The sequence below is a fragment of the Osmerus mordax genome, chromosome 8, assembly GCF_038355195.1.
Source record: "Osmerus mordax isolate fOsmMor3 chromosome 8, fOsmMor3.pri, whole genome shotgun sequence".
Classification (NCBI taxonomy): domain Eukaryota; kingdom Metazoa; phylum Chordata; class Actinopteri; order Osmeriformes; family Osmeridae; genus Osmerus; species Osmerus mordax.
This window is the reverse complement of record NC_090057.1, coordinates 12049930-12120981: the sequence shown is the minus strand read 5'-3', so window position 1 is coordinate 12120981 and position 71052 is coordinate 12049930. Positions and strand designations below refer to the sequence as shown.

The 71052-nt window shown below is 47.6% G+C and overlaps 3 protein-coding genes across 8 annotated transcripts in view; 1 reads left to right on the top strand and 2 right to left on the bottom strand.

Annotated features, from left to right (window-relative positions):
- si:dkeyp-72h1.1 (uncharacterized protein LOC799956 homolog) overlaps positions 1-7873 on the bottom strand; it is an 8533-nt gene extending 660 nt beyond the window's left edge. Inside the window, exons 1-4 of the mRNA XM_067241923.1 lie at positions 7694-7873; positions 3366-3478; positions 1584-1752; positions 1-1332 (exon numbers count right to left, since the gene is read on the bottom strand). The exon at positions 1-1332 is cut by the window's left edge and continues 660 nt beyond it. Of these exons, the coding sequence (XP_067098024.1) occupies positions 1271-1332; positions 1584-1752; positions 3366-3452 (318 nt within the window). The 5' untranslated portion in view covers positions 3453-3478; positions 7694-7873 and the 3' untranslated portion in view covers positions 1-1270. The remainder of the gene's footprint in view (positions 1333-1583; positions 1753-3365; positions 3479-7693) is intronic.
- An 8294-nt stretch (positions 7874-16167) lies between these two features.
- cdc42bpb (CDC42 binding protein kinase beta (DMPK-like)) lies at positions 16168-68125 on the top strand. Of its 3 annotated transcripts, XM_067241223.1 has the most exons (38): positions 16168-16928; positions 29675-29766; positions 35568-35651; positions 37596-37691; positions 37853-38001; positions 40364-40457; positions 42676-42876; positions 44282-44530; positions 45010-45244; positions 45665-45775; positions 46000-46133; positions 47584-47826; positions 48297-48407; positions 49357-49604; positions 49907-50012; positions 50178-50302; positions 50569-50674; positions 54387-54535; positions 54849-54946; positions 55225-55304; positions 57896-57979; positions 58314-58391; positions 58568-58673; positions 59011-59147; positions 59250-59389; positions 59637-59718; positions 59977-60193; positions 60407-60469; positions 60930-61171; positions 61542-61896; positions 62280-62377; positions 62487-62571; positions 62799-62916; positions 63207-63324; positions 64046-64258; positions 65077-65182; positions 65343-65404; positions 65598-68125. In XM_067241223.1, exons 1-38 carry the CDS (start codon positions 16754-16756, stop codon positions 65724-65726), a joined length of 5319 nt encoding a protein of 1772 aa, XP_067097324.1. In that variant the 5' UTR covers positions 16168-16753; the 3' UTR covers positions 65727-68125. The 3 variants fall into 3 exon arrangements, with proteins under 3 accessions (XP_067097324.1, XP_067097326.1, XP_067097325.1); XM_067241224.1 differs by lacking the exon at positions 64046-64258 and having other exon boundaries at positions 16170-16928; XM_067241225.1 differs by lacking the exons at positions 64046-64258; positions 65343-65404; positions 65598-68125 and having other exon boundaries at positions 16169-16928; positions 65005-65166.
- A 2676-nt stretch (positions 68126-70801) lies between these two features.
- si:dkey-177p2.6 (uncharacterized protein LOC568712 homolog) overlaps positions 70802-71052 on the bottom strand; it is an 8587-nt gene continuing 8336 nt past the window's right edge. For all 4 annotated transcript variants that reach the window (XM_067241892.1, XM_067241893.1, XM_067241894.1 and 1 more), the window contains one exon: positions 70802-71052. This exon is cut by the window's right edge. The gene's annotated coding sequence lies outside the window, so the exon portion shown is untranslated.

Here is a 71052-nt window from a genome sequence, read left to right as displayed (position 1 = left end):
AATTGGTGTTGGTCCGAAGCACACACTGTTCTCTATCCTTTCAACAAACAAAAAAGGTTATTGCACGTCCTGCAGACCTTGTGAGACACTGCTTGCCTGTTCCTAACCCACCTTCACCATAACAACAGCGATATCCTGCCTGTGCTACAGTACCAATGCTGCAAAACATTATTATCCCACACATGTCCCTGTGATGGAAGTACATGAGTGGGATAATGAATAGGTTTAAATACGATTGAAGAAGTGCCCATGTAGTTTCAGAGAGAAAGGCAGGAATTGAAGATTCTGATGTGTTTTCAATGAATGTTGACTGACTCTGGTTTCATTATGTTTGGCTCATTACAATACAGACTTTGGTGAAAAACTGAAACACATTATGGTGACTCTGGTATTTAAATGTATCTCAGGTCATCCACGCTTTTGACCTTATTTGCAAATTATTTGATCCACAATTTGACCACTGAGACAAATATCTTTATGGAAATCTAGGAAATCTAAAGTGCTTCAGCATCTATGTTTGTGCATATAAAAACATCCCATCAAAAATGTTGCCCATCTATCAGTGATTATTTGAATCAGCTAGAATAGCTGGATAGGATAACAGTTCATTAATGAACACGAACAAAAGCATAAGGAGCAACAGTGCAACACATATTAAATATGATGATATGACCTTTTCAGGTGAACATTGGTCTTGACATTTAAAGTGATCCATCTTTTTGAAGCTCTATGGACTGGCTTTGGGGAAAGTAAAACATCAACTAATAAGAATCTAATGATACAATGTGTTTACCAATAGTGGTTCAAAAGCTATGAATCTATTTATTAGTAAAGTCTACAGTAGTCGAGCAGTTGTAGTTATGTAAAAGACATGCTCTTCTCATCCAGTGTTAATCTCAGTACGATGTCATAGACTTTGGTCTAAGGCAGAAAGATTCAAATTATATTTACAGAAAAACGCATTTCGATCACAACTAAAGACGACACAACAAACTCTGAAAGGGGTGTGTGTAAAAACGTTGTTGTGAAACCCCATCAATAGGAAAACAAGCAACAAGACCATTTACAGGAGCAAAATACCCACTTTAGAGTTTGGCACGTATGAACTAATTAAGACAGTTGTAAAGGGCTCTGCCAGGTGTGGTGTGGAGGTCTACCGATGAGTTGGTTGGACGGGCGGAGACTTTGCCGTGAAACCTCTTCCTCAGGCTGCAGTCCGTCATGGAGACATTCACAGTGAGTGGCTGGTTTGGGGCCAGCACCGCAGAAGTCACTTTGAAACTCCGTCCATCGTTCTGTCCAGGTGCTCGTCCTCAACTGGATGTTTCTCCTCTGCAATGAACACACACACACAAGGGTCTCTTTATACACATACACACAAACAAACACACACAGACAGGCCTGGAACTACATGAGGGGAACACCCATGTGTGGGACTCAGAATTCTTTTAGTGATCCTGTCCAACTATGTCATAGGTCTAAGTTGCCAGTCATTCTTTCCTTACATCTCAATGAAATTCAAGCACTATACCAGTTAACCCTGTCGTGTTGCTCTGTACAAAATGGGATTTAGTAGTTCTCACCTGCTTCCTGGGCTTGGGCCTGTTCAGGGGCGACCTCCTGGGAACTGAAATCATCTGGGGGCCAGCGGAGTTCCCCGCTCTCTACCTCTCCGCTCTCTGTGGGCTCGACCACTATGGAGGGCAGCCGCTTGGACAGTTTGGGGAACCGCTCGTGGGAGTCCGGAAAGATCTGAGAGGAACAAAATCGCACCGGGTCACCAACAGTTGGACTATTTTCGCCGGGGGTGGGGGGGGGGTGGGGGGGTCATGCGGGTCCTCGCTCGTTCCTCTCTGCATCATCTTCCCAAAACAAGCCTGAACGTTCCATTCCATTCCTTGAACTGCTCGCTTAATTTGGTCTGAACATGTTGGTCTGAATGTTCATGGGTATGGCATCATCTCTGAGAGGACATACCACGCATGTTGGTAGGCCAAACTAATACCTCAAGGACCACAGACCACCTTAATTTCTCTCGCGGTTGTCTAAGTTCCAAGAGAGGAAAGCAGAAGTTGCTGAAAGATCCCATCCCAACCTGTTACAAAAGCTGACAGCCTAAACATTCATCACAGTTCCCCTGACAGTTACAACTGGAGATAACATCTACAAAGGTAGCATGTTGACTGAGGGAAAGGTGGTGACGAGAAAGGTAAACAGCCAATTGAAACCATAAATATATGTTTTCAACCTTCTTCTTCGTATATTCACTCTCGCTGTAAAATTAAGTTTAATGCTACGAAATGAATAGAAGATAACAAGGAGTTTTGAATTCAGCGCATGCTGCGAGCGTGACATCTCCCCATGAAAGCCAAGGCCTCACAGAGCTCTGAAGGGCTTTAACGGACAAGAGGATGTGAGTCACAATTTGTGTGTGCCGCAATTACTTTCATAACACCATCCCTCCAGTGGAGGAAGAAGGGTGTCAGTGGTGGCAGACAAGCAGAAACCTGCATCAGCAAATAGGCCAATCTGGTAAGCCGAGAAACAAACTGGATTGGCTGCTCTCTTCCTGCAGACCTATGGGAGTTCTCCGGCTTCTTGTACAGTGGGTCCCTATTCAACGAGCCAATTAAGACCTCCCCATGTTCTTGCTCCTCACAAACTAATGACACAAATTTCCTGGGTGGATTGTGACCTTTACTGTGGAGACACAAGAGCGAAGCGAGTTTTCTCTTTTCAAGGACCCCTTTAATTCATGGTTTTTTTTTAAAAAGGGGAGAAATTCGGCTGGAAAGGGTGGGTGGCGAACGAAAGGGGGAAGAGGGATGGATGGCAGTCATACAGAAGTTCAGTCAGAAATAGATTCTGACAGCTCAGAGGAATGGATGGACGTTTGCACCTGTCACAGGTAGGAGACACAGGTAGGAGACACAGGGAGGAGACACAGGTAGGAGACTGAGAGGAGACAGGAGATTCGAGAGGCTGGAAGCGATACAAATGTGAGTGTGTGCTTGTTTTTGTCACAGTTTGTGCAAGTGTTGTCTTTGCATGTTTTTGTGTGGGTGACAGTTAGAGAGAGAGATAGAGAGAAATATATATATATAGAGAGAGAGAGAAAGAGAGAGAGAGAGAGAGAGAGAGAGAGAGAGAGAGAGAGAGAGAGAGAGAGAGAGAGAGAGAGAGAGAGAGAGAGAGAGAGAGAGAGAGAGAGAGAGAGAGAGAGAGAGAGAGAGAAAGAAAGAAAGAAAGGGAAAGAGAGAAAGGGATGAGAGAAACGGAAAGAGAGATGGAGACACAGTGACATTTTTAGATGAGTGGATTAGCTGTTCTTTTTTTTCCTATTGTTTGTTTGGCTCATATCCTACCTGAAAGGATATGCCCTCCTCTCCAGAGGCTCCGCCCACTCCAAAGTCTCCGACCGTCGAATCACAAGTGTTCATCACTTCTGTCATCCTGTCAGGAAGCCTCAATCAACAGCCTATGCAAAGAAGGAAGAAGGAAGTCATTCCTCAGTTTAATAACAAAGCCACACCTCAAATTCCAAACATAATACTCCTAATATTAGATTATTGTTACCCCTTACACAAAAAAAATAATATACCTATTTTTTACCACTCACAGGATTGACAAAACTTTACTGACAAAAACAAAAGGCAGAGTTGTATATTCAGTAATGATTTCACCAAAACATTGAAGAATGTTCTCAACTGGATTGGAAACTTCCAGCTTCAAGAATAAGGCCGCAATGAAGCCCCTTTTTGGAATTTTGCAACCTTGGTAGCCTAAATTATGTATACTTTCTTCAATCTTATTCAAGTGCTTTGGAGTGCGAGCAGGAACATTGCTGCTCTACTTGTGGGAAGAAAAATGTTCATACAAATGAGCATTCTTTTTATAGAGAGGATCGTATGAGTTAGAACATTGTTTCTGAGACCAGGAACAAGGAGGTAATAGATCAGTAGTGGGGAAGCCAAAAGTTCAGGTTGTCATGATCTTATTTTTCTTCATGGCTAAAGTTTTTAAGCTTCATTCTTGTTCAACCTCTCGTTGGAAGGTTATGTGTTCATGCATACTATTTTCTTGACAGTAAACTATCAACTATCACCTGTGTCATCTTGAAAGGGAACAGCAAGCAGGAAGTTGGAAAGTATTACAGATAGATGTCAAACAGGTTCATTCAGTGGTGCCTGAAAGAAAATCATTCAGGTTTGACAGTGACACACGTTTACAGAGACACAAACTGTTCCATAACTTCCCTGTACATTTTTGATGTTAACTTAAGTAACCCTAAATCTTGACCGTAGGCAACATTCATCATTTCAAGTAAACTTCGATGTTTACTAATAGAGTTTTCTATTACCTCTAAATTAGGCCTAATTTGAAGTGGGTCACCCCCGAGGGTTACTCAAGTATTTGCTTTCTGGGCCAACTAACACAACTGATTACAAATGATTACATGCTACCTTACTTAACACTATAGTTTCACATGTTGTGACAGAACTAAAAGATGAGGAAAATTACAAAATCCACAAAATCAATACATCCCACACGAAAAACTCTTGTTCGTTCTTGTCCACTTGCTCAATGCTAGCTGATGCAACAGTGTAACTCAATAAATGATGGCGTGATTTGTAAGGAGTGTTGAAACTCAAGCCTCACGTTTTTCCCTTGGTTCCAGCAGGGATAATATGAAAATGAGAAATGATTCAGCTGGACCTCAGCTGGGCCACTAGACACTGATGAGTCTGTGTGTGTGTGTGTGTGTGTGTGTGTGTGTGCGTGTGTGTGTGTGTGTAGTGTATGGTGGTATGGAGTGACTAATCTACTGATTGGCTCCCCTCTGCTAAGCGACCTCTCCACTACAAAGCATGCACGTTTCCCCCAGCAGTTGCCACGGAGACATGGCAGGCGGTCAATAACCTAACTGCGTGTATATGTGTGCGTGTGTGCGTGTGTGCATGCGTACATGCATACATGCATATGAGTTAATTTGTTACAAGTGCCCTAGCCCTGAAAACTCTCAATAATACTTGAGAGCCAGTATAACGGAGATAGTGAAGTAAACTTGTCCGACCTGAAAATGTCTAAGCGCATACCAAGGTGCATACCAAGGCTACAGTTCACAGCACAAAGAATCCATGAAAGTGTTGGTTTGTAGGTCCCCAATGGCAAAAGCTCAAGAACATTTTCTATTTGCATATCCTCCTTGCTTCCCCTAAATGTATATTTGACTATCATACCTTTATCTCACCAATTGTAGTTCCACGATTCTGTCACGAAATAGTACTCAAATGTACTTCTTATGGATCTTTTTGAGAGTCTGAAATGGACAGTGTTTTTGGATAGTTGATGTGTTTTGGAGTGCATGTACTCCCTCCCCCTCCAACCAACCTCCAAAAGCTTCCCATAGTCGTTGCACTCTGACATGCTGAGATATTGGGGGAAAAGTGGGATTCTCAGACTGCATTAGCTGACTAAACTAAAGCGTAGGTCCTCAAGTCAAAAGCAAACTCATCATCCCTTACACCTCTCATTGCGCTCCACTTTTATCCTCATACCCTCAAGACTCGAGCCACGTTTGGTTGTAAAGCAGTATTGTGAAGCGAAATCGATAGATTGAATCAATTTAACCAAAATCGTCACCTGGTTTTACGTTTTAGCAACTAGGACCTGAAATGACTGCTAAGCAGCTAGTAAGTAGAGTCAGGTGCGCTTCATTTGTGACACAGCAAAAACAAGCAGGACAATATGATGCAGCTTTCCTGGAAAAGAAGACCCAAGTCTTTAAGACCCAAATCTTTCAGACCCAAGTTAATCAAACATTTTCATTATATGTACCCAATACCTGTACCACCCAGAAGGTTCCCTTTAACCTTTAAAGGCATTGTTTCACTTCCAAATAAAGAAAAAAGCAAATTTTTGATTTTCAGCCACTAATGTGGATTTGTTAGCTTAGATGAGATGCTTGCATCCAATATACTTCTTCTTGGGATCGCAGAATCCAACTACTCCATCTGTATCAGTGCCGCACACTCTGCAGGCACCAGAGCCCTTGTTAGTGTGCAACCCTTTCATTAGTAATGATTGAGTGGGACAAACAAAGAGAGAGGAGTGGAGGATCAAAGGGTTGAAAACACGTGTTGGCAGTTGGCATTTTGTTATAAAACTAAAGCCAGATACTAAAGCCAGAGTGAACAAACTCATCATAATATTTTGCATCTTATCAACTCTTTTGTCTTGATCTTTTTTTGGTAACGGGATTATTCCTCTCTCCGGCTGGTGTGGCTGGTGTGGTTTATATCTGCCCGCCTGGCTGTCTGCTTGGATGCCTGTATTCCTGCCTGCCTGCCTTTCTGCCTGCATGTCTTCATCTCATATGCATTACTGTGTGCATGTGCACAATTCATGTGTGCGTGAGAATGTTTTTTTTCTGCAGGTTTTTCTGTCTGTGTGCCACACATTCCCTATAGGGCCACCCTGACTATTCTTGATTGATTTCCCATTCTTGACCGTGGAGACCTGCAAGCTAATGACCGAGGAAAAAGCCAGCCATTGATGCAGTTCACTTCCAGCTTCCTATAAGTGTGCACAGTGGCACATAAGGAAACAATGAGGGAGAAGCATAGAAATATTTCTCTTGAATAATTGAGCAGAGCCAAGGAGAGTTCTGCTTGCTCATGGCGTCATGGAAAACCATTTTCAAATCTATGGAAATTATAGACTTATCACAGTTCGCTGCCACATTTACATGGTGATGAGGAAATGGTATCATGTATTTTGAATCATTGCTACCGCTTGAAATAAGTAGCATCCGAAATGTATCATCACCTCAAAGAAAGCTAAGTTTAAAGTGATAAAGTGTTAAGAAGTATTACAAGAAATACTCAAATGACGCTTTCTCAGTCCCACAACTTTCACTACCATCACACTTTCATAAAGAATTCACTTGAACAAAAAATAAATCCAGCTCGGATAGGATCATCTGAGAATAATGTTAGACCGAATAATGTTAGATCATTTTTGTCTATGCGATGTAACCCCTCAGGGATGCGTGCAAGCTACCCCCGGTCATTGCCAGGTGCAATTCAAATCCATGCAAATGAACAAGTCTTTTCATATTACAGTCAGATGTGAAACTAATGTCTAAGTTAAGCTTGCAGGCACCAGCCTGTAAAGACTCATGTTCATATTTGTCTTTACCAGTAGCAGATTGTAAGGCATATTATATTACATCATTTTGCAAACCATTGCCAAAAGAGGATCACAGGGAGTCTGTTCTGATGCCAGATATATTTTGTAAAAATGCCCCAAAGCCAGCCAGGTCATAGAATAAGTGAACCGTGGTCCACATGAGTTATTTATGCACTGGACTGTGTTCCTGTTGAAAATGTGAGATATTTCCCCCCAAAAAATAACAAATAGGTGTCCAAGCAAATGTCCAGTTTTCTGTCTGAAATCCTTTGATACCAACAAACCAAGTTACCATATGTTACATCTGCCTTGAAAAATGTATCACATTTTATGGTTATACTACCAGACTTTACAGCTACTGCTATAATATCAAATTACTTCCATCATGTTTGCATCATCCACACATAGTCATCAGGCACAGTAAAGTTGTGATTCGCGGTACCTGGCAATGGATGAAGAGTCCTCTAGACTAGAGTAAGCTCAAACATCAAAGAACACATACCTTTGTGGACGTCGACTATTTTGTAGTTTTGAAAGAAGTACTCCGATATGGGAGCTGTTGTCGTATTGAGTTATGAGATAAAACACTCTTTTTCGCTCGCTCTGAATGCGAACGGCGAACTTCCAATTCCACTTTCCAGCGGAGACAATATCTTCAGGTCACTGGAGCGTCTGCTTTAAAGCTGTGTGTGAGTGCGAACGTGTGTGTCATGAGTGAGTGAGGTAGCCTACGAAGGAGGGAGGAGAGGAGGAGGGATGGATGGCAAATAGAAGATTGGGTGTAGACATTTGCACATTCTTTTTTCTCAAGTCATTAGTAACTTGATCCAGAGCCGGGTCCAATATTTGTTTTCTTGTTTTATTTTTATGAGTTTTTGAGAAGCTGTTCATTTGAAAAGAGATGCCTTTATGATCGTGAAACAATCTGTTTCACTGTCATCCATACCACTTAACCGAATCAACAGTGTTTCATGTGTAAAGCCTATAATTAGCCTACCAGTCAAGAAATCGTGATCGCACCATTATGCCGGTTGGACAAGCGTGACATTTATTTAATGTCAAGAACTCCCATAATTTTCGTTACTTAATTATTCAAATAGTAGGATTCGGTCATTATTTTTCACAGCGAACATCAAGGGCTAAATGTAGAAGCATTCAGAAAAATATAGCCTGTCAGACGGATAGCAAACTGCTCACTCATGTAGTACTATCCCGCGTTGACGTAAGAGAACATATCTTAACGCCACCAGATTGTAAATCAGGTTAGGGCCTAATAGTTGTACACGCGGAGCAAAGACAAAAGACAGCAATTTTCAGTGCGAGTGTTTACAGCAATACTGGAAATCAATGTTTGTTTGGAGGGATGCAGGCTTTTTTGTCAACACCAAAACAATTTCTCTTGTTCCTGACCAAACCTCTTTTTGAAAATCTATCATCCACACATCAATAGGTTGGCTATCAACATCCATTACAGCATATTTGGCCAACACCACAGGTTAGTCAAAAAAACAACCAATGGCACTGCCGACACATACTAAATATAGGGTCAGAAGGCCTTGATTACAAATTGAACTCATTGTAAAGTTCACCCACTTTAGCTATTTATACCTGATACGCAAGGTTCGTCTTCAGAGTGGAAACTTCTCGCTTCATGACCCATCTGGATCCTCCGTGTGGTTTGTAGGAGTAGGAAAGTCAGCGATTTATCCAGGTGGATGCATTATTGATTAGTATTGTCATCAATTCTTAATCAGTGATTATGTATTGTGTTACAGTGGCATGCGCGTGGGGGGTTGCTGGTTACAGTTCAAAGTCTGTAACGCACACACACACCTTATCCAAGGGAATATTTGATGCTCCTAGGAAGCTCCCTGCCCTACAGCACACCTACCACACACGATGCCTCAGGAAAGCTGGCAGGATTCTAAGAGACTGTTGCCACCCATCCGTCTTTTTACCCTGTTGCCTTCTGGTAGGCGATACCGAAGCATTCGGTCTCGCACACGTAGACTGGACTACAGTTTCTTTCCAAGGGCCATCAGGCTTCTGAATGAACATTGATATGGACATTGATACACTGTCGACACTCACACTAGTCACTTTACACACTGTCACTTCAGCTACTTGTTGCACTTTCAGCTACTGGTTGCACAATCAGCAATATTGCACTAATTGTACCCTACTTGTCTCTAGGTTAGTATAGGTTATACGGTTAGTATAGGATATTATGTGTATTATAGTTTTAGTATACTGTATTGTTTATTATTTGTATATTTAGGTGGTTTATTATATTATATGTTATCTTATCATAGGTGTAACCTATGTTCTGAGTACTTATATGTCATGTTATGCCAGGTTGCTTTGCGTTGTCTTGTCCAAAGAATTTTAGTGCCCAGTCTGAACCTGTGTTGTTCTGTGCATCTGACAATAAAAGACTTGAACTTGAACTATGTTATTTTTCCTAAAGGAACAGTTCGATTGATTGAAGTGATTAGACACATACCAATTGTGTGCTCAACGGATTTACTGATTTGAAGGGTTTTTATGGGTAATTATGAAGACTTCATACATCAAGAAGAAAACAATCATCATTATACACAGTACATTTCCTGTACAACACATGCTAGCATGCCAGTACTAACACACAGTCACTGGCTCACATCAAACACAATCTAATGCAGACAACACTGACCTCTACTGCCCTGTTATATTTAGATTTGACTTTTCATCTTTATCGGAACATCATCATGGTCAGTGTTTGCAAAACAGGTGTCCTCACAAAGAAAGTAATATATATATATAAACACACATGCACACACACACACAACAACTTGTGTTCTACCATTAGACCAAAACAACATCATTAAGTTCTGAAAGAGTTTTGGGCTCAAAACGTCATGGATGATTTTAACTATGTCAAAGACTGCCACGGATGATTTTTAGCACTACAATATCCTCACTACACATACACACACCAAGGGACAGCATCCAAGCACACACACGCACATGCACACACTTCTCAGATGCTCATCTTTCACCTTGTCAGCCTTCCTAATGGAAACAGGGGAATGGGGTGAAAGGTTGTGAGTCAGTCGCACACGGCCTCACCTCGCTCCCTCATTGGCTGAGGCCAGTCCATGATGTAACCAGAGGAAACCAGAGAAATTCGTTGTTTCCAGCTTCAGGTTATCACTGTCCCGGTGTGTGTACAGTTCAACGAATGTGGCTTCACTTCTCAGCAGGGCTATTTTTCCAGTATCTCAGTGACACACTGGACACAGGTATCCAGGTGTCCAGACAGCCATACACACCACTGGCTTGTAAATGTTTAATTATAGTAGCAGGATTAAAACCTGATCTCGGACTTTAACTGTAATATTTTATCAAATGCATAAGGGGTAAGGTCAACCCAACTGTTTAGGCAAAAAAAAATGGTTATCTTTAAGGGAAAGGTTAAAGGTTCATGTTGGAACAGCCCAGTTCTATAGCTGTCTTCACTACCTTGTGGAGCTTGCAGTAGAGCGTGTGTCGTACCAGGTAGTAATGCAACCAATGAGAACGCTCTCAGTCGTGCACCTGTACAAGTTGATGACAGTTTTGACAGACACACCAAACATCTCCTCAGAAAACATATTGGAGCATTTGGGTTTTCACTGCCTGATTCGATGGACCAGTAGGAGTCATCGTTGATGAACACACTGAGGAACTTGAAGAAGGAGACTCTGTCAACTTGTGCTTCTGAAAGAGGCCTTGACCTTCTCCCTGTTGCTTCCTGAAGTCCACAATCATCTCCCAAGTCTTGCTGATGTCCTGGCACCATGTCGCCAAGATATTGACGTCCCCTCTGTTAGTGGTCTTATCATTGTTGGAGATTAGACCTCTAATTGCTCATATTGTGTTATTTTAGACTGCCACAGACTGCTATTTCAGATATATCTCTGTTCTTGTACTTGTACTTGTACTGTTTAATATGAATTTTGTCATGAGAGGTTAGACTACGAAAAGCAAGGCTAGGACTGAACCTAGTTAGCATGTGGAACTTCCCAATGTACTTCATGAAGTTTCAAATTCTTAATTGCTCGAAGTTTCCTTACATTTTTTCATGCATACTCTCCCAAGGTGACGATTCAGTTTAAATCCAAACTGCAGCAGTCACTCAGTCTTTTGTGTCCTCTGCAGACATACCTGAAATCGCTTATTTGAACTCCCTCAATCATCTGCCTGTAGGTAAATGTAGCGAGACTGCAAAGTGAAACATGATAATTGCTACTGCACCTAAAAAGAAATCTGGGAACCATTTGACCAATAATGTAATTATATAATCATGTTCTACTCTCTGCAATGATTCCAAAATTGAAGAGAAGTAAAATCTCAATATGGAGAAAAGATGTGACAATGAATTCTTTAAAACCAAAGCAAACCTTTTCTTAGAGCTTAGTGACACAAAAATACATGAGTGTATGTACTGTAAATAAATTGATTTGACTAAAATCTTGACTGAACATGACAGCAATAATCTTGTACCTGTTATCAGTAGAAAAAAACATACTTCTAACACATATACATTATACTGTACAGTACAGTATACTATACCGTAAACATCCTCTTTTAATTGTGGACTCCTAACCATAGCCACACATGGTATTTACATAACTATAATTAATAAATGCCATTGGTGAAAATGGCAAGTATTTTAAAATAAGTATGTCGATTTTTCTCAGATATTATTTTTTCTACGCAACCCAGATGACAGCGAGATTATTTGAATGATGTTAAATAAAAATATACTAGGTCTAGGTCTTAATTCCCAGTTACAACAGATGTTGATTGGTGATTGGCGATTGGCGGTACATTCCTGTCATGTTGATAGAAAAGGAGAGTTGCTCTGATGTTTCCTAGGATATTGGGAATAGATTGAGTGAGGGATAGTGAGTGTGTCTGAGTGCTTGTATTTGAAAAAGACAGAAAGAGTGAGAAATAGCTTTTTCCCTCTTCCAGTTTGTCAGTGAATGTATATGTGCATGTGTTTGTGTGTGGGGGGGTGAGTGTGGGGGTGTGTGTGCGTGTGTGAAAGAGATTACATAAATCGTCAACCATCAGAGTTTTTTTAAGAAGATTACGCGCCCAGGGAAAATGACACAAGCTGGTCAACCTAGAGGGCTTTTAACATGATCGTACATCAAAACAAGATCCTCTTATCTCCATCTCAGTTAGGAAAGGTCAATGACTGCAAATGCCAATGTCATACATTATCACCAGTTTTACAAAACTACAAACTCCTCAAACATCAAACAAACATGGATATACACTAAACAGTATCCTAGATTTACCACATTTTTTTAATTACGGTTATCCAACCTTCCCTAACAAATTGTAGAAAATCCCTTTAGAACACAGGAAAGATTACGTGTTATGCTTTAATAATACCAGCTATGTCCCAGAGGGTGAGGTTGGAATCAGAAATCCCAAATTCGGCTAAAGAGGGTGGAAAGTAACGTTTCAGAAAATAGAGAAGGGGATGAAATATTATTTTCTTTCTCCAGTATGGAGTATTTCATCAATTCAGCATTGCAGGTGGTTTAAGTTTTGGTTTGTGTCGCATCTCGATCTTAGATTTTTTTCTTTTCTTCTGTGATTGGCACTCATAATTGGTGTTTGGTCCCATTGCAAACTTAAGGGAAAAGTACATAGGAAGCCTTAACAAGCTACACCTTGATTTGGATAAGTCGGGCATGTGAAGTGTGTTAGTAGCTTTTCATGCTAAAATCTTTATGGTAGAAGGCCTATATTGGAAGATAGATATGATTGCAGCACAAATAACATATCTTATTACACACACAAATGAAATCCGAATATGATCATATTGGAGGTCTCTCAGCTTTACCAAATATAAGTTTTCACATGAATGTAAATATTATGTTACAGAATGTGATACTGATGTTTATTTGGTTTTAAGGCACTAAGGGTTTTCTAGTGTTTAAAAGTTACATGCAGACAGCAATGGATGATGGAATAAACATAGGTAGCCTATCACCCCATTGAAAACCAGACCTCATAAGCACATTTCTGATCAAATTCTTAAATAGGACATCGTCTCTAAGGCATATCTTTCCAATAATAACAGTGGAGAATCCATCCTGCCACCTTCTCTCTCTCCCGCTCGCTCTTACTCTCCCTCTCCCTCTCTCTCGCTTGCCCTATATACAGAATGTCTTCTCCCTCCAACAAACAGACTCTCTGCAAGTTCTTATCGCCCAGCAACAGCACCGGCAGGCAAGCACAAAGCTGATTGGTGGAAGCCTTCTGAAGGTGAGGTGTGAAGTAGCAACCAGCAAGTCAGGGCAGTGCACCTCCTCTCAGCCCCCTAGCTGTCAATCAACAAAAACTGAGTGGAAATAGGCAAAACATTCCTTTCCTATTAAGTGAACTGTGAGTGTTTTCACTGGAACTGACTAATACATAAGTAAAGATAACAGGCAATCAAATGCTGTTTGATTTTCAAATGGTTTCTACACAAAACATTATTTTGCTAGGTCCATGACTTCTCACAAACTGTACATATCTCAATTCATGAAAATATTTGAATGACACATTTGAACATTCTTGACAACTGGTTGCATCTACTCTGAAATCTGTTAGAGCTAGCCTTTTGATAACGAAAAGACAAAACACGAAGAATTGCAATACACTTGATCAACAGCAGAGGGGGACGTTTACAAACGTATGAATACTGCTGTCACAGTTCACACCCTGAAACACGGTATCCTCGAAAAGGAACGAGCTGTGAGAGAGGTAAATTGTTGGCGAAGCAACAATTTCACCAATCAAGGGCATTCTCAACAACAACAACAACAACGACAACCAATGCAACGCAAAACAACACACACACACACACTGATATAGCCATTTCACACACTAGCAGATAGTCTTAAATACCATTACCAGCTAAATACAGTGTCCGATACTACCAATGAGCTTCTGGCTGAGGCAATAGATCCCTAGATTGAATGTAGTTGCCACTGCTAGGTAACATATCTTCATCGATGCTTTCTGCCCTTAAATGGACATGAAAACAAATGCATAAGCATGGGGGGGGGGCACACATCCACCCCCCTATGCACACCAGCCACACCCAAAGGCACCAGTGAACTAATACACACATATTTAGTACATTCACACCCAGGCACAGACATGTTGACTCAGATCTTGTGGTGTCTTAGTCAGGGTCTCCCCTCCCCTCCCTGTCATTGCAGGAATGTCAGGCGAGCAGGCAGGAAGTTCCTGCAGCACTGAAGGAACCTCACCTCCCTCAGTCCAGGCCGAGTTCCATTTGCAATGACTGCCTTGTAACCTTGTTAGGTCTACGAGTCACTGACTTATAGTGACTCCCCACGTTATTCATGAAATATAACTCGGCAGCCTAAGTGAGAACAGTGAGACCTAAAATAGTATAGCCACATATGACCTGGGATCACAGGGAGTGAATGAGGATGCAAGGTGAAGGGAGGATGTGTTTTTTTTTTATGGAACGCTGCCCAGTCCTGTTTTCTTGTTGGAAGCCGTGACTGAATGCCATTCCCAACAAGAATGTGTAGCCTGAGGATGGGTTCTGTTGTGCAGGTTGGTGTGGGTACTGTGTGCCAATCCCAAAGCAAAATGAGAACACATTCAGAGATATACCCGAATAATCAAAGAATCTCGATCCATTTGGTCTGCATTTCACACATGATCACATTACAAATGTAGGACTCAAAAACACATACGACATCCCTTTCATCTGAAATGAGCATGAAACCTTTACTTCAATTTGTTGTACTTTAATGTCCATTTAGCACATAATAGGTCCAGTGGTCCTATGTACACATCTGTATGGTTGGGTATACATTGTGTGTATGCGATGTGTGCTTGTGTGTGCTTGTGTGTGTGTGTGTGTGTCTGTGTGCGTGTGTGTGTGTCCGTGGGGGTCAGGGCTGTAACTCATTCTTCTGGGTTAAGAGCAGCCAAGGCCTACTAGACGACATGGGTGCAATGAGGTCAGCCCCTCGGCCACAGCTGCCCAGGATATCCTGTCTATGCCCCCCCTCCCCTCGCTGAGAGGAGCACAAACGCAGCCGAAACGAGTGCACTCCTATAAGAGCGTGCATGGCATTTCCTTTAGACACAATGGCCTGACAAAGTGGGCATTTCGCTCCTATACTTTCTTCTATGAACAAGTAGAATATACCTCCAACTAAATCACGAGTTTATGGGCACATGCTAGGTACAACACACTGCACCATGATCAAACCCTAACGTCGTCCTGCTTTTCTTAGGCAACTGCCATTTTACCATATGGATCAAATATTCTAGTGGAATAAATCGTTGGGCATTTTCCTCTAAACTTACTTCAACTTTCACAGTAAAACTATACCATGAAAGTAAAGGAAAGTGTCAGTATAATACTGTGGTGTAGCTCAATGAGACAATGATGCAGGCACTGTGATTGTAGTGGTGGCAATGTGTTAAAGCCTAACCTTAACAGTAGTGATTGATTAAAAGGTGTTAGTGTTCATCATTTTGGAATGATTGTCTTAGAGATAACTCAACATTGCAAAATAATTAAACAGGCTTTAGAGGGTAGTCCATTCATGGGGCATGTGCTATTTAGTGAAAGTCCTCCAAAATGTTGTGAACAATGGCTTTCCATGCATAGCTTACACATACTGTTGTATGTGTGCTGGCAACAATACCAGTAAAGTGCATTAACGACCGTGCTTTTACAGGTAAAAAACATGTGGACAGCAGTAAGTCAAATACATAGGAACGGTAATGGTAAAGTGATACCACTGTATGTGTGCTGGTGAGGTCAGTGCCAGTTGCTCCCAGTGTCTGTCAATCATCAAATGACGTCACCTTTCCATACCGTTTCCGGTGTGGGTAGGCGGGCGCTCCATAGTCTCCGGTCTGGATTCTTTGCAAGCTAGGGAGAGACAAGGCTGGACACGAATTCAGCCATATTCTACTTCGTACTGAGCCACACCGGCTACCACTGTGGAGCCTGGCAAGAAAAAGGGATTCACATTAGAAAAGACAGCCACTCCTTAAATTCGTGGACATAACTCTTCTTTGAGGAGCGCTGAATACAATTTATTTGGCATGCGATCGAGTTGATAATCCGAACGAGAGAATGGACGACCGCCGGTCAACCTGAGTGAGATTCGACGGGGGGAAAGCCCGACATCCCATTTTCTGAGTGGAAAGTACAGATTTATCGGGATTATAGCAAATGGGACCAACAAGGCCTCGAGTCGGATAGATTTTAACATCGTGGCAATTCATAAAAACAATTCGCAACTGTGATACGTGATTATAAAAAATGTCGTGCTTATTCTTTTAGCTGTCTAGGCTAGCCTAGCTACACGGCTAGCTAGCAAGTTGGGAGCAGAGCTCCGCATTGGTCAAATAAATACTTTTTGGGGTGAGCTTTAAGAAGACTAGGTTGCGTTCTTGTCCTATAGCTACCAATTCGGTGGAGCTATTCTTTGGCGGAGGGAGTGGTAGCTATCCGTTTAATTAATAGAAAATGTCAGCGAAGGTGCGCCTGAAGAAGTTGGAGCAGTTGCTCTTGGACGGGACCCAAAAGAATGCAAGTTCACTGAGCGTCGAGACCCTTCTGGATATATTGATATGCTTGTACAACGAATGCAGCAACTCTCCATTGAAACGGGAGAAGCATGTGACAGATTTTCTGGAATGGGGTAAGTGAGATTTGATCAACACTCCTGACTGTGACATGGTCCGTGTTCTCTCAGCTAACTGCATTGTGCAAATTCTCCTGGCAGAAGTGCAGCCTACCATATGCTTGCTAGGTTGCAATCTTGTTTGCTTGTATCTTGAGAGACAGTAGGCACATAACGTGCGAACAAGGACAAGACAATAACTATTCCGTTTCAGCCCATGAAGTTAATACCATGTTTAAAGTGAACTGGTGTTTTTTGTTGCACAAAACACGTCATGGGGCCCACATTTTCTGTAACTACAAACCGTTTTGTCCCATTAAAATGGCTCACGAAATCCAGTGTTTCCTGAATTGTGCCCTGGTTAATGTTCTCTCACAGAGGTGAATGTACTGTGTTATTGGACTGCTTATCTGTTGTGACTCAGTCCGTGTACTCAGACTACAAACAAAGTACACTCAAAAGGTTTGTGTTTGGAATCTGTTGCTAAATTCCACCCTTCTGCCTGCGTTCGTTTACATTATAGATGTGGAAGCAGTTATATAAATGTTATCGTCTTCCCAAGACCAGTAGACCTCCAATGTATTGCCTGAATAATGATGCTCCAAGGCAGGTGACCGACAAGCAGACCTCCTAAGTTTAGTAGCTTCCAAGTTACGAATTGTAAATACACACCATAGCCTTCTCACTCCTACCTCTTCCCTGCTGAGAGGTGAGCTATACCCCATTTTCAAACTGTCCCCGAGCCAGTCATCCAACACAATGAGAGGATTCTCCTCCCGGGGCGTTTCATTGACGTCAGTAATGAGATTACACCCCAGTGTGTCTGCTTCCGAAAAGAGCGACGCTGTCCTCAACGGTCCTGTCGTCAGTAGGTGCCGTAAGTTGGGTTTGACTGTGCATCAGTCTTGTACAACGCCCCCTTCTTCCAGTCAACTGTCAAAGGCATCACCCAGCAGTCTTTAAATCGCAGCAATATGGGCCCTCCTGGCCTTCCGAGGGTAATCTATTTACTGAAGACATGACTGATGTGGATGTCCCCTTTTGGAACTCATCCAGGGGTGTAACGTGAGGCAATGGATGAGCTAGACTCCCTCATGGATGCAGGCAAGCAGGCATGCCATGCAAGACGTGCATCTCAGTGATCCTGGTCCGGTCAATTTTGAGACGGGTCATTCGAGATGGACTAACAATAATCCCCTCCGGCCAAAATTAGTTTATCGTCTAACCCTGAGGCCAAGCGAGATTGCATCCTTTCTTCTGAGTCATGTTTCCGGAATAGGTGGGAGTGTTCTCACCCTTCCTCTTTTACACCACCGTGATAAGATAAGATGTGACCCATTGTGATGTAATGAGGTGATACACTTACCACCCACTACAGGCGATTGATGAGAGAGCACCCGTCAATTAAAGTCCAGCTCCCTGAAGAACAGCCATGTGAATTGTCCTCGAGTTATCGCCGACAAGCGTATCAAGTGCACCTTATTGTACCAGTGCAGTTCAGTCCTACAGAGCAAAGCCGTTATGACAGTATCTACTGCACGTCTTCATTCGCAATACACATCCGGATTCTCTACAAACCTGAAACTCTATAAGAAATAGCAGAATGTTGCTTATGATCTCCATAATATATTTTCATTGGTTGAGCCCATGGGTAGGCTTCTAAGGGGTTAATGTTCTGAAGCTAAGTTTCTCGGATGCATTTTTTTTTACTGGCTTTTGTATGTCAGTGGCATTATTAAATTGATATGCTTGAAGTGCTCCTGTCCCATTACCCAGCGAGGACCCAGATTTCTGTGCAACCAAGCACCGAGGAGCATAGTTGAGTGAACTAGCTGCCAAAGCTGGTGGGGGAAGGCTGGCATGCAGGTGTTTATGCCTCACTGCCACCCAGTTCAGACGAGATCATGGTGGTTGTGGCCAGCTCCACGGTGGATTAGTGGAATGGTCTCGTATTAGCACAGTGGTAAGCATTGGAGTAGAATTCAGCTCAGATTTGATTTTGTCCTCAGAGCCAGCTTGGCACCCCAACCCCCACCACTACCTTGCATGTGTTCCATTAATGCCACACCGCACGCTTGTACCACCATATAGCCTGAGTAAACCGGGACAAGGTCAGGGTCTATGTGGACTAGGAGATTAAGCCAGTACCATAGCATGATCTGCATGTCAGATTTCACTTTGTGGGCACTATCCATCATCAAGAGGAGAGAGAGAGAGGGGGGGGGGGGGGGGGGGGCGTCTTTTTCGACAACATACTTTAAAATTTAAATGTAAACATTCTTGCAATGGTAAGCAAGATAAGCCACCCTGCGCAGGAGCACTGAGCTTCGACTACCTCCCTGCATCCCGGCATTCTGCTGGTGTTCACATGAAACAAACCCGTAATAACCTCTGACTAGAAGATGGCACAGTCTAGCTTGTTTAACCACTGTGGCGCACGCTGACCTTTTTAAAAGCAAGAGTGAAGCAGACCCGAGCTTCAGCTCTGTCTGAGAAACGGGACAGCGTCTTTATCGACCTGTGTCTATCTTTTGGAGTGGCTCTAGCTTATCTTTACCAGTTTCACACAGAAAACCAGTCACTTGTCACATGCGTCTTTCGCCACACAGGAGAACTTGAAAGGCATAGATAACCTGCAAGAACGTTTTCCGCTTAAAGCCATGACAGCACTGTCATTCAGACAAGGCCTTTCCCAAGTAGTGTGTATTATGCCCAGTCACTCTTTGAGGCAGAGCTGAACCATCAATGGTCATTATTATAATGAATACACAGTCTTGACAGGAATCCCTCTCCAATGCAAATGATACGAACTAAAGCTACGATACTCATTTAAGGATCGTGGATTAGGCCTGAAGTGTGCCTCTGCATAACGAGTTACTGAAATAACATAACAACCAATCAACCAAGGAATTGGAAACATCAGCATGAACAAGCTTTTAAGAGAGACACACTTCCTGAGGAAGGCTGAGTGCAGCATATAAGCTGCTTCACGATAAAGAACTGCACCGAATGGGAGTAGGCAATATGTGTGGAATGTCCTCTTTCGCCTGTGTGTTGTCGACAACTCCCATCTGGCCAAATGGCTCTGTGTGTTTATTGCATGAGGCATAGACGCACTCTCACGGGGCCAACCCAGCTCAAAGCACATACCTCCCAGCAGCACCGTCGCATCACCTGCTTACAGCCCTCTCTCCACGGGCAGGGATAACAGAAACAGGACAGGGCTTGTCAGGATGTAGGAATGCCTCTCAGAATGGACGATATTCAAGCGCCAAACTCCCATTGATGCGGCTGAACAAGGGGAGTGATGTTGTCGGAACAAAAGGAGTGTTTGCAAAGGGATTCCTCTTGTCTTTCATTCTTGCCCTAACGCTCTGTCATGATCAACACAGTGAGCCATCAGGAGGGATTGAAAGGCGCGTTCTTTGGGAGTTAAAGTCCGTTTTTTAAGTTGATGGTCAAGGGAAAGCCTCCTGACTGGAAGCGATGGCATGACCAAAGAGAATTCCACTCATTCCTGCTAATATCCTCCCCCAACACCAGGCATGTGTGGGCGTTCATCCCTCCCCCCTCCTCTGCTCCCAGGCGCTAGGCCGCAGGCATGACACAGATTAGCCGTTTGGCTCCCAAGCGTTTGCCTCAAAGCCTTCCTAGCAGGCACGAGGCCTCCACAGTGGAAAATGGCTCAGTATTAACATCCCCACACGCCTGGATGGGAAATGTAGTTCTGTTCAGACTGCAGGGCCCCTGTTGCCAGGCGATAAGGGTGGGGCGATGGGGCCTTGCTCAAGGTCACCGCGTGCCACACGGATTTGGATCTGTCACACCCCGGTGCTTCCAGAGACATTCATTACCAGCATTTGGTCTGGCCTCTCAGCTGTTCGACTGGCCCTGTGAGATCATTCCTGTAGCAGCAGCAGCAGGGAATGGCTGAATGAACAGTGTTTTGGCACTCTCTGTTGGAATGTCACAGCAGTGTGGTGTGGGCCCAGGTTTCACAGAAACTCACATCAATAGAGGGCTTTGCACCTTCTTACCAGTGGTCTTTCATCAAATCCAGGAATTAATGGCAAAGTACCATGGAGAGAAAAATATCTGATACAGCATTTTTGTTAAAAAGATTTTGCCCTCCAAACAGAATTAAAGAGATTTAAGAGCAAATAGATTTAAGCATGCAAAACAAGCTCTGATCTGACCCTGGCAGAAAACCTGTCATCAAAAGTTTAAGTAGGTAATGTAAGCACTAAACGTAGCCTACCCAATCTTGTTTTGCTTTGTCAGGAAGATGGTGGTTTCTCCATAAGATGGTCTATTCACCGCAAGCAATTTTCTGTAATCTGAATTTGGCATCTTTGGCACCCTAAGCTATAGCATATTTCTTTAAGTTATGGATGAGGGAAATAAAAATTTTGCTTGACACCCATGTATAGCTTGTAACGAAAGCTCTGTCTTAGTGCTGCCATGCTGTGGAGCCATTGTAACTGAGCTGCTTGTTTACAGCACTCAGGTGTACATTTACAAAGCACTTTCATTTGCCTCTTGAAGGCTTTGTCATCATGGACTTCCTGTCGTAGCCCACAGGAAAGAGTTAAATGGCATTTCACTTGGGCTAGATGGTTTAGGCAACTCCCTTGCTTATTGGGGTGAAAATGGACCACTGTTTGGAACATTCAATGAACACCAAAACCTCTTTGGATTCACCAATCACCAATGGGGCATATGGGTGATTCCTGTGACTTGCAACCCATGACTGGTTTTCTAGTAATATTACTCTTATCCGACACCTTCCAGTCCCTGTCTTGGACAACGGGACACCTATAGGCAATCTTCTGTCTGTGGAGCTGGTGGAACATTCCGCGGTGAGTTAAATGTGGTCTCATCAGAGGTTTTTCTGACACGCTACTCTCTCAACCACAAAAGAAGGAAGTGTGAATTCAGCTCTGAATCTGAGGGAAGCTGTGGGATATGTGGTTTCTAATGACTCCGAGGTGAAAAAGTTGTACAGTAGGCAGTTCCAGAGCTGTGGACTCTGTGAAGATCTGCTGTATAAGGCACACTTCGCAGTTGTGGTTAACAGTTACTGTTGACCCATCAGAATGCCTAATGTTTGTGGGCTTTATAGTCATAAACTTCCCCCAAGCCTAATTTATCCTCTTGCAGTATACTCATGGGAAGTTCACGTCAAAGAGAACTCCCCACCAAGTCATCCTAGCCTGCAGCACGTCACAGGTTTCTCTCCGTCTTAATGTCTGCAGGGAGGAAGTGGGTTAATATAGGTTTAAAGTCATGTCAGGTAAGAGATTGTGGGTTACATGGCCTACGTCACCCTTAGCCTCGGTGTCGAGAGGGATCAAGCCCTGAAGGTCATGACCACAATTGTATTTCAAAAACCACAATTGTATTTCAAAAACCGATGGATGTCGAAAACCAGACGAGGCTCAGCAACAATGGCAACAGCGTAGCTTGTTCGTATTGGTCACAGGAAACGACATGTAAACGTAGGGACTTGCAGACCGAGACAGCTGTGCTGGGTGTCCATCCTGATCACTACAGCTTTACCTTCCGTGACACTACCTGCGTTCTGAACCCTGGATTTGCTCCAGTAAGACACACCCCGCGGCGCCCTCATCCTCAAGGTAGTAGGCCTGGTCACCAAGCCCAGTGAGGCACATGCCCAGCATGGTGCAAGGCTTGTCCTGAGGTAAATGGCTGGTTCTGTGGGGGGCAGGGGGGGAGAGGGCGGGGGTGGTGGAGGTGGCAGCTGGTGCAGGATAACAGATTAATCCTGGGCGGAGCCCTGATGCTTTTACCTCCTGCTACCATCCACCTCCACCCCCCCCCCCCCCCTCCTCTCAGCTAAGCACACTTGAGGCCCTGCTCCCGGCATGTCCGTCTCAATCTGACTGGCTCGTCAATGTTTAATTAGCCCATTTTGTGTCTGTCAGAATGGTTGAGTGAGAAGGGAGAGGGATTGTGTGTTCTTTATTGCACAGCAAGAAAGCTAGTGTGAATGCACTAAAATGGGCGTGTGATGCGTACAAGGTTCTAATGAGTGACAGAATTCTGATCAAGGGGATAATCTTATCGCCATTACAGGAGTATTTTGTAAGTTACTTAAATCTCAGGTTTGTTTAATTGAGAGTTTTAAGAAGGATGGTTTTAGGATCATAATCCTTTCAATAATGCATACATAGGCTAGAATTTTTTTGTTTTTTGTTTCCATTGCTTATAGATAAATTACACATTTACTTATGATCAGATTAATCAAGGCATCATATAAATATTTTGTATAGCATTTGTGTCCTTTCATAGCTGTTGGAAGAGTATAAGGCTTGATTCAAGGGAATGTTTAAATAGCTGTTGAACTGTCAACCAGTTTGTAACATGATACCTATCTGGGGTGTGACCCTGAAACAGACATTCCCCGGCTTCCTACATGCTCAAGGGAGAGAGTGTCAGGCTTTCAGAAACTGCCACAGGGAGGGGCAGACCTCGAACTGAAATGGCCCTTTTGCTGGATCCACCTCAAGCGTTATTAGTCTCTTATGTAAACTGGGCGCGGACTCCTTGACAAGATGGGAGGACAAACTGCATAGGAAGGTGTTGGCATCAGGTGATCGCCCTCAACCCATTGTTTGTCTGGCTGCGACCCGACATGTACTCTCCCTGCTAAGTGTCACCAGGCGAGGTTAACCTGCAATGGTTTGCAAAAGCTACAGTTAAGTAGTTGCCTTTTAGTAGGCATTTTGAGTACACCCGATACCTGCCCCCCGAGGCAAGGTCCTGCTTCGGTCCTGTTTTGAGACGGTAGCATGGGAATGTTTGTGTGGCTTTGTGCGCACCCGCCACGATGTTGCCCAGATTCCAAGAATGATTGAAGCTGAGATGTCATGGCTATGCTATGTTCTCCCAGTATAAATCTACTCATAAACTTCAAAATATATAGGAGGCCTCTGCCTAACCTAAATACTTCTTGTACCGTAGTTCCTAAGATAATAAGGTAATGGTAACTTAAGACTGACTCTGCATGAGACGCTAAATGCACATGTTCTTTGTGGATCCTGACACTACTAGCAAGCAATGTTATCTCGGACCTGGCCAAAGCACACACAGTGGCAGAGATACTATTTGAAGTTCATAGTTGTACTTGGCCCAGAGGTGTTGCTTACAGAGCAGGATACTGCCATTACCATCTCTCCCCGGGATGGATCCGAATACACAAAGAACACTTAGTACGAACACCGACAAATGCAAAGAAAATTGATGAAAAGGGGTCCCAACATTTTTTTTTATTTTTATTCCAAAAATAAATCTAAAGAGTACGACACAAAGATTGCCGTGGAATGCCAATAGCTGTAGTTATCGAAAAGAGAAGCTTTTCTGAGGAATAGGATACATTACATTTACATTTATTCATTTAGCAGACGCTTTTATCCAAAGCGACTTCCAAGAGAGAGCTTTACAAAGTGCATAGGTCACTGATCATAACAACGAGATAGCCACAAAACATTGCAAGTAGCCAAAACATGAAGCACACATTGTGAACAACCAAAGTAAGTGCCAAAGGGAAGAACCATAAGAGCATGTACAACACAAAAAAAACAACAACAAAAAACAAGCAACAATAATAAAAACAATATATCACAGCGAGTACAAACAATTTTAAATCAGTTACCACTAACCACAAGAGAAACAAGTCTCTGAGCAAGAGTCATTGTGATCCTTGAGGAAACTAACATCGGGTCAAGCGAACCATTCCTAAGTACCGTTGTACTCCCGGAACAAGTGCGTCTTGAGCCTTTTCTTGAAGGTGGAGAGACAGTCAGTGTCTCTGATGGAGGTGGGGAGTTGATTCCACCACTGGGGGGCCAGACAGGAGAAGAGCTTGTGTTGGGACCGGGCGGTCTTGAGCGGTGGGACCACCAGGCGGTTGTCTGAAGAAGACCGTAGGTGACGGGTGGGGGTGTAAGGCTGCAGGAGAGACTTGATGTAGACGGGTGCAGTCCCGTTCACTGGATAGGGAGGATAGGAGCAGGAATTTATTATAGGGTTTTCTGTATTTTCTGTTCTCCCAGCCCCCAGAATCAGAACCTTGCTGCTCTCCTAGCATGTATTTTCCAGAACACCCACTTATTCCTGGTTTGTGAATGTAAAGCTGCCCCGCATCACCTCAAGTTCACCTGGGTCAGAGTTCCAGGTCTGCCCCGCCCGGGGCCCCATACTGTCTCAGCTCAGCTCTCTCCCTCCTCATCATGGCTGCCTGTCAGTCATCCCCAAAGCATTTCTCCGCGTGCCCAGCAGGACATCAGATACCCTGCCAATCAAGCGGACATGCTGGAAATCCTAATGGAATTTCAGTGCGGCTGCCAACTTAAAAAGAATCCGTTACGGATCACTTGGCTTAGGTTGGATTTCACAGGCTCCATATAGACTCGTCTTCGTTGTTGTGGTCCCCGCCCCGGTTTATTTGTCTGTGGATTCATTTGCCAGGAAGCAAAGGGATGGCTGAAGGAAATCATGAAGGAAAACGGCCTTTAAAATGTGAACCAAGTTGCCCTAGATAATGGTGCCTGCCAAGCAAACGGATAAATAAAAGATGAACTGTGTATTCGAGAATGAAGAAGCCACTAGAGCAGGGTCCTAATGTCTGGTGTGTTCACTGTGATATATGTCTACTGTCATGAAAGTCAGCGCAGATTGTAAATAATATAGGGGTAGCTTGGCCTGTGTAAACAGTCCGTTCTTGTATCCTGTTGAACAAGTTCTATCAGGAAAATATGCAGAGCACATTCAATTTGCCTTTAGCCTGCAGAGTAGAGACGTGATTGACAGTGAGACAAAAGTAGACGGCAGGGGAAATAAACTTCATGACGCACAACTTCATCAAAATGAAGACTTTTATGTCCCTAAGCCCTCTCTGGGTCTTCCACTGAAAGTCTGGATTTTTCAGCATATCCTAATTCATTCCTCTCCCTTCCATCCTTCCTCCAGCCTCTTCAACAGAAAGCCAATAGCAACACTGTCCTGACTTGGCCCTTAGTAGTGATCCAAATGCACAACAGGGTCAAAAACATTGTCCCGGGCCCAAGCCAACAATGTTGCCCTCCTTCTCCATCATTACTGACCCAACGTGGACAGAAGAACAGTGCTAGCAGTGTTACCACAAGACCAACAACTACTGCCGTTTCCCTCCAGCTAGCGCAGGACAAAAGAAGCCTTCTCGTCCACTCTCGGTCCCAAATATTCGGTTAGTTATGAATTACGTTTTGAGTCCAAAGCCACTGTGTTTGAGCTGGGGGGGTTTGAAACTGGAAATGGCCACTGCAAACAGTGAGGCCTATTCTCTCTTCTGTGGTTGCTCGCCCAGTGTCTGTCGAGTAACGTCCGCCCTGAGCCTCGGGGGAAACGGCTGTTTCTCAAGACGTATTTATATCGGAGTGATTCACTGAGAAGTGTTGTTGTATCCCTGCCACCCACTGTGCCTGTGTTGGGGAGTGTGTGCCACTGGTCTCTGCCCACTGCTGTAGAGCTGTGCAGAGCTAAGCAAGATAAGTTAGTTGCTGTACCACTTGAGGACATACATTTGATGGATTCTTGTTAGGATTTGAACAAAGAACCAGCACTTTATAGCAAGTAGTGTTAGTTGGCCACCTACTATGTTTGTGAAGAAAAATAAAGAAGACCACTTTAAAAGAGCCAATGGGATCCGGGGTGTAATAAAGGAACTATTATGATCTCCCTATATGATCTCAAAATGGTATCTGTCAGAGGACCCATATCTTGATAACGATTTTGAATGGGCATGAACAGTCGGGCCTGTATTGAGGGACAACAGCCCCTGGATGTCGTCCAGAGAATTGGACGACATCACACCCGTCCAGGTCAGACAGAAACACAGTGCACCCACACAGAACTCAAATGTCGAGGCTGTCTTGTCACATTTATGCCTCCGAGTCAGATGGCCCTGGCAGTCTTTTACTGTGAACTTCGACCCCATGAGCACAGGAGCTAGTTTTCAATTTTTTTCCCCTATGATTGTGAACAAAATCCAAGCATTAGCGTCCCAAACGAGCACATTTTCCTGCCAAGCCCACGAATGACCATTTGCATTGACATGAATGCATCCATTTAGGCTCATCTATTTCATTAAAAGACAATGGATTCTCTTGCCACCAACATAAACAGCTGATGCCTCTGTCACGGCGATGTCCCCTTCTCCAAGTGGCACTGGGTCCTGTGCCAAGCAGGATGCCCTGTAGGCATGTAACCGAGCCTAAAGCAGCTGTCAGAACAGCAGGCCTCCCTCCTCTATCCCATTTGGCAGATGTAGTTGCCAAAGTAAGTCGCTCACCCAATGAATACTGAATGCTCTGGGGGGGGGGACCCAGAGCCACTCACCAACTACTTGGGGCAACGGAAGACATTTCCTGGAAGGGCTTTCTGTCTCTGGTTTATTTGCAAACGTACGGCTAACTATTCAACATGCAGGTAAGGAAAAGCTATCGATATACCGTTTTTTTTTTTTTAGACAGCCTTCGACCACCAAGTGGCTAGATGCGCTCCATTCATGACACTGCAATTCTTGCAGTGATTTCGTCTCAAGCTGCTAGGGCTGTCCTCATTGACATTATGTCTACCTTTTCCAGGGATCCCTTGAGAAGCCAGACACACAGGCCTAGGTTTGTACAGGCCTATGTGTGGGACATCATGTGATCAATAAGTGGGAGCAGAGCTTGCAAACAAAACAGTCCTGTAAAAAGACATACTGATATGTTTCCAGACAAAAGCTACCCCAGCTGGTGTTCCAGTTTCGTCGCATAATCATTCAGATTGCCAGCGATGGGAGCTCATTGTAATTGGGAGGACGGGGCTTGCGTGAATTACAGAAAATGTCACGTTATTTAGGCTGAGGATTATCAGATTATACATATGAATCCTCCTTACACATACACTCTCTCTTCATACAGAATAGTCAAGGTTGGCCTTTGTCTTCAGTGGGGATGCGTGTCGAGGCTTTATACCAAAGTGGGCTCCTCTATATTGGGGCGTCCTAATGCGAATGTGAAGACACCAGTATCCAATTTGTATTGATAGTTAGTTTGCATTGTGTAATTGCCGAAGTGCACTCACTTCTTTCCTCAGCTCCTATAGTGAGAATGTCTAAGGATATTTCTTTTAGAACACTTATTCCTGCTTCTCCTATTGATTCATCCCTCTCACTCCTTCTGCAGTGGTGAGACGGGTCCGCTGATGCCATTTTAGGAGACGGAGAGAGACACTTATTTTCACATTTGTTACATAAATGTATTTGATTTTTTATAAACATCCTATTGATTCCATGTTCCATTATTTATAAGTTTTTTTACAATATGTTTTTTGAGGAGATTTAGCTTAAAAAGATTGTACAGATATTTACCACACTTACTCAGTTTAACCTTTTTTTTTCAAACTCCATTGTGACTTTGTGTAAGCCAACTTCGTTGCCACAACAAGACTAAACCATCTCCGTTAGCGTTACATGACCAAACTCTGTGTTTGGCTTGATCCCTGGGTGGTCATTGGTCAGCAGGTATCTGCTTTGTGTCATGGCGACACTTAACGACTTGCTCACTCTTTATGGGCAGAGGAAATCCTCACCACCTCGTATGGAGTTTCACTGTGAAACTCAATGGAACAGTAAGCATAGTAATGTGATTTTATTGAGCACGTGACACAAACAACACTGTAATTCTACCAGACAGATATTCAGCGGCCGTTTGAAAGGCCCATTCTTCCAAACGTTCGCCGTGTCGCGCACTACACATCACGCGAGTGTCATACATGTGTCGCCAGGCCTTTGCGGGCCCCATTCTGGAATCGTAAACCCGTCAAGTTGTCTGTTTGGCCCCTGTGAAGGATCTGCTTGGTCAGAGAGCAGCTGATGTGCACACACACACACCCCTACAGAAGGAACACACATCTCCCTTGTCTGTCCTGAACAGAGGCAGCCGAGGGGCAGGTTGGCCCCGTGTGTTTAAACTCAAAGCCTCGGGGAGTGATAAACGTCTCTACGCAGAAGAGAGCGGGAAGCTCAGAGTCTGCATGTCCTCATAAGGCGAGGAGCTCAGCTCTCCACTCGCGCGCGCACACACACACCGGCCACGGTTGGGTCCGTGCCAGGGGCCCCCCCACCCTTCCCACCCCAGCCCCCCTGCGGAGCATCGTGAAGCAGGGAGGAGGGGTGGATGGATGGGGTGCCATGCTAACAGTCTATGACTATAATGGCTTGTCTCAAGTGTGAGGAACACACCGCTCACAATGTTGACCTGAGTGTCTAAGACCAGAACATTGTGCAATGTTCAATTTCCAAGTAAATGGACTGTAAAAGGGACTAGAATGTTCCCTGGGTGCAAAGATTCTGATCATTTTCGTTCTTACAGAGTGAATCTAAATGAGCCGCTGCTTGGCCTCATGCATATTTCTTTGTGAAGGATTGGCAACTTTTCATTTTGATAGAGCCTTGTTTCCAAAAGAAATATATAAGGCACATTTAACTTTGAAGAGAAATGTTAAACAGCTGTGAATATTTGCTCCTAAAAGACCTACTTCATTTTGATTGAATGTTTTGAGAACCTTTTTAAAAGCCATTGGCTCCTATTCTTGTTTCAGGCTTTACCATGTGGGACCAACACTTGACTTAACTCTCAACTTGACTTGACCATAAATTCAAATGCATAACTTTCATTTCTGTATTGGCTCAACCTCCGTCCGTTCTGTTTCCACAGTGAAGCCGTTCACCACCACTGTGAAGGAGATGCGTCTTCACAGAGACGACTTCGAGATGCTCAAGGTGATTGGCCGAGGAGCATTCGGAGAGGTGAGTCAACCAGCGATACCTGTGATAAGTCTTTTCAGGCTAGTGTTACGTATAGGCTTAATGACACAGCCACAATGATTCGGCTCAGTGAAAGCTTCCACGTTGAACTAGGTCTCAACCGAATGGATCCATTTTAACGGCCACTGGATGCAAAATAAATCAAATGAGGTCATTTGATATGCCGTAAAAGGAAACAGAAATAGAAGTCGAAGGTCTTCCCTTTTTCACCCTCTCTACTTCATCCAAAAGTTCTTTTTAGGTTTTCTGCCCTCCCCCCTCCTTCTCCCTCCTCCCCCCTCCTTCTCCCTCCTCCCTCCTTCTCCCCCCCCCTCCTCCCCCCTCCTCCTCCCCCCTCCTCCCCCCTCCTTCTCCCCCCTCCTCCCCCCTCCTTCTCTGTCTCTGAGCTCTTAGTCCCTCAGGGATGTGGCCTGGCAGCGCCGGGCCATTTTGGGGGCCTGGACAAATCAGGGCGTGCATGATGGATCTGTTGTTTGTGAGTGGGACGTTGTTGTGCATGTCCCACAACGGGACCAGAAGAAAATACATCAGATAGTGGGGGGTTTCTTATGTGGGAAATTTCTAGAAGAGAGAGAACATATTTTGTCATTTTTGTTCTTTCACTTCTCATCTGGATCCCCTTTAACTCCTGCTGTCACCGGAAGATAGATTTACAAACACCACATAATCCAGATTGCAAGGTTAAAAAACACATGCGTTGTCATGTAAAATCAGTCTGGATTAGAGGGCGAGGCTGTCATTGTCACGGAGGAGTTGTATGGCTGAATAATGCCTTTATTTTAAACAAAGACTGTAAACATTTTGATGCAAGTGACAACTAAAGCCATGACGATGAATTGCCTTAATTTCCATTTAAGATAAATAACCAATATGATTCAGACATTTAAAAATGGAATGTGGGTGGGCCGTTTCATGTTCAAACAAAGCATCACCCAGTGCCCTCGTCATGTCGGCTATAATAGTTTTTGCTCCACCTATATAATCTAATGCTTGCACTAAATAACATTCCTTGGCCCTGTAGCTTTTTGAAATCACAGAATGAACCAGCTGAAAAGCCACAACATGACATGAGGTTGTCACATCATTTGAACTGTGGAGCCTTACTTGAATATCACAATGGTGCTGACCTGCTTTGGTTTGATAAGAGGCTCCCATCAACATGACTATCGGTCCCCGGCTCAAGCATTACCAGTCATTCTTCCTTACAACTTTGTGATAACGTTGTCGCAACGCGCCCGGAGGACAGCCAACCCTAAATAACCTTCCTAGAACGTTTCCCCATCATTAACTGCTTCTGGTTTGATGAGGTGGGTGATGGCTGCCCCACTTAATGAGGCGTAGCTAATCAATAAGACCCCGGAGTTAATCAATGGCCAACCCATTAGCTTCTCTGGTTCACAGATGGGGGCCGATAACTACCATTGAATGTCAGCCTTGCTGTCAGGTGTGTGTGTGTGTGTGAGAGGTTTAGGTGTTGTGTATAAGAAATGGGTTCATGAGGTAAAATATCTGACGGATGTGTGGTTTTCAAACACAAGCCCTCAAACACAGAGACGGTGGTGGCAGGCACAGGAAAGAGGTCCAGAGGCCATGCCGAACTTCCAGGAAACACACAGAAAAGGAATACCGTGGCCAAAGAGGAAACTCTGACAAAAATAGTGTTTCCCTCTGCAGATACTGCGCCGTTTCACACACAAGCAAGACACACCACACACGTTCACACACACACACACACACACTCCGCTGGGCAGGGCCCGCTTGCACTGACTATGGTTCAGCGATTCTGGCTATAAGCAAGGATGTGGTTTGTTTGGATTAAGGGGTGCCATCTTAAGGGCGGTGACTCTGCGAAAATTCAGGCCGTTCAGCATCATCCACAGGAAAGAATCGCTCTTAGTTTTAAATCCAGTTTAGCAAGGGGTGTTTTTTCTTCTTGGTGTTGGTTAACTCAAATTGGGCTTGTTTGTCTAACATGTGCTTGTTTGTTTTTCCAACATCCAGAGACACTCTCCTTTGTATACAACATTGACGTTTCTTAACTGTACTTCCATAGTGGAGTCTACCCAGTCTGGGGGTACGGATATAGGTTATGACTGTCGTTCCTTTCAAACCCATATTTTGAGGTAGTTGCTGCCTTGCCGTTCTTTTGCGAGGTTTAGGGCCTCCGTTGCTACTTTGGCGCTGCTGTCGACTGCGCCTCTCGCTCCCTCCTCATGCACAGTTTCCTGTGGACTTCTTGACTGCAGGATGTGTTTCCTGATAAGTGTTGGGCCTGCATTTCCTGTTTATGACCCCCTGGTGTGTGTCTCTCTCTCTCTCCATCTCTCCATCATTTACCCCCTATCTTTACTCTTAAACGTTGTCTCTCTCTGTCTTTTTCACAATCTCATACTCTCTTTCTCAATCTCACTCTGTTCTATTTACCTCTTTATCACCCCTTCCCTGTTCATTGTCCGTGTCTGGTGGGAGGGGGAGGGCGAGGGGGAGTGCGAGGGACGGCTGGTGAGCCAGGGTACACAGGGTTCTAGAGAGACCGGGCCGTGCACCTCGGGACGCTGCCAAATTGCGGCGCTCCCCTCCCTGGACCTTCCTTCCAGTGAAACCCACCCTGTGTGACTTATTAAAACAGGACGCACTGAACGATAGAGAGGGACGGCGAGGGAGAGAGAGAGAGAGAGACAGAGAGAGAGAGACGGAGAGAGAGACGGAGGGAGAGACGGAGGGAGAGACGGAGGGAGAGACGGAGGGAGAGAGAGACGGAGAGAGAGAGAGAGAGAGACGGAGAGAGAGAGAGAGAGAGAGAGACGGAGAGAGAGAGAGAGAGACGGAGAGAGAGAGAGACGGAGAGAGAGAGAGACGGAGAGAGAGAGAGACGGAGAGTGAGAGACGGAGAGTGAGAGACGGAGAGTGAGAGACGGAGAGAGAGAGACGGAGAGAGAAAGGACAAATGGGTGAGACCGAAAGTGTGAGAATTCAGGGATTGGGAAGGTGAGACATGGAGACACTGACTGATCCTTGTTTTGGGAAGCTGATAGCCACACACACACACACACACAGATACCCTGAGCTGAGAGAGTCAGTAAGACAGTGGAAGCATGTGATAAGAGAGGTCCAGAAGAGGCTGTGACTGGTAAGAGAGCCAAGGTGGCAGACAGCCTCCCCACACGCCCCCCCAGACCCAGCCTCCAGTCCACACAGCCTGGAACCATGCATGGATATCAGCTCAGCAATCCCAGCAGCAGCCAAGCAGCACATGCTACCAAACACTACAGCAATATATATATATATATATTTTTTACAGACTGCCAGTGTAGCACGGCCATGCATAATATCTGTGGTGCCACCACCCGCGTCAATCATTAACTGAGCCAATGGGATGTCGGGAAGCTCTTTGCTCCCACCCCCGTCCCCTGGCCTGTCAGTCATTGACGATCCTTGATAAAACCAGATTGAATGGCTCCGGTCCAAGTGAGAACCATGAAACCAGACCCTGCCTTTCAAAGCCTTCTCCCCCCCCCCCTCCCCCATAGTTCAATGGAGCGCTGCGCACTTTGATACCAAGGCTGCGTTTTTTTTTCCTATGCTGGAGGTTTTATCTGCAAGTTTGTGCGTGTGTGTGTGTGTGTGTGTGTGTCGACGCCAGAGCGAACACGTGACTGGTTCGGCATTTAATGTCAAAGTGCGCCAGTGAGGGACTGGGTTATCTGTGCGTCTGGTTCTTGCACCCTTCTAATGTGTGAGTTTGCGTGTACCTGCTCGTGTGTGTGTATATGCATGAGCGTGTGTGTGTATGCGCATGAGCGTGTGTGTGTATGTGCATGAGCGTGTGTGTGTATGCGCATGCACGCGCGCCGCCACACGCCTCCCACCATGTCCCTCCTGGCGCAGAATCAGGTCAGACTGGCCCGGTATAAATCTGTGTCTAAAAAAGGAGAGGAGGAAAGAGGACGCGAGCGAGCGGGCGAGCGAGGGGAAAAGAGGGATTCTGAGCAGCGAGGGTTGGGTTTGTTTTTGTAATGAGGTCAGTTATCTGGTTTGACGAGGAGGGCGGCACTGATAAGGAGAGAGAGAGAGAGAGAGAGAGAGAGAGAGAGAGAGAGAGAGAGTGTGTGTGTTTGCAACTTTGTGTGTCGTGTGCGTGTTGTTGTTTTTGTTTTATTTTGCTCGCCATGCAACATGGGTTACCCCATTTTGTGACTGTGTGTGTGTGTCCGTCCTAATTCAAGCAGTGTGTTTGTGTACTTTCCCCGTTTTGTTTACATCCGAGCATACCTTTTGGCTGGTTTCTTGCTCAATTACTGTCCCGGTCTACATGTCTCCTGACTGCAGGAAGAGAGTGTGCTCTCAATCTCTTGTCAGCTCAACCTGGCTCTGTGGAGGGCCACTTGTCCCTTACCCTGTGTGTGTGTGTGTGTGTGTCGTGTGACTGTCTAGGTTGCTATCTGCATTGCTGAGGCAGCAACTCGTGGTCTGGTCAAGCATCTCTTATGTACTTCCAACTCTGGCAGTTGACTTGTGTAAACAGACACACACACACCATGGATAGTGTACACACTCCCCCTCACACACACACACACACACACCCTGTATTGTGTGCAAGGGAAAAACAAACACAATGTCTGACCAAAAGTCACGCCACATGTTGACATGACCGACTAGAATGTACACACATGAATTATATTTATGTGAATGACGTGCCTGAACTTGCACGCATGCATACATACTCGTATAATAAACGTTGTTGTTTATTATCTCAACATAAAGGTCTACTATTCCCTGATTGGGAGGTGGCGAGAAACTCATTGACTGTCTTCCAGGAATAATACCTGCTTCGAATTCTTTGTTCCCGCCATGGATTTTCTGCCTCGTAACTCTTGTCTGGTGGGCTTTCACCACGGGGCCCGCTTGTACACACAAGCTGTAACCTTGTTGTCATGTTCTGTAAATTGACTTGGTTGCCGTTGTGACCTTTGCTCACCGTGCATCCGTCACGTCACTGTCACGAGTGGAGCTCGAGGAAGCATTCAGGTGTAACCGGGCCTTTGGCTCTCAGTGTGGGTTTGGCGTCTGGTGTGTTTGGCATGTTACTAACGGGGGTAATGGCTGCAAGGAATGAAGACCGACTGGTCACTTACCTCGTTCTCCTCCTAATACGGCTGTGCTCAGCTGCGACTTAACAAACAAACCCACTGTCCAACATGCAAATGTTAACTGTCATCATCACAACGAGCCCATTGTGTCCTACCCGTCGTCACGTTCATTCAAAACAAGTTTGGTTACACGTTAGATGGAACAGTCGATGATGAGCAAGCATGACAAAACCCAAAAAAAAACGAGTTTGGGAAAGATGCATGGGTTGTGACTGCCCGTCGACTTCCAAGTAGCAGGCCGTTAGCGAGCGTTGCATCCATGAACGCAGCCTTATTTTTTTCCCCCTCATCCACGCGTGGATGTGTGGTTTGTTAGGGGGTTGAGGATCAAAACCGGTAGCACGGAGAGCTTCCTGGTCCTAGGGGAGACCAACGAGGCTGACTTCCTTTAAGTAGGGCAGAAGGAGGAGAGAGGGGAAAAAAGCAAACATCAATTAGGCAAGAGATTTCTGCATCTGTTAATGATGATGCATTTTAATGCATCACCGTATTTGCATTTTTCCCCGACTGCTGATGGTGTGCATCTCTCCAAGTCTTCTCTCCTTGTTTAAAAAACAAACAAAAAAAGAATATAAACAAAGAAAGGTTGTTGTTCTCACTCTCTCTCACTCCTTCGTCCCCTCTCTTCTTCAGGTGGCCGTGGTGAAGATGAAGAACACAGAACGAGTGTACGCCATGAAGATCCTGAACAAGTGGGAGATGCTCAAGAGAGCCGAGGTAGCGCACACACTCACGCACGCACACACTCACGCACACAAACTGCCATGAACAAGAAAATGCAAATGTTCTTGTTCATATCGGCGTCATTTTAACGTGCCACGTTTTTTGTGTCTCCCGTCTGACATCACGGTGATCTCTACCTTGTCCTGCCGCTAGTTAGTCAGTCAGTCAGTCAGTCAGTCGGGGGCCAAGCCAAAGCAGGGTTGAAACGATGGATGGCCTAGTTAGATGAACTCAGTACCGCATTAAGAATCCCCTTTGACACGACGACCAATCTCCTTCATCAGCCCTCCCACTTGTTCTTCTACCAGTCCTGCACAATTACCTTTCATGGAAGAAAGCACGGATCTGACACAAGATCTGATGTCCCTAACAGGTCCGTCGCGCTATCCATCAGCTTGTATCCGAGGGAGGGAGGGCAGGGGAGGGAGGGAGGAAGATTGCACCTGACAGGAAACAGCTCTCTAGAGGTAAGCCTCTAGAGAGCTCCCCCCCCCCCCCCCCCCCCCGGCCCTCTGGACTCCAGGGGCCGAGCCCTGCCGAGGGATCACCGCCACGGCGGCCATTTTCTTTTGACATGGCCGTCTCTCGTCTTGACCTAGTTTCAGCCCCGCGGGCTCTGACGGGCCGCGGGCCCACGACTCGGCCAGGGAGCTTTTGTCTGTAATGGTCAGTAATCCCCCACAATCCCTCACTGCGCAGGGGGGGGAGTAACTAGCACTGGATGTGTCAGCCAGTACAGGGAAATGGCATTCCAAACATGTTTGGGGAGAAAATAAACTTTAGACATTTGACTGGATTATATGCAGTTGAGTGGTTTGGGGAAGTCATGTCAAGAAAAATCTGTTCATTTCTCTGAAGCATTGGTTTCTTTTATTCCATTCTATAGAGACATATAAAGCATACTTCTAGGTTTATTCTGTCGATAATGTGAATGATTAGAGATCGTAATCTATCAATGTTGGAAGTATCTCATCCCCTAAGGGTCTCACGATGATCGATCACGACATTTAAAAGCATTTTTATAAGACATAGTCGATATTCCATAAACGATTCATGAGCCAGTATATTTCGGCAGTATCGGGCGTGGCAGCACATATTCCATATATCAACTGTTTTAAATTGCAACTTTTCTCCTAAATGATTTGTGAAGCATTTACTCATCTATATTAGATTTCTAGAAAGCCATTACGAAGCAGGGTTTAAACTCCACCCATCCACTTTAAGTCTTTGCACCATCCCCTGAAGAATAATTCTCTCTAATGGCTCAAATGAGTCCAAACGAGCCCTGTTAATCGTCAACTCTCAGTAGACGATGACAAAACTTTAATAGAGGACAGGTCAGACAGGTTTCTTTTCTTTTTGTTGCCGTAACTCAGTCCCAACTTCTAGAGAAAGGGCTGACGTCTCACGACTCGGAAGTAGGAAGTCTCCGGAAAGAGCAAGTCAGTGTCCCAGCGGCCGCCCCATGGCATCAGTCATGTCACGTAATGAGGGGAGCGTGAGGGAGGGCGAGAGGGCGGCGGAGCCATGAATGAGCGTCAATGTGCGAGGGAAATTGTGCGAGAGAAAGACCGCTGGAGTGAGAAACTGGATGAGCGGGGCGGGAAACATGGTGGCCGAGAGAGAGGTTCCGATTTCTTCCCCTAATATGAGCAGTGATGACGTCTTTGACGCTCAAAACCTTAGATAAACGGAAACGATGACCAATTGTATAGTTTTTTTTTTTAACCTTAGGAAGAGGTTCAAAAGGAAATGTTGAAATGAAATATAGGATAGTACAGTTCTCATTCTTATGTATTTGTAGCCCTTTTTTCCCCAATCCACGTCTTTCTAAAATGATCCTAGCGTCCACGAGACTCGTTAGGGAGTGCTGGGCCAGTCCTGTTGCGTTGACCTGACAGCGTGTGTGTGTCCCCCCCCCCCCACACACACACACAGACGGCGTGCTTCCGCGAGGAGAGGAACGTGCTGGTGAACGGAGACTGCCAGTGGATCACCACCCTGCATTACGCCTTCCAGGACGACAACTACCTGGTGAGCAATGTCACGCACACACAAGGGCCACATGCCCTCAAGTCCGACTTGGTAAAACATGTCACATTTATTTGACCCTGTATGAAAAATGAAGGCTATAAAAGACAGGACTGCATGAATTCACCTGTGTTGCGCTATCCTGACCTCCTCCTCCTCGGCAGTACCTGGTGATGGACTACTACGTGGGCGGCGACCTCTTGACGTTGCTGAGCAAGTTCGAGGACCGCCTGCCGGAGGACATGTCCAAGTTCTACGTAGCAGAGATGGTGCTGGCCATCCACTCCATCCACCAGCAGCACTACGTCCACAGGTAAGCTCGCTCTCTCTCTCTGTCTCTCTCTCTGTCTCTCTGTCTCTGTGTGTGTGTTTGTTTGTTATGAAAAGGTGAAGGTTGAGGAAAGTGTGAGTATGCAAAAAAACGGATTTACCACAGGGGTGTGTGTGTATCAAGGCAGTTCACTGTGGACAGGGATAATCGAAGTTCATTTGTTTGTGTTTAATGCGACTGGAAGACAAAGTACACAGAGAAACACCTTCTCCCCCGTGTTGTCCTGAGCCTGTTTCTGTCCCATACCACTGGCCCTGTACACGGATACCTACTCCTCTCTATGTGGGTGTAGAGGGGCCACTTCCTGGCAGCAGTGTCCTCTGGGAAATGGAGTCCTGTCATGGGCAACCATCTGGCCCAGCCCTGCCACACTTCCTTCCTGGATCATCCCCAGACAGTGAGCAGGCGGGCATGGTTCCATTTCATGGCTGTGCTACGCCTAGAGATTGTTTGAGTGCACGGGGAGAGGGGGGGGGGGGGGAAGAGAACACACACTCACACAACAAAATCGAAATGGAACTGGGCAAGGCCTCGGAATTTCAAATCTCAGTAAGGGAGGGGGAAGACGATAAATAGTCGGGAGCGACTGAAAGGAACACACTTCAGGAAGGAGAGGGGGGGAGAGTAAAAGAAGGATCGAGAGAATAAGGGGGGTGAGGGAGAGAATGACAGGATGAGGGAGGGGTGATGATGGAGGGAGAGTGAGGGAGAGGATGAGGGGGGCGTGAAGGAGAGAGAGCGAGGGAGAGGATGACAGGGTGAGGGGGGGGGTGAAGGAGGGAGAGGATGACAGGATGAGGGGGGCTGATGGAGAGAGAGCGAGGGAGAGGATGACAGGATGAGGGGGGTTGATGGAGGGAGAGGATGACAGGATGAGGGGGGGGTGAAGGAGGGAGAGCGAGGGAGAGGATGACAGGATGAGGGGGGTGATGGAGGGAGAGCGATTGAGAGGATGACAGGATGAGGGGGCTGATGGAGAGAGAGCGAGGGAGAGGATGACAGGATGAGGGGGGTTGATGGAGGGAGAGGATGACAGGATGAGGGGGGGGTGATGGAGGGAGAACGAGGGAGAGGATGACAGGATGAGGGGGGGTGATGGAGGGAGAGCGAGGGAGAGGATGACAGGATGAGGGGGGGGGTGATGGAGGGAGAGGATGACAGAATGAGGGGGGAGCCCTGGGGAAGCCTGGTCTCGATACATACCCAGAGTCTTGACACGCTGTTTACAGTCTGCTTGTGCTCAAGCCAGGGGTCTAAGCTAAACACACAGACAGGGCTGTACATCACTGGCTCCCCAGGTTAGACCAGCGCACACAAACACACACGGATTGGATACACTCGGGCTTTCGCTTTCTGGCGTGTTCATGCTAGCGTGTCCACCCCCAGTCTGAAAAAGCGTGTGTGTGAGAGAGTGAAAGAGACAGCCAGGAGACGGAGAAATGCACCAATGAAGGTGCTTGATAGCTGTATTGATAGCTGTGAATGGGAATGTCGTGTTGTGGGGGTGGGTGTGGGTGTGTGTGTGTGGCCGGGCTTGTTTGCGCTGGGGGTGTGATGTGTTTGTGTTGATGTGTTTGCGCCGGGCCCAGCAGGGTGCCAGCCAGTCCTGGCACAACAGAGGGCACAGTGTCTGTGTGTGGACACCCATCGTGCTGCCTCATCGGACCCGAGCGTGAGGGGAAGAACCGAGAGGGGAGGGAGGGAGAGGAGGGAGAGGAGGGAGGGAGGGAGGGAGGGAGGGAGAGGAGGAGGAGGAGGAGGAGGAGGAGGAAGAAGGGAGGGAGAGGAAGAGGAGGAAGGGAGGGAGGGAGAGGAGGAGGAGGAGGAGGAGGAGGAGGAGGAGGAGGAGGAGGAGGAGGAGGGGAGGGAAGGAGAGGGACGGAGGGAGGGGTGACAGGGAGGGAGGCTGAACAATGCCAAGCTGTTTCGTCCGCACAATCCACTTGGGAGAGAACTGCCAAAAGGGAGGGGAAGGGAAGTGCGTGTGTTTCAGACGGTGAACGTGTTCTGAGACTGTGTTGTGAGCCTACCGGGTGATGCTTCTGTTAGAATCAGTTGGATCCCAAGTGGAATGGCAAAACACACACACACACACACACACACACACACACACACACACACACTGACGGGGCAGGATGGAGGAGGAATGGAATCGGCCTTTTACACGTCCAGCCTAACAAACTCTTTCTCTCTCCCTCTCTTCTTCTCCATCTCTCTCTCTTCCTCTCTCTCCTGCTCTGCCACTCTCTCCCTTTCTGTCTCTCTCTCTATTTCTGTCTCTCTCTCTTCCTCCCCTTTCTCTCTCTCCCTGTCCCCCCCTCTCTGTCTTCCTTCCTCTCTCCAGAGATATCAAGCCAGACAACGTGCTGCTGGACATGAACGGCCACATCCGCCTGGCTGACTTTGGCTCCTGTCTGAAGATGATGCAGGATGGCACGGTGAGCAGCACGCCAGCACGCACACACCAAACACACATACACATATACACACACAAAACTGTAGACCTGTGTGTGTGCATCTGTGAGTTTATATCTGTGTGCGCGCATGCATTCGTCCGCACCTGCCACATCCTCGAACCACGTCTCACAGTAGAACAACAGACAGCCTAGCCTGCAGTCTGAACAGCGTGCAGCACACGGAAGGAGACGACCCAGAAAGCAGACGGCATCGTATCAAGGGCAAGGTCAATACTCCTCACAGACCTCCCGATAAAAGAGGGCAAGAGAGAGGGAGAAGGAAAGGAGGGGAGAGGTGGTGGTGGGGGGGGGGGGGCATTGCCGAGGTACGTCCTCTGCACCACTCAAGTCCACGTCAAAGGCTCGCGGTTCATAATCACACACTCTCACTGCAGACAGACACTCGGGGGTTACTATAAATTCCAACTGGGCATGCATGATCAAAATGAAACAGGTCCTGAAGTCCTTTCGCTTACTTGGGTTCACTCTCAAGACACCCTTTGGAGTGGGGGAAAAACGGAACGAAACCGCTTCCGAGTCGTTTCGGAAAAGTCGACTGAAAGCGCAAACCAACCGCTGGACCCCCCCAGAGCGAGCTCGGAGCACGGAGAGCGCCCCTAACACTGGTCTGTTGTACGCGTCCCCAAACACGGGAAGACCGTGTGAGGCGACGCCGACACAATGCAACCCTGTGACGGTGTAGCGGACGGCCGCTCACACGGCCGAAGAATGGGACAGTACGTCTATTCAGGGAGGAAAGGGCTTCCATACACCACCTCCCCCACTGATCTGCACGTCACCCGGACGTTCCCGTAGAAGTGGATCCCTTCTGCCGGCGCTAGGTGCATCCTTCTGCCGAATGCGGTGGCGCCGTCGAGGCAGTCTTGGATGGGTTTCCGGGAAACATCCGAAAGGGTTGGGTTCCCTGGTTGAGTCTTTACTCCATCTGGGATGTCTGTTGTCTGGACTTGACCTCGCCACATACCGCGGAGAGGGGCTGGAGAACGTGGATTCGGGGAATTGCATCGGCCGCGTGGGCGGTCCGTGTTAGGCGTTTTTGCGGTCCGTACGTCGAGGCGAAATGCGATTCATTTTAGCCGTCGCTCGGGTGAAATATTTGTGGGATTAGATGGGAAGTTGGGCCGCGATCAAAGTGGGACCCTCGTAGGTTGAAAGTGATATGTTTAGGCTGGTTAATGATGATTGGAAGAAAGTTTACAACTTTGAAAGCTTGTCGTCCGCCCCCTTCCAAACTTTTTAGGTCTTCAAACGGAGGTTAATGCACTCCCCCGATAACTCACGCCAGTCTATATCGCCGTGAACTTTGTGACCCTCTTTAGTGGCTTGATGTCTCCCCCCCCCCCCCAACCTAAGCAATATTGCAGAGTGAGTTAATGCGGCCTAGCATACACAGGTCAGCCTGTGTAAGATGGAAACGAGCGCTCCCCTCGATTCTAATGGGTTTTTTGACACGGGGAAATGAATTGGGTGGGGGGGGGGAGGTCACATGGCAGCTAAATCTGTAAGCAGAGTGCTACAGAGCCAGGGGTTATTGAACCACATTTATTGCCCCCCCCCGTCTCCCTCTTCTATAACTACTTGTTTTCATTACTTCAGCTCTCCGAGAGTTTGCGAGCAACCTTTTTATCCACCGCGTTGCCTGGGGAGATGATTGATTTTCCTTCCTGAAGAGGAACGCTTGACCCCGGCGAAGATGATTCGGCGGTTTTGACGAGGTTCACGGGGGCCGTAGGGCTAAACGGGCGTGATAAGGACCTTAATTGTCTGTGTGAGAACACTGGAGCAAGTGTTGCAAAAGCCTCAGGGATCTCGGTAATTAAGAAAAAACACTGCATTTGCATAGGGCTTCGCAAGTTTAATAGGGCCTTTTAAAGCTTTATGAGTGTGTGAACTACGTTTAATTTCAGTTTAATTTTGAGACCCCCGAGGTTGGAGCCATCGGACAATACTTCTCAGCTGGATAAGAAAGATACGCACCATGTCACTTTATGCTTTTACTATCAAATTCACTTCAGGGACAGATAATCCAGATGGCCCAGAATTTAGATTCAATTATATTGGACCACCATAAAGAGGACAGTTATCCGGAAGCATTGTCCGAGAGACTGGAACCCGTTTGAATTGCCAGTCAGATTACAACTCTAATGGCCTCCTCTTCTTCCCCTTGCCTCCTTCCTAGGTCCAGTCTTCAGTAGCTGTCGGCACTCCGGACTACATTTCCCCTGAGATCTTGCAGGCTATGGAGGACGGCATGGGGAAGTATGGCCCCGAGTGCGACTGGTGGTCCCTGGGGGTGTGCATGTACGAGATGCTCTATGGCGAGACCCCGTTTTACGCCGAGTCCCTGGTGGAGACCTACGGCAAGATCATGAACCACGAGGTAAGCCCCCTGCTCGCGGCCGCCATCTTGGGCGAGGTCAGAGAACGAGGCGGGTGGGGAACCGCGAGAGAACGGGATAAAGATGCATGGCAACGTTGTTGTTTTTAACCTCCTATTCCCCCCAAAACAACACCTGGCCTTTAGCCCTTTGAGGGAGTCGTAAAACGGCTGCCAATATGGCGGATCCTCCTCGGATTCCACATTCTTAACCAACACCAGAACCACATTTGCTAGAGGAATGGGCTTGGCGGGGTCACATTTTTTCTTGGGGGGAATACGCCGCCTAAACAGAAGCCTTGTCTAGTACCTTAAAACAATTGACCACCAAGCCTAAAAGACCCCTTTAAAGGAGGTAATTCATTGGACAATATATTCAAGGACACAATTGAAGGCTGTTAAAGAGACCCGAGGTGCGCTCCTTGGGCCATTAGCCTTGACAGCATTAGCTTGGTTAGCCATGCAGCAGGCATGAGCTAAACAGCAGCTAGTGCCTAGCACGCAAGGACCCGGGGGGGATTTAGCTGGAATTTGCATGGCTGCTTCAAAGGGCCCTGGCCAGCGTCAGAGGCCGAGGCACCCCCAGCCTCTCCTCCTCGCCCCAGCCTCTCCTCCTCGCCCCAGCCTCTCCTCCTCGCCCCAGCCTCTCCTCCTCGCTCTGGACTCCTGAAGGATCTCACACACACCACTGGTGACTCGATAGAGGGAGCTTGTGGTTTGTGCTATAAATAAGTTTCGATGTGTTGGAGAACTGTCTCCTCTCAATTATTTATTGATTGTTTTAATTTCCTTTGATTATCAATCATATATGCGGTCAGTTTTTTTTTCTCTCTCTCAATAATGGATCGATTGTGATTTATTTATAGTTGACTCAAGGCTTAAGTATTCATAAACAGACTGGATTTATCAACAGAATGATTTCTCGTCAAAGCGTCTGTGTAGAGGGAGACTTTTTCAGGGTAGTATTTTCTGAAGCAATCCAGGTTAAGTACTAATCTCAAGGGGCCAGTTCCTAAAACACTTACCTACTTTACAGCTATTTTAATCAAAGGCTTCATCATGTCTAAATAGGAACTAGTTATACTCTTGTCTGCATTCAACTCCCCTTTCTACTGCTGTCTCTCTTGTTCCTTGTCTTCATCTCTTTCTTCGTCTCTGGTAACACACTCTTTCTCTCCGTAACTAAGTCTGGTTGTCTGCGTTATGTTGTATGTTAATATATCAAATGTAGATATGTATTTCTAAATCAGGACACGCATTCATAGTACATTCTCACATTCGTTCAACTAAAAAGGCGAAATGTTCTTTTGGAGATCTTAGGAAAAGGTTGTGAAACATTCACACACCCTACCAAAGGACCCACCCGGTTGACACTCAAGACAACAAACCCACTTCCTCTCCTCCCCAGGAACGCTTCCAGTTTCCCTCCCACATCAGCGACGTGTCGGAGGACGCCAAGGACCTGATCCAGCGGCTCATCTGCTCGCGCGAGCGCCGCCTCGGCCAGAACGGCATCGGCGACTTCAAGGACCACCCGTTCTTCACCGGCATCGCCTGGGAACACATCCGCTCCACCGAGGCCCCTTACATCCCCGACGTCAGCTCGCCGTCCGACACGTCCAACTTCGACGTGGACGACGATGTGCTGAAGAACCCGGTGGGTTAGCGTCCCGCGACACCGCGGAGCTAGCTAGCTATCTTAGCTTAGCGTGTTAATCCCACGCGGTACGTTAGCCAGGAAAGTTGTGAGTCTTCAGTGTTATCCCCCTTTTAAAACTACTTTTTTAAACAGAAACACTTTAGGACACTGCAGTTTGCTACCTCTGTGGAGGGTTGGAGGGGTTTTTGTGTTTTGTTTTTAGAAGGCTTTACCTTCATTCATGAATGCGGAGCTATTGAGGAAGACCAGAATTTTTACAGAAGCAGAATTTTTCAGGGTTTAGCCAAGCAAGGAACGAGCTGTCATGGTTGTTGCGTAGGAGCCGGAGTGCTCAAACAGCCCCTTTATCTCGACCAAAAACGTTTTCAATCGCTCAGCCACGTCCGTCGAAAATGACAGGACCATTATGCAAAGTGCCAACTTCTCGCATGTTGGAGGGAAAAGACTCGACTAACCCTCCCCACCCTCTGCCACAGGACATCGCCCCTCAGGTGTCCCACACCGGCTTCACGGGCCAGCACCTGCCGTTCGTTGGCTTCACCTACACCACCGACAGCTGCTTCTCTGACCGCGGCAGCGTGGGCCGCGAGGTGCTGCCCGACGGGGGGTCCGTGGAGGGGGGCGGCGGGGGAGGAGAGGAGGTGGAGGCCTTTGAGAGCAGGATCCGCCGGCTGGAGCAGGAGAAGCAGGAGCTGAACCGCAAGCTGCAGGGTGAGCGGAGGGGGATGGGGAGGGAGGGGAGGGGGATGTGGAGGGAGGGGGATGTGGAGGGAGGGGAAAGGGGACTAGTAGACCTGCATGTTTGTGTCGTCTGTGTAGCTCGTGGCTAAGAAACAAATTACTTTCAGCAAACAAACACGCGGACACATTTTGTTGCAGAAAAATGTGCACAGTTGTCACATAACCGCTTTTGTATACCATTGGTTATTCCCTCAGACTACTAGCTTACCTGTTGATAATGATTTCCACACAACACTGTATGATGTGTACTTACTGTTTAATTTCAGACATTTCTGACAACCTACTCCATCTGACAATCATAGGGACAATGGATGATTCTGTCCACCCGGTTGTTCTTTGTAATAAAACCTGAATCTGACCTTTGACCTCTGGTCTGTGTCTGACCCTTAGAGTCCACCCTGGCGCTCCACGCCCCGGGTCGCGGAGCTGGCACTCTAGGTCGAGACAAGGAGATGAAGAAGCTCAATGAGGAGATTGACAGGCTCAAAAAGAAACTATCAGGTGAGGGCGGGCGGGGGGTTTCTTTCTCACATCTGGCAACCCACAACGACCACAAACCTGGCAACCCAACAATGGTTTAGTAAAATGTCCAGGCCGTGTCTATCCCATTATAGAATACTTAACTCCAAGTTTACTATTATGAATCTAACACCCGGTCGTCTTGAGCTTATGTGCCAGTGGACCAATCAGCCACCCCCTGACCAGGAAGTGCTTCCTCTCCTCAGACTCTGATAGGCTGGAGCAGCAGCTGGAGGAGGCGGTCACACTGCGGCAGGACTACGAGAGCTCCTCCTCCAAGCTGAAGGCCCTGGACAAGCAGGTGAAAGCCCTCAGGCAGGAGAAGGAGGACATCCACAAGGTAGGTTCTTCACACGCTCAACACCTCCAGGCTGTTCTGTGGAAGAATACGGTAGTTTTACATTCTGAGGTTGGCTGTTGAAACGGTGCCAGTGGAATTGTCAAACAGGGAAAAACCCTAAGAAGGGGTAAATGTATTCAGCTGTTATGTTGCACCCTGTCACTTTTCCGCCATTTGGAATATTTTGACCATAGGTCGCCATGGTTGCCTTTTCAGTCAATGTGCTCTGTTGTTACGGATGGCAATGACGCAGTTGGTGTATTGACTTAACGCAGATGTCATGAAGAACACAAAATAACCGCACACACACAGTAACATCAACAGTTACAATGACATACATGTTTACACACCCACACACAGTCTTCCTAACCTAATATCCTCAGTCCGGTACATCAACCCAGTGTACAGACAAAAGGACTATTTTTATTTAGATGAATTCCGCCATGCCGTAAATTAGTGGTCGGTCAGAATTCTCGACAGACGCATCACATATTTGGCTAATCGCCTTAGCCAAGCTATTTGGCCCTGACATCTTCCTTAGACTGGGGTTTAAGTGCGTTGACACTAAAGTAGTTTGTCATGTTTGTTTGTTTGTTTGTATGTGGGTCCCTCTCCCAGCTCGCTATGAAGTCAGATAAAATGCAAGCTTGCCCAACCCCATAACGCTCTACACTAGTGAAGGTGTATTAAAAACAGCTGTAAATGGATGAGGAATTTTGGTTAAAAATACCCTTTTAAAATAAGTAGCATCCCTACGAGTACAATTTGATTTAGTGGTGGTCGAAATTTGCTATGTCTGGAGTTTAAACTGATTTGTGGTTTCCCTCCACCACCCCATCCCCCCCCCCCCCCCCCCGCGCCTTCCTTTTCCGTCACTCTCCCTGTCCTCTTTTCGCTCTCCCTTTCCCTCTCTCCTTCTCCCTTCATGTCTGCGGCTGACATTCTGTCTCGCTCGTTCAACATCCATCCCTCCCTCTGTTCGCTCTGCTCTTTGTTTCCCTCCTCACTCATTTCTCTTCCTTTTTCTGTGTCACTCGTCTCTGACTTCTGTCATTCCCCCCTTCCTCTCAACCCCCCCTCTTGTCTTTCTTCTTTTGGCATTTCTCCTTCCGCTCCTCCTCACCCACCCGTTCGCCCACCAAACTCCCTCTCACCTCCCTCCCTCTGCTCTCTCCTTCTCACTCTCTCCCTTTCTCTTGTTGCCACTCTTTCTTTCTTCCCCTTTCATACTCCCCCTCCTCTCTGTTCACCCACTTCTCTCTTACCTTCCTTTACATCCCCTCCCTCAACTCTCTTCTCTCCATAACCTCTCTCTTTTCTCCATCCCCTCTCTCTCTTCTCCATCACCTCTCTCCTCTTCACCTCTCTCTTCCCTCTCCGTCCACCCCCACCTCCCCTCCTTTCCCCCCCTCTTCCACCCCCCCCCCCCCCCCCCCCCCACACACACCAGCAACTGGTGGAGTCCCTGGAGCGCCTCAAGTCCCAGACCAAGGAGCTGAAGGAGGCCCACTCCCAGAGGAAGCTGGCCCTGCACGAGTTCTCGGAGCTGAGCGAGCGCATGGCAGAGCTGCGCTCCACCAAGCAGCGCCTCTCCCGGCAGCTCCGCGACAAGGAGGAGGAGATGGAGGCGGCCGTGCAGAAGGTGGACGCCGTGCGCCAGGACATCCGCAAGACCGAGAAGGCCCGCAAGGAGGTGAGCCCGAGGCCGGCTCGCGTTAGCTGGCGCTAATTCAACTCCTGCTTAAATGAGGGCACGCATGCTCATCGCGCTTAGCTTCCCGTTAGCACTTAGCTTGTAGCTGACACGGGAGCAAACTTTTATCGCTTTGTCTCAGTCACTTGACACAATTGGTTAATATTTACCAAGTGTCTACATGCTGTAGGAAGCATATACTGCGTGTTTGGTAGTTAAAGTGTGTTGACATTTCCAAAATTTCCCTAGGTAACTGTCAGCTCTCACAAACCTAGCAGATATCCTCTTTTCCAATGCTCTAATCTATTCATATAAAATGCCAACATTACCCAGAGTGCCTGCCACAACTGGGGTGTATTTCAGCTTTTCTTTTAGTTACTTTTATTAGTGTTGAATTTGAACATGTTTGTGTGCATTAACCTGCGTTTGTTAGACGCTCAACCTCTCGTGTGTGTGTGTGTGTGTGTTAGCTGGAGGCCCAGTTGGAAGATGCCAAGGCGGAGGCGTCAAAGGAGAGGAAGCTCCGGGAGCACAGCGAGGTCTACTCCAAACAGCTGGAGACAGAGCTGGAGACCCTCAAGGTCAGAGGACACGCACACACACACACACACACCAATCCTCACTCATCCAGTCTCATCAGCCCATCTGTCTCCACCCCCCTTGCTCTCAGTACACACGCAATTTCAACTTTTTCTCCTTCCAGCCTTTTACTCCCCTCTTTCCACTCTACTAAACAGTGAGTCGTCCATCACCTGTCCTTGTGTTCTCTCTCTCTCTCTCTCTCTCTCTCTCTCTCTCTCTCTCTCCTTTTCCTCCTCTCACATCTCTCCCACATCCCCCTGCCCTACTACTCTTCTGACGGAGGGGGATTCCTTCTGTTCTTGCCTATATTTAGCCCCGTTGTTTGTTGTTGTGGACCGGTGTTGCTGTTGGCAATGGCCTCCGGAATAACAGCTGGTCCACAGAGCATGAGGCGAAGGGAGGGGTTCTCTTCAGATTCTAAACCACGGTAACATCTCCTCTCAGGCAGGCCAAGCAGCCCGGGTCGACCAGGAAGGTTCCCTATGTTCTAGGAGGTTCTAGGACTTAAAATAAAGTAGAAAGGAACCCGAGAAAGGAATCTGTTTGTGTCTGGCCACCATTTTGGGTTTCTTCCTGCCTCCCTTCCTCTGTGAGCTCTGACCTCATTTGAACTGCTGGGCCGCGTACTGTCCCTGTTCCACCTCTCTTCCTCTTCTCCCTTCACTCCCTCTCTGACGTCACTGCTCTAGTTGCATTCCTTTTTCGGACCCTCCTGTATGCTTCCCTGTCCTAAAAATGGATGAGCGAGTCACTACCAACCCGTTGGAATGCGCTTCGGAGGTGCATATCCTTCACATTCTTTGAACGGCGCACAAAGACGGGCGGATGGATGACATTTTGTGACCTACTCCAAAAAGCGTCTCACGCAATCAAGGCGGTTGTGGCCCTGATCCATCTGAACATCCTGTCCCCCTCCACCTCCCTCCGACCCCACCCCCAACCCCCCAGATGAAGCAGGGCAGCGGGCGCAGCGGGAGCGGGAGCCCCGAGTCCCAGCAGGAGCTCTCCAAGGTGAAGTCAGAGCTGGACAAGAAGGTGCTGTTCTACGAGGAGGAGCTGGTCCGCCGCGAGGCCTCCCACACCAGCGAGCTGAAGAGCCTGCGGAAGGAGCTTCACGACTCCGAGGGCCAGCAGCTCTCCCTCCACAAGGAGCTGCTCATGCTCAAGGACAAGCTGGAGAAGGCCAAGAGGGAGAGGTGAGCTATGCTAGGCTAAGCTAAGCTAGTCTCAGTTTAGATTCCTAGGTTTTGGCTAGGCTATGCTAGCTTATGCTAAGCTTGGTTATGAGATTTAGCTTCCCTTCCATACCTATTTCTGGGTAGGGTATAGGAGAAAGACTAAATTGCTTTTATCAAGTTTAGGCTAGGCTGGTCTACGAAGCATCATACACTGGCCATTGAGAAACTGTGCATTGATCACAGTGAAGGTTGCGTGTGTCCTTCCATGTGTCTGCATACAATGTCATCTTCCAACATTGTATGTTCCAAATCATTTCCAGGCAAACCGAGATGGACGAGTCAGTGGGCGCGCTAAAGGAGAAGTACGAGCGCGAGCGCAGCATGCTGAGCGAGGACAACCGCAAACTGACCGCCGAGACAGACAGGGTAAGGACCGCAAAGCCCGTGTTTTTTTTTGTTTTTTTGTTTTTGTTTTTTTCACTGAACCCCCTGACCCCCCCCCCACACACACACACGACCACATGCTTCCCCCCCACCATTTCTCCCGAAATAACTTCTCCCCCCGCTCTCCTCCATGTCCGCCACGGCCAGCTGTGCACGTTTGTGGACAAGCTGACCGCCCAGAACCGTCAGCTGGAGGACGAGCTGCAGGACCTGGCCTCTAAGAAGGAGAGCGTGGCCCACTGGGAGGCCCAGATCGCTGAGATCATCCAGTGGTGAGTGGGGACGCGCATGGCTCCAACACCAGCCCAGGCGCTCATTATGCGAGCCCCCCCCCCATTCCAGTTACTGTCTGATACTTGGGCTTCAACGAACCACAGGATTTTTACAGCACGCTCGTATAATTCAAACCACCGGATTTTTACAGCGCATTCATATCAATCATATAAATCATTTCAGTCTGGGGTTTTTCTTTTTATGGCTGGATGACTTCACGCAGTATGCCGGGCCTGATGCGACCGTGCTCGTGTTCTCTCCGCAGGGTGAGCGACGAGAAGGATGCTCGTGGATATCTGCAGGCCTTGGCCTCCAAGATGACCGAGGAGCTCGAGTCTCTCCGTAGCTCCAGCCTGGGCTCCAGACCCCTGGTAGGACACACACACACACCCTCACCCACACACACTCTCACACGCACACACGGAAGCCCCCCCCCCCCCCCCCCGTACAGTACAGTACATCATGTAAACGTGCTTTTACACAGGCACACACAAACAAATGAGCGGGAAAGAAGGGGTTGAGAGAGATGATCTAGGACTGATCATACTACTAGAACTGTAAGATGATTCCTACACGGGGACACACACACAGACAATGAAACGTACGCACTATGGATTTTTAAGTCGACCACGCCTTCACGGACAGATGAGACACCCGAGACACACACACGCACACGGAATGCCCACTTAGCGCACTTACCTACACAGAACGTGAAAGCATCTTCCCACGGCGAGCAAAGCTCCACCCTGGAGTAGCCTCACCAGAATACTACAAGCAGACATGTGCACGGCATCATTCTTTGTTCAATTTTTTTAAATTTCTTTTTAAGTCGGCCACCGAGCAGATGTTTGTAGTAAACATTGCATAAGAGTTTTTCACCCACGTTCTGTCGAGCGAGGACAATGGAATCTTTATGGGAGCTATCCAGGTCAGATGCTGGAGGGGCAGCGCCGCAGCTGAACACCCGAGCGAGTGGACGCGGCGTCTTGTGCCTACGCCTCGCGTCTGCACCGGTGCATCCCGGGACATTTGTTTCGATCGAGCTTAGTCAGTAGAGAGTTCACCTGTTTGAGTCGTTGTAGACATTTCCATAAAGGCAGGGCATGTGTTTTAGCTCTCATCACAGATAAATACAGGCCCTTAATGTTTCTCCTTCTAAACTTGAAAACAAGCCTGTACGGTCTTTCTGTCTACCTGTTCAGCTCTGTACCTTATACCCCCCCCCCCTCCCATACACACACATACACACAATTCCTCCCCGCCTTTCCATGCCAGTGCTGATGTCATTAAGCTAAGGCTAAGTCTGCTCTGAGTAGCTGTACCCTAAATAGCCTATCTAATGGGAGGGGAGATGACAACTGCCAACGCTAGGCTAGGCTACCAGGAGGGGAACCTTGCACTCAAGGTCACGTTTTGATTTAATATCCTGTCGGTATAACAAGGTTAAGGCTGGAAGTAAGTATAGGATGGACTCTGCCGGCCAGATAGTTATATCCTTATTTGAGGGTCACATTAGGTTAGATGTTAGCCACTTGACTCTGGAGACAAATGGAATATGACACACTGGTGCGTTTGTGTCGGTGTGCGTGCGCGTGTGAGTGGGCACACACACGGCCTTTTGTCAAGTCTGGGAAGTCATATCTTCCCATTACTAAATGCAGACGAATGAATGACCCTCCTCTTTACGCCTTAATAATCACATAGTCATGGAGAGACATGACTCTTAGTCATGAGGGCTAAAAACAAGCCTTTGGAAATACAACCACTACTACTGCACCGCAGTTATATTTAGCTGGCATTTCAAATACGTCCCTCCCTCCCTTTCCACACACACACACACACACACTCTCAAAGCATGTTTTTATTTGGATTCAGGGTTTAAGCCACTGTAAAATAGCATGCCCTAACCTCCATAATATCTAGTTGTACATGAAGTGTTTTCATTTGTATGCGTTGCTCCTAACTATACCCAGCGAGACTCGGGAATGGCCACACCTCCTCAGAGGCCCTTGCCCCCTTTTGGTGGGGACAAGAGGGTGAGTCTACCAATCAAATCCAACCTCAAATCACTGCCTTTTCCCATTGACGGCAGAACCCAAATCTTCTCTCATGCAATAGGGTAGCCTGTCTGTCACTCGTACGGCCCGTCTCTTTTGGTTGGTCAAATCGACGATGCTCCTCAAAAATGACGACCTGGAATAGCCAGCGTGATCTGAATTGGTATTTCAGGCTAGTGTGAAAGTGGGTTTGTAATCCCCAGCCGGTACACTTCTAAAAGCGACCGGCACTTTGCAGCGTTTTGAGACCTAGAAAGCAAAATTGAATCGTGTGGAAATTGGCAGAAGAATTCGAGGGGCCGTACAAGTGACAGAAGAGACACTGCTCCTCAAAGAAGCGTTTCCACGCCTTTGACGACCTCAGAAACACATTGAGAGAGACGCTGTCAATCGCCACCGCTTTCCCATCAAGAATTACACATGCATGTTACGAGTTCTAACCAAACACAGATTGGGAACAAATCAATGGGTAGAAGCCAAAATGTGGATAGAGTGAATTCTAGGATGAGTGCAGTTGTTCCTTGTATCCATCCGCTCTGCTTTCCTTACTACTGATCTCAGAACAGCGGTAACTGTCTGGAAAATGAGCAGGTCGTCGAGTTGAGGTCACAGGCTGTTCTGAGGTTAGTTTTGACTGGAAGGAACTGTACCATCACAGCTACTTCAATCTTGTCCGGACCGGGCCAGACTGACCGAGCTGACCGATGCCTACCAGTAAAAGGGTGACCTCAAATACATTTGATGGGTAGGAGAGACTCAATGAAGAAGACGCACTTCCTGACTACGACTGGCGTTTAGACAGTGAAGAGGGAAACAAAAGAATTTGGGCTTCAGCAAGATGATGTGGTTCACGTGTGCAGTACAGTGTAGGCTGGAGGCTGAGGGTGACATTGAGAATGGACATCCTTTAAACCCCCCTCCCCCCTCTCCTCCCTATGTAACATGAGTCGGGTTGGCTGTGTCAGGTCAGAGACAGCCAGTCGGTGTCTGGTGAGAAGGTATCGGGGGAGGAGGGAGGGGGGGGAGGAGAGGATATGATGCCTCATCATTTCCTGTCCCGGCGGGGGGCCGTGATGTCACACGATCTGTCCCGGCATCCATGGAATGTCATCCGGGCTTCCTGAGACGCTTGTGTTTGTCACGGCCGGGCCTCAGGAATGACACGTCCTCGCTCACTCCCATCATCCGCTCGATAACAGAGGCCCCTACCTTCGCCGCTTGCATGGGGGAGGGTGGGGGATAGGCTTGAAATCGGACGAAATACTTGACATTGGCTGTTTTCGTCATGGTGACACTGGTGTTTGAGGTTTCGAAACGAATGACGCCACTTCTGTTTTTACGGATGTATGATTGTGTGATTGAACGCAGCTTGCATCACAGATGAATCAATAACCAAATTATTTCCTGTGAGGCCAGTTTTCCGAGAACTTGTAAGTGAAACTTGCAACTGAAAGATTGCTTCCAGTAAATGAACATTGTTGGCGAAATGCCGAATCACTTACCTCTCACAGGAAATAATGTTTGAGGTGGTTAGCTGGCTTGGTTTAGCTTGATGGGAATGTCTGGGCTCAGCTTGCAGTTTGGTACCAGTTCACTGTCCAGGAAGGCTGGAAAAAAAGGCTATTGGTGCTGCAAAAAAATCTTAACAAGCATTACCTTCAGTTAAGTGTTTATCTATGTATTGAGGGATTTCAACTGGCAGCCCATGATAATGCAATTTGAGCCATGCTGAGGAATGCCCATCAAGCTAAATCCCATGATGCCCAGAAACGGCTAATGAATGTCTTAATTGAAGAGTCCCACCCCCACACACAGCTACTGTGAATTCCAAAGGTAATGCCCACACGTATACAAATTCTCATCAAATCAAATCTTGAAGGCGTCAATGTTATTGTTGCCCGTCAGAAAGTTGCACACGAATCGCATCTAATCACTGAAGACAGTGGTTTCAGACTGAGGCGGCCAGATGGGTTCAGACCTGCTGAATTCAGTCTGACGTTTGTTGCTTGTCGTCCCCTCCTCCCAGGACCCGCTGTGGAAGGTCCGCCGCAGCCAGAAGCTGGACATGTCGGCTCGCTTGGAGCTGCAGTCCGCCCTGGACGCAGAGATCCGGGCCAAGCAGCTGGTGCAGGAGGAGCTGCGCAAGGTCAAGGCGGCCAACAACTCCTTCGAGAGGTCAGCCCCCAAGCCCTCCCCTTCAACCGAACCTGGACCCCCACTCCCTCTTTTATCAACCACGGACCCCTCCCCCTTTATCAACCACGGACCCCTCCGCTTTCAAGGGAAACCTGAGACTGTTAGGGTTGGAGGGGGCGTGGTGAGGGTTAAATAAGACTGACATCCAGTGACAATGTAGACGGGGCATGGCCGCAAATGTGACTTCATCTGTCTTGTCTCCTCTCACTCTGCCTTTTGTCCCCCCCCCCCCCCCCTCTCTCTCTCTCTCTCTCTCTATGTCTCTCTCTATGTCTCTCTCTCGTGTCTACAGCAAACTGAAGGACTCGGAGGCCAGGAGCAGGGATATGGCCGAGAAGATGGAGAGCATGAAGAAGGAGTTGGAGGAGAGCCGCACACGCTCAGACAAAGGTTGGCCAACCAGAACCCTAACCCTGGGTTTGGCACTCCACTGGACACTGCACTCACACTGACCACATGCTGTTTCTCAGTGCATGGGATTTATTTTTATTTTTTACCTGTATACACACCCTTTAGCGGTTTAAAATAGTAGCTCCTTTTGTCCAGTACTGTCATGATACAAATACAAAGATTCAGTGCATATTTCAGTCAGAGCTGACAGCCATTACTGTCCCTGTCTCACTCTCTCTCCCTTTCTCTCTCTCTCTCCCTCTCTCTCTCGCTTTCAGGTCTCAAACTGCCCGACTTCCAGGACTCAATTTTCGAGTACTTCAACACCTCTCCACTCGCCCACGACCTGACGTTCAGAGTGAGTGTCACTTTCCACCCCTCGACCTGTAAAAACACCAGTCTTAATGTTGTTGTGCTCGGGGTGAGAGGGTGTTGGGAGGTTAGGACGGATATAATGATGTGTGTGTCTCTCTGGATGGCGCTCGTGCTTTTACATCACACACACACACGCACATTTAAACAAGCACAGTGCACACTCTCTTTCCCACACTCCTGACAGAGTTGTACACACACACACACACATCCGCAGCCAGCTCAAAGCTCCAGAGCCCTTATTGGCCGGGCCTCTGATGTACTCAATCACCTCATCACCTGAAAAACATCAAAGGCAACAGAGGGTATATGGGGAGGACGGGGGGATGGTGCTTCCTGCCTCCCCCCGCCCCCCCCCCTATGGAATACATCGGGGTTATGTTACCTATCATCGCACGGTAATCCGATGCAACAGGCCACAGCTTGGACAGGATCCGCTGCTAATGGGCCCAGGTTCTGAGGCTTCAAGGCCGCAAAAAGGCAGGAAGTGGCGTTTCGAGGGAAGAGCCGCCGAGAGCTGATCGCGACCTGAGCTTAAACGAGAGAGCCCGGGTTGGGTCTCATCGCCTCCTAAACGCTTCCTCTCACTGTCATCACTCCATGTGCACTGCATTACGGTCAGAAAGAAGTCGCTGCTGAACGCAAAGGTCAAATAACGGAACACCCCCCCCCCCGTGCTGTTATAGCAGTGAAAAAGGGGGTTATTTAGCATGGAAGTCGCATCAGGTTGGCTTTTTCCGTGCCGGTTTCAGAGGAAACTGATTGCAGTTGAGGGGCCATTTTGGCTCCGGAATGTAGAGTCTCCTCCGAAATAAACGAACCCAGGGATGGCCTGCCGGAAGCGGTGTTCTTAAACCTGACCCCGCAGTTAACCACAAAACGACCTTGTCAGCTTATGGCATCTCATGTGTTCTTCATCTGCAAGATAACCCACCCCACCCCACTCCCCCTTCCCCCCTCCATAAAAAAACTCCCGAAAACCTGAAGATGTCGTGTGCTTTTTATTTTTTCTGTCCCCCCTCTTCCCTGTGTTTCACCCATCCCATTTCCCATTTAATAAACAAAAACAAAACAAAGGACTCGGTCTCGTCCTCATCCGCCTCGTCTCTGCTAGCGTTTTGGGATGAAGTAAGTTTGGCTGCTCAGTTGCCCCCCCTCCACCCTCCAGTGCCCCCCCCCCCCTAATGTCTTATTCTACCCCTAACCCTGGAGAGCTGTGCTGCCAGCATACCAAAAGGTTAAAAGAGGGAAAGGGTACTTTGAAACAAAACCGTTTCCCTCGAGATGTTTAGCAAGTAGCAGTTCACCATTACCAGTTAGCATTAGCTTGACGTTTAAGCTAACATTTTCCGGGCAGAATCGAGCAATGAAGTGATAGCACCATGTTTGCATTTCTGATCATAAAATGAACCTTTTCATAGCTGGCTGCACTTTCCTCCCATAGTTCACCTTCTTTAAACCCTGCACTGCTTATGTAGGAGCTCTAGGAATTAACCAAACGGCCTCACTAGAACGTGCTTCTGCATCGCAATCTCCAACGTTAGCATTAACCAAGCCTCTAACGGCAAAAAAAAAAAAAAGCTAGCGTGAGTTGTATAACTCAATAGCGTAGCCTGTGACCTCACAAAAACCCATTACTCATTAGCATAATTGTTTGCCGTCGCGACAGCTAATGAGAAATTAACAGGCGGAGTTGGAGCTTATTAACCCTGTGGAACCAAACAGAATAGTAAATGACAGGCCTTGTCTGTATGTGTGTGTGCAAAGCCAGTTAGCTGGTGGAGAGGGCAGATTTCCCTTCGAATTTGTCTTTAATTAAAAACTAATTAGAATAGCATGCCAAATGATCTCCATCATTCAACCCAATCTTGTATTTTTTGATTAAAGACCACGACGGTGGCAGTCGTGTGCTTTTCACTCTCATTTAGAATCTCTTAGATATCGAGAAGGAGCGATAACAATGTTATCACTAGACATAGTCCTAAAAATGCACCTTCATTGCACCTAGTAAGATGATAAAGCACTTTTACAACAGTACACGGACACTCGATGCTGGGCTTGGAAGCGTCACAAGGTGGTGTTGCAATTCCCAAACAGATTCTGAGGAGACGGGCTCATGGGTTTTGAGACCAATCAGTGAGAATCACCGTAGCACACTCCAAGCCCAACGTCGAACGGCCTCGCTGTCAAATGTCCACGGTCCCTCTGTGTGTGTCGGTCGAGCACTTGGCTCCCCCTGCTGGCGACGCGAGCCGAATCCAGCAGTCGTGTGTGCCACCTAGTGCTCTAGCTTTGTCAGTGCTGGTGAACCCTAATGTGCGTGTGTGTGTGTGTTTGTCAACCTAGTTTCACACCCACCACACACACACACTCATAAACACACACACACATAAACACACACACACACAGACACCCACACACTCATAAACACCCACACACTGATAAACACACACACACACTGATAAACACACACACACACACTCATAAACACACACACACAGACACCCACACACTCATAAATACACACCGCCCACGCTGACTGACTCACTTCCCTCCTCCGTCCGTTCCCTCTTCCAGACCAGCTCGATCAGCGAGGTGGACGCCACGCCCCACAAGTCAGACGCGCCGTCCTCGTCGCCCTCCGTGGCCTCCGAGCAGGATGTGAGTGGCCGTCTCACGCCGTCCCGTCACACACACACACACTTCCTTCTCGCTCGACATTATATTTCCCCGACCCTGACTTCCTGTCACACTACTCCTGGCATATCTGCCCAGTATCTCTAAAACTGTAACTTCTCATACATACAGTACCAGTCACAAGTTTGGACACAGAAAAACAAAAGAAAGGCCCTAAAAAGGGCAAATTCATACAAAGCAAGCACAGGGGAAATATACAGTTGTGTTTCTGAACCTGAATAGTGGTCAGGGCACGTCGCTGCCCTCTGGTGGTCGGAAGAATGTTCTCTGAACTAACACGCCCTCCCCTTCTCCACAGGAGCCAGTCAAAACCCCTGCTGCTACCCCCACCACCCCCTCTCCAGTGTACTCGACATCGCTGCTGACCACACCAAAGGTACCTCCTCACACACACACACACAGTCCCTGACTTTGCATTCACACGGTACGCTAATGTTAATACTATAACCACATAGCCTTTTGATGAGCGTTCCCTCTCGGGTTTTTCGAGAGCCTTGTTTGCCTGTGTGGACGCCATGTCGCGGGGCTCACGTCTTCCCCGTGTCTCTCCAGCCCAAAGCTCACCAGCTGAGCATCAAGACCTTCTCCAGCCCCACCCAGTGCACTCACTGCACCTCCCTGATGGTGGGTCTCATCCGCCAGGGCTACGCCTGCGAAGGTCAGTACCAGACCACTGACACCCCCCCCCTCCCCCCACGCTCGCACGCTAACACTCACACACACACTCCCTTTCTCTGGGCCTCATCCAACTTCGAAAAATGAGCGTCAAGAACGTGGGTTTGATTCTGGCACAGGCCGTTTCCTGCATTTCTTCCTTCTTCTTCTCCCTTTCCCCCTCTCTCTCTCTCCATCCCCCCCCTACTTTCCTGTCTCTCTCTGTAACCGTCTCGATAAATTAAAAGCCGTAAAAAAAAAAAATGAGAAAAGATGCGTGTCACACATTGGACTGCGTTGATCTAAACACCCTCTCCCTCTCCCCCCTCCCCCCCTCCCAGTGTGCTCCTTCATCTGCCACGTCTCCTGCAAGGACAACGCCCCCCTGGTGTGTCCCATCCCCCCCGAGCAGGCCAAGAGGCCCCTGGGCATCGACGTGCAGAGGGGCATCGGCACCGCCTACAAGGGGTTCGTCAGGGTGGGTAGACATCCGTTACGCTTCTCTCCGGCCGACGTACGCAGCCACTCGACCGGTCGAAGGATCGCTATTTACATGTTTCCCGTGGCCCTGCCTCCTCAGATCCCCAAGCCCACCGGGGTGAAGAAGGGCTGGCAGCGAGCGTACGCCGTGGTGTGCGACTGTAAGCTCTTCCTGTACGAGGTGCCCGAGGGCAAGTCCACCCAGCCGGGCGTGGTGGCCAGTCAGGTCCTGGACCTCAGGTAACACCAGCACCGCTGCAGCCCTCTGGGGGTGACTGTGTGGGTCTGTGGGTGTGGGTCTGTCTATCTCCGTGCGCACGTGAGCGTCTGTGGGATTCCGCGCGGGTCTGAGCATCCGGCCCGGTCGTGTACACCCTGTCAGAGAGAGGTTCAATCGGTGATTTTGACGGCTGTTTGTTTCCTTCCTAGACGAGAGTATGAGTATCGAAAGGCATAAACGATGTGTGTTATGTGTGTGTGTTTGTAGAGATGAGGAGTTTTCTGTCAACTCTGTCCTGGCCTCCGACGTCATCCACGCCACCCGCAAAGACGTCCCCTGCATTTTTAGGGTACGTTCTCCCCAGTCATCAATGAGCCCCTTCGGGAGGCGCTATATACCGTACAAACTACAACACCCTCCTTAGCTATTGACCTCGTGTGCATGTAGAAGTGTATGTGTGTGTATGTGTTATTGTTCCCCTCAAAATGGGAAGTGTCATCTCACACATGAAGTCTTGGTGACACGGTTGTCCCCAATTGAGCACGACCGCCAACCGCAATGGCCTCAGCCCAGCGGAGCCGACCTTAACCGGGCCCCTCCCCTCCAGGTGACGTCGTCCCTGCTGAGCTCGCCGGCGCGGGCCGTGTCGCTGCTGGTGCTGGCGGAGAGCGAGGCGGAGAAGAGGAAGTGGGTGGGCATCCTGGAGGGCCTGCAGAGCATCCTGGCCAAGAACCGGCTGAAGAACCGCGTGGTGCACGCCCTGCACGAGGCCTACGACTCCTCGCTGCCCGCCATCAAGACCACGCTGTCGGCCGCCGTCGTGGGTGAGTCGGGAGGGGGGGTGGGGGGTGGTGGTTCGGGAGGGACGCGTGTATGTGTGTGTCTGGGAGATGTGTGTGTGCGTGCGGGGTATAGAGGCCAGGAAAGATTCGACCCTGATTTATTCCTGTGTGTATATGTGTCTGTGTGTATGTCTGTGTGTGTGCGCGCATGGGTGTTCTCCTAATGCGTTCTGACCGCTCTGTCGTCCTGTGTAGATCGGGAGCGCATCGCCCTGGGCACAGAGGAGGGCCTGTTTGTAGTGGAGGTCACCAGAGATGGTAGGAGAACACACCCGGCCACACATATACACCCGTCACTAGCAGTTACACACGCGCGCTATCCTCATAGTACAAATTCAACCTTTAGGGCTTCATGTATTTCTGTTTTATTTAGTTGCAGTCTGGTGCTTTTAGAGTTCCTAGTTGTAGGTATCACAAGGGACTGAGAATTATTTATTGAAACTGCCATCTAGAAATGTCAGAGAAGTTAAATGCTGATGTGCTATGAATGACCAATGTTGTTCTGTCCAACCACTCACTGAAACCTTAAAGACAATTCTCGACAATCAAAGCTCTGAAAGACTATCGTCTCACTGATCGAATCACCGCAATCGCGGCGAACCACTCACCGTCAACTCCCTTATCGACTCACCCAATCCACACACCGCTGAGCTCAAACTCCACCTCCGTGGACTCCCCCCACCGTCCACCCCTCTAACTGACCCCTCCTGAACCACAGTGATCGTACGGGCGGGGGACAGCAAGAAGGTGCACCAGATCGAGCTGATCCCCAAAGAGAAGATGGTGGCCCTGCTCTGCGGCCGCAACCGCCACGTCCACCTGCACCCCTGGGGCGTGCTGGAGGGCGCAGAGGGGGCCTTCGACATCAAGCTGACGGAGACCAAGGGCTGCCAGGCCCTCATCACGGGGACCCTGCGCCCCGGGGGCCCCGCCTGCATGCTGGCCGCCGTCAAACGCCAGGTGAGGGTCAGCCGGGGCGTGGCCGCTGGGCGTGGTCGCTGGGCATGGTCGCTGAGGGGGGGGGGGGGTTTCATAGGCTGTCTGCTTTAAGTGGATGCAGGCACATGAGCGTCACATGTACAGTACTGTGGAAAAAGGCTGTGACTCATTAAAAACTGTAAACATTTGACCAAAAAATGCTTTGAGGAATAATGAAGTCGAGATGAAACGAAAACGTTTCTCAACGTGGAAGAAAAAGAACATCTTGGGTGCCTAAGACTTTTGCACAGTGCTATACTTGTATTTATTTGAATTGAAAATTACTTTTTTTTTTTTTACTGTCGAGAATCAGCTGTTTGACAACAGCTGTGCAATAATCTCCGCTCCCCAGGTGCTGTGCTACGAGATCACGCGCGCCAAGCCGCACCACCGCAAGCTGTGGGAGGTGCAGGCCCCCGGCGTGGCCCAGTGGCTGGGCATGGTGCGCGAGCGCCTGTGCGTGGGCTACCCGTCCGGCTTCGCCCTGCTGGCGCTGCAGGGGGAGTCGTCCCCCGTCAGCCTGGTGAGCCCCGGCGACCCGTCGCTGGCCTTCCTGGCCCAGCAGCCCCTGGACGCGCTGCACGCCCTGGAGGTGGGCTCGGCCGAGCTGCTGCTCTGCTTCAGCCAGCTGGGGATCTACGTGGACCCGCAGGGCCGGCGCTCCCGGGCCCAGGAGCTCATGTGGCCCGCCACGCCGCTCGCCTGCAGTACGTGGGGGGGGGGGGGGCCCCCTAATAACGTTTCGATGTTTTTGAAGTTTCGGTGTAGCGTTGAGTTGGAAATGCTTTCGGCCGAGATGGTTAGAGGGTTGACCCCTATGGCAGATAGGAAGTACGCCAACAAAAGAATCCTAGTACTTCCTACTTCCTAGCTGTGTGTGCCAATGAAAGTCTGTCATGTGACACTCGGCACTTGTTTACGCTGACAACTCCTCGCGAGACTCCATAAGGCTATGAGAAAACGCTTTAAAACAGTAAGACAAGACTGTGACAGTAAGATAAGACTCCATAAGACTATACTGACAGTATGTAGATGATTTAGGCTGTCCTCAGATGTCCCGACTCACCTCGTCCTGTTTGCGTCCCCTCAGGTTCCAACTCCTCCTACCTCACGGTGTACAGTGAGTACGGAGTGGACGTGTTCGATATCCACACCACCGAGTGGGTCCAGACTATCTCACTGAGAAGGGTGAGAGAGCCGTCCACAGAACGTGCCTGCGCTTACGTCCGGCCCCCTCGGACGTGGAGCGCGTGTGTACGTGTGTACCTCTCCTTATCTGCGTCTCTCGTCTCCACAGATAAGGCCTTTGAATATGGAGGGCACTTTAAACCTGCTGGGCTGTGAGCAACCTCGCCTCATCTACTTCAGTAACGACTTATCAGGTACGAATCCCCCCCCCCCCCCCCCCGTACTCACTCATTGGCCAAGAGTTAATCCTCTCACATCTACGCTACACGAAGCCGCACCTCCAAGTAGAGGTGCTAAAAAAGTTCAGGCTAGTCATAAACCCCTTCCCATTTACTTTACTGATGGCCTAATTATCTCCCTCCATGTCTCTCCTATTTCGCCCTCTCTCTCTTTCCCCCTCTCTCTTTCTCCGTTGGAGCAGAAGGCGACCTGGCCATCCCCGAGACGTCGGAGAACAGTAAGAAGCTGATGGTCCGCACGCGCAGCAAGAGGAAGTTCCTCTTCAAAGTGCCCGAGGAGGAGAGGCTGCAGCAGAGGAGGTAACCCACAGTTCTCTAAGCAAGGCAGGAATCTCTTGTCTGTGCGTGTGTCTGCGGCTCGCTGATCTCGAGAAGCGGGCCCAGTACGAGGTTGAAAACGGGTCCGGTGAATCCCTCAGGACCAGATGATGCGCAGTGTCGCTGAGTGAAGTCGCTCGGATGAGTAGTTTGCGGGGGAAATCGAATGCAAATATTGAAACGTGTTTCGCCGTCGTGGATCTCAGTGAGCCACCAACAGGCACAGCGCCGGTTGATATCGGTGCGCTAAACCAGACGTGTTGTTTCCACAGGGAGATGCTGAGGGACCCTGAGCTGAGGTCCAAGATGATCTCCAACCCGATCAACTTCAACCACGTGGCGCACATGGGCCCTGGCGACGGCATGCAGGTTCTCATGGATCTGCCTCTGGTAATGGCTCCCTCCCACCGCCCACAACACACCACGCAGCCAGAGCCAAAATGGCTGCCACCAAATAACCGAAACTGACCTTGCCGTAGCCAAAACGGTGGTCCGTAATGATTGAGTTGAAGTCAATGTAGCGCTCGTGGATTAAGGCCGTAATCCGGAGTTGGTGGACCAGTGCTGTGTTTCCAAACAAGCTCGCTCAAGTGTGCTTGTACATTACAGTTAGATTTAATTCTAAATGGCTGCTTATGCCAAATTGACATTTGCAGGAACGTAAAAGCCTGTTAATGACAAACTAACTGACAGTGTGTGATGGCCATAATGGCCAATTACCCGGGGGCATGCCATAAAACCACCATTACAATCACAAGCCACCGCCAGAGCCGAACACGGTGGCACCTCTTCCTCTCTAACTCGAACGGTTCCCATCGGCATCCTAACCCCCGAGGGAAACGCCATTCCACTGAACACTTGCCTTATCCTACTTTCGTGATGTCATCCCCTATGCCTTTTTCCTCCTCCACCTTACCTTCCTTTCCCTCCTCCCCTTTTTTTCGAGAATGACCCTTTTACCCTCTCCCTCACCCCCTCTCTCACTCTCCTCACCCCTCCCTCCCTCCCTCCCTCCTCCCCTCCTCCTCTGTGTCCTGTCTCCTGTGTCCTTTGTTTCGTCTCTCTTTCTCTTTCCTCCCTCCTCTCCCGTCTCCTGCCGGGGCCGGGGCAGGCGAGCGAGGCCGCCACCACCCCCTCCCCTTCCTCCTCCCGCCACCACGCCCTGATCTCCCCGCCAATCAACTTCGAGCACGTCTATCACATGAGCCCCGTGTCGGCGGGCCTCTACCTGCAGAAAGAGCCCACCTCCATCTCCGCCTCGCAGCAGAGCCTGCCTCAGCTCTCCTCCTCCTCCTCCTCTCCCTCCACCTCCTCCCTGGGAAGGGTAGGCCAGGCCTCACCGTTCTGTCTTTCTCTCTCTCTCTCTCTCTCTCTCTCTCTCTCTCTCTCTCTCTCTGTCTGTCGTTAACGCTCTCTTTCCAGTCTTTCCTTTTTTTCCTCCTTCACTCTCTCGTTTCTCACTTGGCATCCCATCCCAGCCTCGACGCCATTTTGCACCTTCCCGCCCTTTTTTCCTTACAGTTCTTTTCCCCCTACCCTTCCTTTCTTTTTTTCTTTTCTGGTTTCACGTTTTATTGGTTTGAAGTGGCTTGAGTGCATCTTGAGTGTCGTTTATTATAATTTTTCAAATGTATTTCGAATAATTATTTTACTATTAGTTTATTTTATTTATCCTTTCGCTCAGTTCACTGTTTCGCATACTGGCTGCTGTGTGGTTGTGCAGTGTGTCGCCCCCAGCAAAGTGCCGCCTTTCCCCCCGGGCTAATCTCAGGGTTCAATGGAGAGAAACCTTTCAAACACAGGACAGGGAATGGCCTCCTCGGCTGGCTCACCTGAGCAGACCAGACCGCCACTGAAAGGCTCACGGCGGTCGCCAGATGTTTTCCCCCCATTGAATTTTGTCAAAACGTCCCGCGTACGTGTGCAACGTTTCCCCAAAGTGTGTCCTTGCCGTGCGAGTGTGTGTGCTCGCGCGCGTGTGCGTGTGTGTGTCCTGGCGTAACGACCGTGGGGGTGCTTGTTGATATGAACGTCTTAACCCATGTCTCACTTGTCCCGCTCATACGACAGCGTGTGTCTGGACACGCGGCTGGGTCTGACTGGCCTGTCTCTGTCTGTGTGTCCGTCCCTCCGTGAACACAGAGCGTGCTGCATTCCCAGGACGACGCGGCCAAAGACAAGCCCCGCCCGCTCTCCAGTATCTCCCGGCAACAGAGGAGCAAGACCCACATCACCCGCACAGCCTCCGGTGAGAGGGCACCGGCGCACACACACACTCCTGCATAGTTAACATACTTCATTGAAGTCGTTGCCAGACACGTTGGCGTACATACACGTTACACTGGACTAAAGTCCCTGTCCAGATGACCTCCTAGTGAATGCTGAGCACCTGACTGCGTGTGTTTCAGACTTTGGAGGCGCCGGGTCGTCTCGGAACATCTCCGACCCCGACCAGGACTATGAGAGAGAGGTAAAGACACACACACACCTACACACACACCTACACACACACCTACACACACACACACCTCCGATACCATCCCAAACCGACTGCTTCATCATCTCCTAAACATGGAGAATGGCTGGCATCATTTGCCATAATGATGGGATTCACCTGCTTCTCTCTCTACTCTCTACTCTCTGTCTCTCTCTCTCGTCCCCAGCCTGACTCGGACTCCACAAAGCACTCCACCCCCTCCAACAGCTCCAACCCCAGCAGCCCCCCCAGCCCCAACTCCCCCCACCGCAGCCGGCTGACCCTGGACGGCCTGGAGCACACGCTGGACGGCTGAGACCTCCGCTGCCCCCCCCACCCTCCCCCTCCTCCACCACCTCCTCCTGCCCTTCCTCCTCTTAACACCCAGAGAAGTCCCCACGCCAACCTCACACACACACACACACACACACTAACAGAAGATGCATACGCATATTTAAACCTAGGCTTAACCACATGCACCTCCACTTGACTAGAAATGATTTGTTTAAAAGTGCCAAGATCAAGACTTTGAGAACCTCCCCATGCACCCCCCATATCCTCCCTTTTTGACTCGATTGGATGATTTTAGGGTTGTACCCCCTCTCTCCGTGTTCACCTGCTTCCTTCCTATGCAGGGGGAGTGTGTTATTAAGTATATGGCACTATGAGCATTCATGACATTACCCCCCCTCCCCCTCCCCTGTCTTCAGCCAACTGCCTGCCCAAACAACCCACTAATTCATACACACACACACACACACATCTCCAGGCCTAATGATGGAGGACCAACACCTCTTGCGACTGACCCAGAACTCCTTTCTCCACCTCCTAATTTCATGATGGGTTTCAGTGTGTCGTCGCCGGACCCACGATTTCACTTTCCATCCTCCTCCTCCCTCCCCCCCTCAGCTGTTGTTGTACCTGTGTGCTTGGGCTTCTGGTGTGAGAACAATGACATGGGATCCTGGAGGTATATGACTGGGGGTGTCCAGAGGCCTGGGTGGGGACTACTCTGAGCAGCCAATGGGGAAGCTTCCTTGTGTGACGAGCAGCAGCTTCGGCAAATGAGGAATGACGGCCTCCTTCTGTGGGCGAGGAATATTTCTTAGCTAACAGGGTAGAAAAAAAACAGCCCTTGTGTTGAAACGCAGTAGTTTTTTTTTGTTTGTTTTCACTTCAGGCCATTCATTTGTTTTCCCTCAAGTTTTTAAGGTTCCTTGCTTAGTTTAAGTTAATACAGAGCTGTGATAAGCTGAGGTTATTCATGGATCACTGACTATGGGACACTCACAGAAAGAAAAAAAAATCATTATGAATGATCTTGATCATAGGTTTAAGTTTGTATTTCTATAAATAATTAAGGAGAAATCCGAGGGAATAATAACTTGTTTTGTTTTTAATGCGTATAGTATTTTGATGGAGATGTTCAACTCTATTAGAGGGACACAAACAGAACTGTACAAAAAAAAGATGGACCCACTTCAAGGACTACAAATCCCTACTTCCTCACTACCCCCTGCCCCTGCTGTTTGAGGATTGTAACCCTGTCAGCTGTTCTTGGACCACATTATCAGACCAGTACCCTGGAGTTGCCACCTAAAAGACTGTAGGGGTTTAAAGCCAAACCAGTGAGCTTATTTTACTGCTATTATACACTTCCTCCACCAGCCTTTGTAATATTAATTCATTCATTCATGCTTTTAACTTAGATATTTGCCAGAAAATTATGTATAGTCGGTGAGACAATTCACCATCACTGAGAAACTGAGAAAAAAAAAGAAAAAAAAATACAAAAATCAAGAGACTGCAATGTATTAATATCTCGATTGTGCGTTTTAACTCAGAAGAAAAAATGGAGAGAATCTAAGAACGGCTGTTAAAGAAAAAGAAAAAAAGAAGAAAAAAACAAGGACTACGTTACTCATAGGATTTTAAATAAGAGTCCTCCACAAGCTGCTGCTTTTGTGTGCTATGTTTAAAGAAGACAAAAAAGCTAGGTATGCGTGACGACCCGCTTACTATAGAGAGAACCCTCTGGAACTAGGCTGACCCCCCCTCCCCTGTATGTTTAACTGTTCAATCATGAGTGCGAGGCATTTCACATGCGTCCTGTTGTAGAGCTGCATCGCCTCAAGAGGGAGTGTGTGAATAGGTGTTTTTTCCTCCCTCTGGAGTGTGGGACGTGTCACTGTACAGAAGTGTGACATACAGGCATGTGTGACACACAGGCATGTGTGACATCATATCCGCTTATCTCTCGAGTGTGCCTTCAGTGCCCTTTTGTTCATTTTTAGTTTTGTTTTTTTGGTTTTACAGAATCCACTTACATACTGATGCGATTTGTTTTTGTTTACTCTGCTGGCTGAGGGGCTTACAGAGACATGGTTTTTCTTTTCTTTCAGAAACACTGTATTCAACTTGCACATTGTTTTAGTCCAAGGAAATCCTCTTGATTTTTGTGTCAGTGATATTTCTTGTTCCCTTTTTATTTGATTTCGTATGAGTCCCCACCTCCGACTCCCAATGCTCTACTTCCCCTCCCGGCCTCCCAGGACTTTTGTTTTCAAGCCCTGCTCTCTGAAGAAGAGACTTTCTCCTCAAAAACACTACTGCTTTTTTTCTCTTAAAAAAAAAAAATCACCAGTTGAAATCTTTGTAATTATTGAATTGTTAGCAACAAAAATTTGAACAGACAATAAAAGAGTATCTGTTGTGCTTCTGGTGTGTATTTATGTGTGTGCTGGGAAAATGTTGGTACCCTTGTTGCCATGACTTCGAGAAATTTGTGAGTAAAAGGTGCACTCTTAAATAATAACTTTTTATAAACCTACGTCTGTACACAATGCCTTATATTGAACATGTTTTAGACATTTCTGCGTGTGTTTGAAAATCAACTACCAACTCTTGACTTTTGGAGGTAAATGCATCCATGATATGGATGGAAAATGTATATTGGAGGTCAAAGCCCATCACGATGATAAACATTCAATTTACTGTTTAATGTGCCACATACAGCTAAAGTAAAGTATAGTACAACTAGAGGCTACAATTTTGGGGGAAATTGTGAAGTGTGCTTGCGGATGCCACAGCTGGGGCAGTTTAACTACACCACTTTCAAACATTTCATAGCAAATGTCCATCATGTTCAAATATTTTCAGAAAGACAGCAGTTTTCATGGGGTGTACTTGCAGTACCCAAGGCCCTGTTTTCAGGCCTCATCTTGCATGGTGCACAAACCAGTGAGCTAATAAGGCCCCGATACGATGCCTACCATGACTTGTGGAGTAAAGATGCATTATTTTGAAGAAAACTAACATTTTCGTTTGATGTGTCTCTTGGTTGTGCCGACCTTCAATCCAAGGTAGCAAATGTCTATGTAGATGGACTTATTAGTTCAAGACTTCTAATACCAAGAAGATAATACATTTAAAATAAAACATTTCCCTGCTTGGTGGATACTGGGTCATTCTACATTAGACTACACTACCCAGGAGTCTGAGTGTAAACCCATGAACTGCCAATTCAGTGAGTGGAACGCTGCCTGCAAAAATCTACCTAAGGCACGCAGGAGTGCATCGTAATCATCTCCAATCATGCTGCTTAGTTCTCTCCTGCAGCTTGAAGGCCAGAGCAGAGGCTGTCGAATGTTGTCTAGTGTCTACAAGCTATTCCTCCTCACGCTCAGCTCTGAAACGTACAGACCAGAGGTGAGCGGCCATTCTAGTTGAACTGCACATATGCTGTACTGTGTTTTATTAAAAAATGTGTTATGTATTTGTGTGTTATATATAGAGGGAAAATGTGAATTTGTGTTCAGTTTAGGTGGATCAATTAATAAAAATTAATTCTACAAAAACGATTCTCACGCAAACATTTGATGGGATCACAAGTGTTCCATCACATCACCTTTTAGATTTTTTTTACATAAAGCGACACGTATATTAATATGAACCTTTTTCCATTACGTTTTTAAACATAACGCAGAGGAAAGACAGAACACCGCCTTCCATTTCGAAATGCAGGGCTAAAAGTAACGTGGGTGTCTTTTGTCTGTCTGATGTGTGCCTCCACCAAACCAGCCTCGTGCTTCCTGTCCTCCCCCTCAGTCACAGGGGCTTCCCACAGAGTCCACCCTTGATGAGAGCAGCAGGGGGCACCCCCCCCCCTCCCCCTCAACTCGTTGAACCCAGGGTGGGGCTCAAGATGCTGCACTGCTCGAAAACGGAAAACAGACATTTCAAACGCTAGCCTTCTCAATTAATGGAATGAGTGTTACAGAGATCGGCAGGGAAAGAGATGGAGAATCCGTGGATACCAGTTCTCCATCGTAACTGGCGACCGCCCTCACCTAATTCTACCGTGCTCACTAATAGGAGTGTGGCTAGTTGTGTTACTTGACTGCGCTCCATTCCAGCCCGTTGTCACAGTAAAATATTTCGCATTAACACAAAGTTAATAAGGAAATACTGAAAGTGCCATGATTGTGCATTATGTCTGCCTATATTTTTAAGGACTTTTCATCAATTGTATGATTAAACTTGAAGCCTTACTCATCACCCCCACACACAGTTACACTTTTAGAGAGATCTGCTTTTGAAACAGCACTTTCAAAAGCAGACCTGTGCGAAGCGTTTTCACTGGCACTCCGGGGTGTGCACACACGCTCACACAGGGAGTCTTTGACTACGAAGGCTTCCAGATGCTGGATTTCTCTTTTAATTAACAGACAGCGGTGGGCTCTTGCTTCGAGGGATTCCTCAGCTCTCTGCTTGACAGAGCCATCATGGAAATGTGTGCAGGTTCAGCACACAGCCTCCTGTGTTCAACGCTGGAAGGCCGTCTCCCCTGTAAAGCTGTACCAAATGAATAAGTCATTGTTTTCACATAGCTCGGTATGTATTTGTCACCCTTACAGATTTCAGAATGCCCGCCTTCAAATGTTGAGGGGAACCATAATATTGCAGCCTACAGGTCACAGTTTAATCATTAAAAAAATGCTGCTTCTGGATGTTGGCACTAAGTGGAATATTGTGTTACTTTAACACAGATTTCAAGCAGGGGGCAAGTTAACTTTAACGTTTTAAATACTTTGGGATAAATCAGTGCACTCTGCACATGTCAAATTGCAGGAAGCTCCAGTGCCCGAGGAGCCCGAGTGAACTTACCTCTTTCAAGGTTATGAAATGAGCACTTTCAGGTGTCCACCACCAGGGGGCGATCCATGCTTGATATCCAACAGGCTGGGTTTCTTTTGTTAGACAAGGATATTTATCAGGTCCCTTTTCTCCCCTCCATTTTAATGGTACTCTTATACTAAGAAAATACTTTTCGCAGTATTTATGGCAGGCTTGACAAAGTAAATACAAATACCATATTTATTTTCAGATTTATTCAGATTTAACTGACCAGCTACAATAATATTGCATAGGATATACATTTCAAAATAGCCTGCTTTGTTATGTACACAACACACAGAGTGTTAAATGGTCAAAACCAGATGACAAGAAAAATATCCATACTGAAAGTGAACTTAGCATGAGACCAGTGTGGTTAAGAGAGCAAGATCATATCCTCTGAAAATCATGTTGTAGAACTGACACATACGCTCTCATTTTACAAGACAGTCAAACAACAGTAATGT

What these genes read in the sequence shown, in the direction of transcription:
- cdc42bpb (XM_067241223.1), top strand. Translation starts at nt 16,754, where the DNA reads ATGTCAGCGAAGGTGCGCCTGAAGAAGTTGGAGCAGTTGCTCTTGGAC. An exon ending in TCCAGGACGACAACTACCTG is followed by an intron (nt 37,692 to 37,852) that starts GTGAGCAATGTC and finishes CCTCCTCGGCAG; the next exon opens with TACCTGGTGATGGACTACTA. An exon ending in GCTCAAAAAGAAACTATCAG is followed by an intron (nt 45,776 to 45,999) that starts GTGAGGGCGGGC and finishes TCCTCTCCTCAG; the next exon opens with ACTCTGATAGGCTGGAGCAG.